The following is a 72,089-nucleotide window of genomic DNA, read 5'->3' on the forward strand; positions in this document are numbered from 1 at the left end:
CTTTGTTATACGGTTTCTACAGTATTTTTAACTGTAAACTGTTAACTGTACTTTTTTTTACCAAAACATAATATTTACGAAATATCTTATATGAAATATCTTAAGAAATAAAAATATTTTTAGAAGCAAAAATAATTTATTTTGCATTCAAGGATAAAGCTAGGTCTTGAGCTTTTCATTGTGACATTATAAACTGTAAGTTAATTAAATAGTTTACTGTAAAATGTAGAAAGTTAGTTTACTGTTTCTTCTGTATTCAATGTTGGTTGCATTTGCATATTTCTCTCATGTTGAACATGTGGCACTGGTATATTCAAAAGTACATTGCATGAGTCCAAATTAATGATTTTTTATTTTACTTTATGCCAAACTCATTATTAATATTAAATAAATGTTCCAAAGGCATTTTGTAAATTTGCTTATATAACCCATAGATTACAGTTAGTTTAATGGAAAGTTTAGAAATTTCACTTACATTTTTACCGTATTTTTAACTGTAAAATTGTTAAACACTGCTGCTCTTAACCATAAATTTCACTCTTTTTCCTTTTTTTAAATACTGTTTAGCCCGCAAAAAAAACTTACTGATTTAGTGTGTATTATTATTTTTTATTTTTTGCAAGTCTTCGACCGGCTCTAAATGAACTGTATTCAATTTGTTCATGCAGTTATAAGATGCTGGCATTGGTTGCATAAAAACATTTTATATTGGTGATATATGTATTGCTAAGAACTTAATTGTAACAACTTATTTTCTCAATATTTACATTCTTTACCCTCAGATTACAGTTAGTTTATTGTTAAATTTCGACATTTTACAGTACCCTATTTTTAACTGCAAAATTGCCCCTTTTTTTTTTTACCATAAATCTTTATAGATTTTATTTTTTTTAATTATTAGCTTAAAGAAAAACAACTGATTTCGTGTTCTTGCATGTTTTCGACTGACACTAAATTGTATTCATGCAGTTGTAAGATGCTGGATTTGGTTGCATTTGCATGTTTTACTCATGTTAAGCATGTTGCATAGGTATATTAAAAAAAAAAACATTGCATGAGTCAAAATGAATGATTTTTTATGCCAAAATTCATTATTAATATTAATTAAATGTTCCAAAGACATTTTGTTAATGTACTTGTAAAAATGTATTTTATATTGTTCATATATTTGCTGCTAAAAACTTAATTATAACAACTTTAAAGGTACTTTTAACAATATTTCAATATTTTAACCCTCAGATTAGTTACCGTAAAATTTTTAAATTACATTTACAGTTTTACTGTACTTTTTAACTGCAAAATTGTCAACCACAGCTGCACTTTTTACCATTTTACAGATTTTGTTTTTAATTATTTGGTTAAAGAAAACAATTGCTTTAGTGTGTTTTATTACTTTTTTCGACTGACACTAAATAAATTGGTTTCAATATTAATTGTTCCAAAGACGTTTTGTAAATTTATTTGTATTGATGAAATAATTTTATATTTGTAATAAATGTATTGCTAAGAAGTTCATTTTAACATTTTAACCCTCAGATTACAGTTAAATAAAATATAGAAATTTCCTTCACAGTTTTACCATATTTTACCTGCAAAATTTTAGCAGTTTTTCTTTTTTACCATAAATTTTACAGATTTTTTTTTTTTTACCTAATAGCTTTTAAGAAAATTAACTGATTTAGTGTTCATGATGTATGTTGCTTCCATGTCTTCAGTGAAAACAAAAATACAACATGCATTAATACTTAAAATATAATCTACTTTTATTTTAACATTTGTCTGCATTGCAGAGGGCCAGTGCTGTTGCTGAAGATTAGGCCATGCGAGGAAAGCTTTCAATGGGCCAAACTCCAGTGCACAATGTTTCCGTTGTGCTGCGGCTCAAAACACATGCAGCCGTGGCTGTATCCGTTGACCCGACGCTCTCTGCATTTCTAAATAAGCCAGGTAACACGAGAAGCCTGTTTTCCCTTCAGCTTTCCTCTACAAGGCAGGCCCGATGTCTCTCTCTCTCTCTCTCTCTCTCTCTCTCTCTCTCTCTCTCTCTCTTTCTGTTTTTCTCCTAATACTTTCACTTCTATGTCCATCACCATCTCTCTTCCCTCCCTCCCTTCAGCACTGACCTACTTTTCAGCTGACCTGTTTATGCAAAAGCCTCCATGCGCTTCAGTCACATAAAGGGGGACAAAGGGGAAGCAAAGCCCAATTGGTGGGACTGTGCTACTGTCACCAGCACTGTTGTTTGGAGAACATTACCTGCTTCAATAGCATGTGTGTAAGAGCTTATGAAATGGGTTACGACACCAACTGACACTAGATGAATTGTACTCCATGTATTCATGCAGTTATGAGATGCTGGTTGCGTTGGCATTTTTCGTTCAGCACCGATTTCTATACAAAGAGACATTACGTGTGACCCTGAAGCACAAAAACAGGTTTATGTTGCAAGCGTACGGTATGTTCAAAAAGTACATGCCATTTTTTCAAATCAAATTTGTAGATTTTATTTTTATCATCAATAGATCATTTTAATACTGATTAAATGATCCAAAGACATTTAGTAAAATCACTTCTGTCTATATATTAACTTAATTGCTAAGAACCTAATTTGAACATAATATTAGAAATGAAAAGTTTAGAATTGGTTTTAAAATTTTATTTTATTTTTTACATGATGATGATGATAAAGAAGATGATTATTATTATTATATTTAATTTGTTATTTTTAACTAATTTATTGTTATTGTTATTATTATTGTTATTATTATTATTAATTTCTTCTTCTTCTTAATAATAATAATAATAATAATATCATTTATTTTTACATTTTCTTTATTATTATTATTATTATTATTATATTTACTTCATTATTGTTGTTGTTGTTGTTTATGTTATTATTATTATTATTATATTTCATTATTATTATTGTCATTATATTTAATATTATATTTATTTAATTTATTATTAATATTATTATTATTACGTTTAATAAATGTAGTTGTTGTTGTTATTATTATATATTTATTTGTTGTTGTTGTTGTTGTTGTTAATATTATTATTATCAATATATTTAATTAATTTATTATTATTATTATTATATTTTTCATTATTATATTTAATTTATTACTACTATTATTTTTTGTTGTTGTTGTTGTATTTAATTGTTATTAATTATTATTATCATATTTAATTTATGTATTATAATTGATGTTATATTTAATAATTAATTAATTTATTATTATTATTTATTATTATTATAAATATATTTACTTGATTTATTATTCTTATTATATTTATTTCTTTTTATATTTGTTTTATTAATTTATTTTTATTATTATTAGTATTATTAATATTATTATTTTATTAAATTTATTATTATATATTTAATCTATTTATTATTTTTTTTATTATATTCAATTTATTATTATTATTATTATTATTATTATTATTATTATTTATATTATTATTTAAAAGGACTCTTTTGCTGATCATGGCTGATATAATAAATCTAATTAAATATTTTTATATTAAATTATATAAAAATTATATAAAATATATTAATATTAAATAGTTTTTAAAACATTCTGTGTGAATGTATTTAAAATGCAAGGTATTTTTGTGAATTTTTTATATGTTTTTTCCAGTTTATTCGGTCTCACATGATTTATAAGAAATTCAACTAGGCTGTAATATACAGTATTTTCTATTGTCAATTATGATTTATTTTATTCATATTAAACATTCATCTTCAGTGTTTCTGCTGCTTAATGTTTGTTGAATAACCAATTTTTAACTGATTTTTATTTTTTGTAGCACTTTTACAATGTAGATTGCGTCATAGTAAAGATCTCAAATTGAATATGCTTCATTTGTCACAGTTTAGTGTTATGGTAACATGATGCATTTTGTTTCAGGATCGTATGCTAATGTGTAAGGAACAGCATTAAAATAAGTTACCTTTATATAATTTGTTCTAATAGAAATGTAGACGTTGCCGTTTCAGAGAAAGAGAAGGTCTCGACTAAAACAAGCCTTCATTATAAATGTGTTCTAGTTTATCAGTGGAGCAGGTCAGAGTGTTTCAGACCAGACGCTGAGTCCCAAGAGAGATCAGACCAATCCCTGCGTCTATCCCAGTCTGTCTGACACACTCATTGTGGACAGACTCTTATGTCAGCTCAGAGTTTGGAACCTGTCTGTCTGCCTGCTAAGTCTTTCCTCACATTCAGATTGTATAACACCTCGCTGAAATGTAATCAACAAGGGCTTTGGATTTATTTGAGGACAATGGATTATAAGAAACAAGCCTGAGAAACCTGTTTGATATGTTACATCAGGCGCTGCGTGTTCATTTCATTCAGAGAGCGTTGGTTCAACAAATATAGTAAATAGACAGACTAGTAAATATAGATAGACATTTAAAGGGATAGTTCACCCTTAAATTAAAATGTATACTCTATTTACTCACCCTGAAGAATTTATGAGTTTCCTTCTGTTTAACACGAAAAAAGATATTTTGAAGAATGCTGAAAAACTGTAACCATTGGCTTAAATAGTAGGAAAGTCAAATACTAAGACTGTCAATGGTTACAGGATTCCAACATTTTTCAAAATATCTTTGAAACGAGACCAGTGTGTGAGAATGATGATAGTACATAATAATGATGTACATTGGTAATATACTGTATATTTTATGTATCGCTATTTTCAGAAATTGTAATATAAAAGATAGCTTTCATTAACAAGAACAGCAAGCATGGTTATGATGACTTCTTTTGTTTTGCTATCTTTAAATTACTTAAGTAATTTAACTAATCATGTTTGCATTGCAATTGTTTAACCTTAAGATACATTTTTTATCCAAACTTTTTTATATTATTCAACTAAAACGTGTGAGGGGTTTGAGACTGCATTATTTGCTGCAATGATATTTAACACTAGCAATAAACTGAAAGTCATTATACTTAGACGTACTGTGTAATGGCAGTGTGGGGCACCAGCTTGAAAGAGCAAGTGACAATTACACCAGCTGACCCAAAATAATCTCATGCTCACCTCAGGCCATCCTTATTGTAGGGTGGTAGTCCTGTAAATATATACCCATTTCCTCTTTCTTTCTTTCTTTCTTTCTTTCTTTCTTTCTTTCTTTCTTTCTTTCTTTCTTTCTTTCTTTCTTTCTTTCTTTCTTTCTTTCTTTCTTTCTTTCTTTCTTTCTTTCTTTTGAAGGGTAATTTTGTCATTCTCAGTTCATAATAGTCCAAAAGGCGAAGATAAACATGGCAGTTTGTTCATGATTCAGGCTGCTAAAACAAATTTGCTCCTGTGTTTTGACGGCTTCTCCTTTTTTTTTGTGCTTCACTCTTGCGCTTGTCCTATTTTTTCTGAATGGATCAGATGACGGAGACACTTCAATAATCACACACGCACATTATTATCATCAGCATAAGAAGTTCGTTATATCAAATATAGACGCGATCGCGAGCTCCCAGAAGAAAGCGAATACTGCTCTCACTTTTAGACGGGCTCGTAAAGCAACAACAGCACACGGCAGATTTTTCTTCTTGGCTTTGTGTCTGTTCATCAAGATGACGACAAGGTTTGTTTGAGCTCGGGTCATCCATGGCCCTTTATAACATAGTATTACGATGTATTGTCTCGGCTGTGTATTAGAACATGGCGGATCCTTTGTTTTCATTGTCTAGCTCCACGAGCTCGTGACGTATCTCTGTAACCAATCAGCGTTCAGCTGCGCATGTAGCTCCACCTTTTGGTACCCTTTCTTGTTTTTGGTACCCTTCCGAAAAAGTGTTATAGTTTGGTTCGGTCCGCTTTTTGCCAGTGGAAACGGCCATAAAAGCGTACCGAACCGTACCGTACCACTCAGTGGAAACTGGCCATATCTATCAGGTTTGGTCGTTCTGTCTATAAAAGTGAGGAAATCTTGATCTATAGAAATGTACATTTAAAAAAAAAAAAGAAAATCAGCTCACCTTGGATTTAGTTTTGGCCCACTTAGATGACGTTAAAGTGATAGTTCATGCAAACATGAAAATTCTGCCATTATTTTTGTTTGTTTTGGAGAACATAAGAGAAGATATTTTAAAGAATGTTGGAAATCTGTAACCATTAACACTGAGCAGGTTTGAAATAAATCTGTAAATCCTTGAAAATGCTTGAAAATTATTTGAATCTAGTATTTTTCAGTTTTGAAATGTTCTCATATTTTGGATATTGCTTAAATTATGACTTTTGGAAGTTGTCATTCATTCATTCATTAATATTTTTTTTGGCTTAGTCTCAGGTCACCACAGTGGAACGAACTGCTAACTGTTCCGGCATATGTTTTATGCAGCTGATGCCCTTCCGGCCACGGCCTAGTACTGGGAAACACCCATACACACTCATTCACACACACTACGGACAATGTAGCTCACCCAATTCACCTACAGTGCATATTTTTGGACTGTGGGGGAAACCGATGCATCCAGAGGAAACCCACACCAACAGAGTGAGAGCATACAAACTCCACACAGATATGCCAACTGGCCCAGCCGGGATTCGACCAGCGATCTTCTTGCTGTGAGGCAACAGTGCTAACCACTGAGCCACCGTGCTGCCCTAGAAGTCATAATTTCTTACTAAATAGGTAATAGTACATGTTCTGTATGTGTGTGTGCATAATATGACCACTTTTTGAGTAAACAGTGGATGAAATCAAAATTAATATAAATTTTGTATTAAATATTTAAGATGTGACTAGAAAACATTTAATAGAGTAAATGACAGTCATTCAATGTTGGCATTGGAGCTAACATTTTCCTTATAATGTTCTATAGCAGGGGTGGCCAACCCTGTTCCTGGAGAGCCATCTTCCTGCAGATTTCAGTTGCAACCCATATCAAACACACCTGCCTGTAATTATCACGTGGTGTTCAGGTCCTTATTAATTGGCTCAGGTGTGTTTGATATTGGTAGCAACTGAAATCTGCAGGAAGGTGGCTCAGCAGGAACAGGATTAGCCACCCCTGTTCTATAGCAGGGGTTCCCAAACTTTTCAACCCGCGACCCCCAAAATAACAACGCCAGTGACTCGCGACCCCCAATATCCTCTGAGGTGGTAATAAATACAGAAACCTTGCATGCAATTTCGCAGACACACCAATTAAATTTGTGTCAGTGCTTTAAATGTGCCAAAAAGTATAACCTGGTGTTATAAAATCCAAATGCATCTGACGCTATTGCTACCTTTAAAATAATGTAATTACCCCAGGGGTCACAATCCAATAGAACTAGTAACTATAAGCTACTATAGTAACTTTATAGTATATAGTAACTATAAACGACTATTTTTATTTTCAGTATAGTTATGGATAAAATATGTTAATTCTTATGGTTTAATAAAAATAAATAGATTTTTGGAAATCATCAGGCGACCCCCCCCTTCATTGCCCCGCGACCCCTCGGGGGGTCCTGACCCCCACTTTGAGAACCACTGTTCTATAGCGTAGACTGCTCTACAGGTTTGAACTGCAATGGGGGGATACCTTTTGTCATCCTGGAATACTCTACAGTCTGAACGAAGAATGTGAGAGCTTATCTCGATCATTTCACTCCATCATTTATAACAAACAGCGACAGTCCATTTCTCAATGTGAATAACTAAACTGTTTTTTATGTTATCTTTACTTTTTATTATTATTAGTAGTAGTAGTAGCAGCTTTTTCATAAGTCGTGTGTCATGTGTTGTCCTCTTGGCCAGGTCATCCCTGTAAATGAGATCTTGATCTCAATTGTTTTTTATCTTTTTAAATAAAGAAACAGGTATAGCATTCTAACAAAAAGTATCTGATATAATGATGTATGAATATGTATGTAAATATGTAATTTTCCATGCTCATGAAGTGCTGTAAAACTTTGAAAATGCACCTGGAAAGTGCTTTGGAAAATATGTAAGTACCCTGAGTCAGTGGTGAGTAAATAATGGCCAAATTATCTCTCTTTTTTTTTTTTTTTTGGATGAACCCTCCCTTTTAAAAGTAAAAACACCTGAAAGATCTGCTGACCTTTACGTGTCCTCATAAGTAGGACAGTCTGTTCCATACATGCAAATCTGCACAATGGGAATACAGAGGAACTGCTGAAATAAGGGTTTAATTAGTGCTGTCTGCTGGTAGAGTGAGCCCGAAAGAGAAAATAAAGTTTGCATCCTGTTCGACTACATTACTTGTATGTTTATGAAGAAAATAAGCACACTGTGTACTGTACTGCATATCGGGTTACATTATGAATAATTGTCAGTGTGAATATCAGTTTGCGGAACACCGCCACGTTGTTTGTTACTAGTTTGAGCAGAACACTGAGTAACTAGGTCAGTGTTACATAAGTTAAATAAGCCTCCGGTGAAGCTAGAGCGATGTGTGTCAGTGTGTCAGTATCTCATGATAGACTAGACAAGATATTCAATGCTTCTGCCCTTCTGAAATTTTAAGGCAGATAAAGCAGGATGTAGGGCGTTCGTTCTTGCCTTTGTTTACTATTATGTTTCCAAATTCTTTTACATGTACTGAAATTTTATACTGAAATATGCTGAGCACTGGATATACATTCAAGTACACTCTTTACAAACCTCTATTTTAACTGAATACTTTCTATAGGATGATTGTTAATATTATATTTGGTGAAATAGAGAAGATTTCAGACTCCCTTCAAAGACATAACAGAAAGTTTGTTAAAATTTGAAAGCCCTTTTTTCCCCTTATGTTAAAACTGTTCAGCTGGATCTAGATCGATCACCCTTGCTTGTTCTTGACAATAATAATACATCAGTTTGTAATCTTTCATTGTAACATTGAGATTGTTGCATGTAGACATCTGACCTTCATTTAGTTGTGTATTTGGGTTTTATCTAATTTAATTGTATTATTTTACTCATTCATTTTCTTTTCGGCTTAGTCTCTTTATTAATCTGTGGTCGCCACAGCGGAATGAACTGCCAGCTTATTCAGCATTTAGGCAGCGGATGCCCTTTATTGCTATTATAATTTTTTTATATAAGGGTGGTTTGTGATTATATTTAAAATGTAAAAAGGTTAAATAAATAATAAAAAACCCAATATATTTGTGCATATACATTAGTCAGCACCAAAGCTAAATCTGGAGCCCAAATTTATATGTTGGGGGAAAATTATTTAATTAAAAAAAATGTAAAAAGAGCAAAAATCAAGAGAAACAAAAATATAACATTTTTGTAGTTTGTACATTTTTTTTCTCCATTATTTGACATTAATTTTTGTACATTTTGAAACATGTCATCTTTCTATTTCTAAAGATTATAAAAATAATGACTAACTACTGACTAAAAGTGACTAATATCATTTTAATAAGTATGTTTAATAAAACCATATAGTTACAGCGGATCAGCACACTCACTACCGTTTGACAAATATTGCAGCTCTTGGACAACATGATGTACTTTTGAGGCTTTTTTTAAAGGTGAGAATGTTGTTTAGATTGCAACTATGCTGTTTATTTATAAGGACAGTGCCTAGATGTGAATCAGCTCCAGATGTGAATGGCGGTAGAAAGTAGTTCCTCATATAAAATGATTTTTGTGACTTCCCGTATTTGATTATCAGTTTTATATACACGATTGTGCCTTTGAACTATTGTATAAACACAATATCAGTCGTAGCAGTGCGATATGGCTGTATATTGTTACTGGTGGTACACCAAGACACTCTTCCTGCAGTCTCAAGCCAACGCACGCTTTCCATCAGTGCCGAAATACAGCTATATCGCACTGCTGAGTGTGATATTGCTCATACATTAACAATTTCCTGTAGAATCTACAGTAAATTACTGGCAGCAGTTTGCAGTACCTTACTATAACTGCATTTCAGCAAAAAATACTGTATTTACATTAACAGAAACATTTTATCTGGCTGATTATGTATTTAAAAAATTGTACATCTTTACTGTAAAATATTCAGCCATATTCTCAGTGCAACTTTAAGATACAGTAACATACTGCATAACTACATAAATACAATTCATATTACAGTTAAATATGGTGCAATTTACAAATCATTAACAGTCTATATTATTATTATTATTTATATATTTATTATTTTATATATTTTTTATTTATTGCTTGCCTAATCAGCAAATTGTTTTGTTCTCAACTTGCATCAGTCAAACAAAAAATTACAACTAAAGTATAACAAAAGTAAACAATAGTAATAAATAGTTATAAAAGAAACCTTTTTAACTGATTAAAATTAAATGAGCAAAGTCATGATGACAAATATTATTATATTTTTCTTTACAGTGAACCACATAACCAGATGAAGTATTAAAGACAAACACGTAAATAATGCAACAACTTTTTTTATTTTTTTTGTAGAATTTTCGAAATGCACCCAACCCTTGCACTGAACATTAGTGTTTTTACAATATGCATCTATTTCAAAACAGAGCAACAGAACAGCAGTGCCACATTCTACTAAACACCAAACAATCCTTGCTCTCTCTCTCTTTTTTTTTTCCTCTTGATAAAACCGTACGAAAATAAAAACATCAAACAGCACTCAGTTTTGAAACGCACTGAACGGACGAAAGTGTTGACGTTGTGGTGAGCAGTTACGAAATCACAGTAAACAGGAAGTGATAAAATGAACAACACTTGGCCCCCAAAAACAGTTCATTAAAAAAGTACAATACAGTGTTGTGAGTAAAAATATTTTACATTTATACACAAGTGCCATAAGTTAAATTGACATGTAGACTTGAATTGAAGAGGGGGGGTTGAGCTACACCTGAAGATTTATTTTTATGAGCAATCTTCTAAATAAGGAACAAAAAACAAACTATAATTTTGGCAGGGAAACATAGGGCAATGAATGATTAGCACAGAATCCAACCAGTTAAAGAGCGACAAAACTACATCATCAGCAAGCTGAATCGCTTAACTGGGGCCTCAAGGCCAAATGGTCAAAGTCACTAGTAGTTATCATCCATTTATACTGATGTAAGCAGGGTGGAGATTTCCTGTTAACCCCATAATAATAATGAGCAAAACATTCCTTTCATGTTCATAACCAGAAAGGAAGTGAAAATGGTTTTGAATTGAGCTCTCTTTATTAAAGGATATCAGTCCATTTTTACACCAGTCAAAGAATAAATAGGAAAGTCACATAGTAGGGAAGCTAAATGTTTACTTTTAGGATACGTTGACAAAGTTTTACTCTTAACGCCAAGTAGTGTTTCAAGACTAGACATTTTCAATGACTTATAAATGCAGTGAAAACACACCTTAGTATCTATAACACAAAGCTTACAACAACCTGCTAATGTATCTGTGAAGGCTTTGGGGCATTTTGTCGTTTTTCCTAAAAACGAGAGTTTCTAAAAAAAAATATTGAATTGCAAACTGTTAAAGTAAAAAAAGGAGTTTATATTAAGTGGCATCTCAAACAGCAAACACACTCATATTGTACAGTATTTTTAAAAATTCATTAGTCGCTGAACTCCTAATTTTTTTTTCCATGTCATGTTTTTGTTTTCTTCTTAAAATATATTTATATATAATATTTATATCACATTTTATATACAAAGCAAGTGCCTGATCAAGGAGGAGTAGTAGCTAGGCTGCTGAATGTGGGATAGGAGATGGGGAGCACTAGTTAGAAAGTAGCAGATGGAGGTAGGGAGAAGACAGAGGTATGACCTTAAAGCCATGTTTCTTTGGTCAAGGGAACATTCCCTGAATCATCTGGTGTTTGGTATGTTTAAAAATGGTGCACGGCCACCTGTGAATTTAAGTAGTGGCCATAAAAAAAAAAGAAAGCGGCACTTGAAGTCGTCCATTTACAATAAGAATCCATTGCAATGCCTCACAGATGGTGGATATTGCTATTGAATTGAATGTACACTTATGCTGGGTTCACACCAAACCCTGGAGCACTGCGTCACTAGCACTGGTTTACTCACAGGATGTTTTCCCCTCATGCAAATTATTCACAACTTAGCACATTGCATTAATTCGCCTCTGTTAATGCATTTGCGTTGACTTCTTGTGTAATTTACTGACGCACTTTCATGTTTGGTGTGAACAAAGCATTATGTTGACATCTGGCTGCAGTATACAAAATATGGGTAAGTGCGATTGATAACATCATTAATGTCTTTGTTATAAAAGTGCTGCTAGAACCTCACTCGAAGGTTACACAGAAAGCAAACCAACAAAATGGTGAGTCTATACATTATCGTACAATGCAATATTGTCCACTTCTCTTTTCCCTGAACAGGGAATGGGTGAGAGGTAGAGGACTACGGTGTGACTACGTTTAAAAAGTCTCCAAGGGCTTAATTCCAATGCTTAAGTTCAGTCATGTCTCTTGTTGCGACTGTTGTGCATACTGGATTCCTTCCTCCCGCATTCAATGCTTTCAACAGAGCTGTCTTTTTTGGAGAACCCTGCACTCGATTGGCCTCCTGGTTGAGACAAGGCCAGGTAAGGGTGCTGAGGTAATGGTTGGAAATGAGCAGGCGGCGTCGTGGGTGAGTCTTGAGATGATGCTCTTCCATCACTTTGAGCCCTATGCTTGAGTCTCAGTTTGTGTGGTAGGGCAGTGCCTTTGACTTCTGCTTGACCGTCTTTGCTCTGGCTGGGAGAAAAGGAGTTCTGGGTCATGAATATGTGAGGGTGATAGCTGCCTGTGTCGGAGCAAGAAGATGAGGGTGACTCGTCATCGGTGGAGCCCTCCTTATCAGAGCTCCTGGGATCCCCATCTGTTGAGGAGCTGTCCTTTCCTGAGTGAGCCTCAAAATACTCTTCTTGACTCAGACCTCCTTCATAGGTCAGCACTGGAGGCTCATCGTTCTCCCTGGTGCTGGTTGGACAGTGATACTCTTGTGTTTCATCTGCCTCCCCTGGTCTTATTTGAAGATCTGGAGCAGCATTGATCCTGGAAGTTTGTCTCTGAACAATGTAAGCCTGCCTTTCGGCTGCCTCGTCATCTGGGCATTCGTAAGATGGAGAGTCAAATGGTCTTCTCTCTAGCTGTTTGGAAACCAGGCTTCTGCTCTGTTCCTCTGTAGCCTGAGTGAAGTTCTGCTGTTCTTGTGGAATAATGTCCTGACTTTCCACCGGATATGAGGCAATGCTAGAACGGTATGAGATGACACTTCTTTGAGCAGATTGAGGGTTGGCTGGACTTGCAGCAGTCTCCTGGTGGAGTTGCTTCTGTTGGTTGGTTGAATAACCTGGTTCGATGGTTCGAAGTACAGCAGGCAGTCTTGAATGAAGGTTGAACATCATTTGTGATGTGGTGTTACTGACTATGTCCATCTCTAGACCCATCCCTTCCTGCTTGATGTCATACGGCAGTGGCTCTGGGCTATCCCGAGAGGAGCCGTCAGACATATCAGAGAGGGAACCTCGTGGTGAGTACTTCGCCATTTTCACATTGCCGTCCCCTCGACAAGAATGCTCGGCTTCAGAAGAATCAGAGTTCAACATCATTTGAGAAACACTGGAGTACCCACTGGAGTAGAAGTGACCGGTGGTAGAGGAAGATGAGGAGCTGCTGCCAGAAGATCTATTGACAGCACTACCAATCTGCTGACTCTTTTCCATATAGGAGGCTGTACTTATCAGCCCAAACCTGAGTTTAAGCTGTAAAAGTTCAGTTTTCAGGCGTACATTCTCATCGTTCAGTGCAAGAACTCTGTTCTCTAGGATCATGTCATTAAAGCGGCGTTTCTCCCGAGAGCGCTTGGCTGCCTCATTGTTCTTGCGGCGCTTTTCCCAGTAGGATGCATCCTTTTTCTCATCTGAGATGAACTCACGCTTGCGTCGACAACTCATGTTGTTTGGCTTTGGTTTGAGAAGGCGGCTCTGCCGAGGGATGTCTTGAGGCGAATGAAGATCACTGTAGTCTGAAAAGCTTTCGGTGTTCTCTAAGTTTTCACTGGAATTTGTTGAAATTTGTAAGTTCAAACTTTCCATCTTGTTTCAATAAGAGCCCGTTTGAGATCCTTGCTTCGTCATTGGAAATGCAATTGAATGTAGAAACAGGGATGAGGTGAAGGGAAGAAAGGTCTGCAGGATATCCTGATGTACTGTAGACTGGAATATCTTCAACTAAGTAGCTGGATCAGCAAAGACTTGATGAGGTGTTTTAGCTTCTGGAAAGCTGAACCTCATTGGTTTTGTTGATGTGAATCTCAAACAAGTATCTTTAGATGATCAAGTGTCCAAGTTGGCTAAGAAAAGCAAGAATAGGTGTACCTCTATATGAATCCCCTGCATTTAACAGATCCAAGGGATCCCTCAAGTAAAATCTTCTCTCTATTTTGCGCACAATGTAGGTCAGTCTATCAAGACAAAAGGGGTGCGATCAAGGTCCTCAAGTACAGAGATGATCACCAGATTTGCTTAAAGGATTTTGACCTCTTTTCTTTGTCTTCACTTTTATTCCTTTATGTAACCTCTCTATCACGCCGACAGAGATGTGTCCCAGTGCCTTGGGCGTGTTGGTGGATATAGGTCACTCGGTCTGCCCCAGCTTGTCAGCCTCTTGGGGAGGGGTGCTTCTGCTCTCAAAGCCTCCAGCTGGCTGTTCGATGAAAGGCTGCACACATGAAAGAGAAAAGACAGATTTGTTATTCCTCAAAAGCTAAATCAATTCATATTTTGCCTTTAGGCACCTTAAAATCTTCTAATTTGCCATTCCAGTTTTACAGAAACTTTCCACACCTCTCTGTATGGCTGGGTAATTAGAATATTTGGAAGTGGAATGTTTAGCCGGTCCTTTGTCATGTTCTATTGCTGCATCTACTCGACCTTGAGAACCACGAAATTCTTTTTGTTGCCTGGCAACCACTGTCTGACCTGCTAACCCCTGCTATTGATTTCTGTCTGCGACCCTTAACCTTTACTCTCTGGCTAGACATTGGACTCCTATTATGCAAAAGGAACACGGTTAAGAATGCAGTCAGAGATTACCCAAACTACATTTCTGTTCAATGAGATCCAAGAACATTACTTAAGATTAGTATCCTCTTTCTGACACAAGTTCAGCGTCACCCTTTGCACAGATTTCCATCAAGACTGCAAACATGAATTCACATCTGTTAAGCATTACCAATGAACACATGATTTGCTTTAACATTTTGAAACCATATCCAGTATTGCATCATCTGCTCTGAAGGAAACAGTGCAAGATGTTTCAGCTTTTCCAACATTAACATCAAATGTTACAACACATCTCCTGGCTTCACAATCCAAATGGTCTGGTGCTCCAATGTGCAGTACTGTCACTTTCTTAAGTGACACTTAATTAAAAGACTTCCTAGGAAATATATATATATATATATATATATATATATATATATATATATATATATATATATATATATATATATATATATATATATATATATATATGAAAAAATACGTTAGCTGATAAATAACAAGCCCGAAAACCTCTGTACAAGAATTACCATAATGGCAGATAAACCGAGGTCAGGCAGAAGGCAAGTCATGTTTTATGATCTGGCGATTGGGAGCTTTGCAATATGGGTCAGGCTTTTCTGGAAAAAAAGGGGAGCAGAGGAACATTCCATCAACGTGAGTTCAGATCTAGAGGTGGTAGCTGTTTCAGCCATCTAAGAGTGAACACTAATGGAAAAGTAGAGTCTCTGGTGATTAACTCAGCAGCCAGTGGACAATTCCACATTACTGTGATCCCATCATGGCCTAGAGTGAGCCATAACTACATGTTGAAAATTCAGATTGTTCGGATACAAAGACCCAATTTTGCTTTATGCAAATTGGCATCTACAGTATTAGTTTGGCTACAAATCTGGTCTTAAAGGCCAGCAGCTGATACTCTGATATACTTTGACTCTCTCGGTTTATAGAAGTATAAAGAAACACACAGTTTTCAACATATGAAGTGGATCAAAAATGCTTCGCAAATTGGACCCAAGACAAGAATAGGTGGTGTTGAATAGTTTTAGGAGACCTTAAAAGGATTGGTTCCAATTCAAACATTGACTACTGTAGTTCAGAACTAAGTTTTCTTCAAGTGACTTCTATGTTCTTCCTTTTTAAGAGGATAGTCCACCCAAAATTAAAATTGTATCCACTTGTTTCAAACCTGTTTGAGTTTATTTCTTGGGTTGAACACCAAGTAAGAAACCTGTTACTATTGACTTGCATGGCATTTGTTTTTCTTTCCATGCATGTCAATGATTACAGGTATTCAGCTTTCTTTCAAAATATCATCTTTTGTGTTCAACAGAATAAAGAAACTCATAAAGGTGAGTTTTCATTTTTGAGTGAACTATCCCTTTAATGAGCAGCATTAAAGAGACTCTTAATTCAGGTCATATTTGCATATCTATAACAGTAGCATGCCTCTGCAGCATTATGACATCTGGATCAGAAATTACCCGGATTGAATGCAGTGTAATCCCATTATCTGGCTGCCCCTTTTTATGTTCTCCCCATTCCAGACATCTGAGGGAACATTACGTAATTACAGACAGCTTAAATATCCTCTATTGGCTGCAATCTAAACTCTCTCTGGTTTTAGCTGGTAATAAAATAGGAAAGAGTCTGGCCAAAGCTGTTAAAACTTCCTCCTCTAACTAGTGAGCACTGAAAAAAATCAATATTAAATATGTTAACAAACCACAACGTTAATAAAATGGAAGTGATGTTAATCAGGTGCTCATTTGTATATGGAAAGTGACTCCTTCCCTGAATGACCCACTGACCTAGAAACCGAGCGGCTAGCGAGGAAAAACTGGATCTTTTCCCTTGTGCTCAAATATAGGTCAGGAGAGCAACAGGCATCACGAGAGCGAGAGTTGGAGACAGAAAGGGCAAGGGAATTAAAGAGTTTGCTAAAAATAAAGAGGTGAGGGATGGATCGGGGATAAATGAAAGGAGGAGGGCATGAGGAGAGCCTTGTTTGGATGCTGGTAAGGAATTTAGTGCGTGGAAGCTACACAAACATGGGAGATTTTAAAGATGCCTAACAAAATGAAATGAAAAACATTTTCCATTATAAGTGAAAACTGATTTCTTTTTTTATTAATATAGTTTTTCTATGAGTGTTTTATGCCAGATGTAAAATCTTTATTAGCAAATTTTGGTTTAGATCATTGCATAGGCTGAATGATAACTAGTGTTGAAGTACACTTACTATTTTAATGCACTTTTGGAATTGGAAGTATAAAACTTTAAGGAAATTCATTAAAATACACTTAATTTAAAGGCTACCATGCCTTTTTCGTTTAAAATATTGCATTTGAGAGAAGTTTGTAGTCTATTAATACTGGTGGATGAGTTTAATCTATCACACACACCCTTAAATCACTAACCTTTATCTTTTAACATTAGCAACTCATGATGGAAATCTGAACTACTAAAACTCCAACTAGACTCATGACTCACTTGTTACTCATTAAAAAACTGAAATAATAATTAAAAAATAAAGTAATAAAATCTAAATGCTGCAATTGTTTTTGTGCTCTTTTGAAATGCAAGTTTAAAAACTTAATTTTATTTTTAAAAATCCCTGAAATAAACCTGAAAATAAAACTGAAATAATTGAATAATTAAAAAATGTCTTAATTAAATGCCACTATTGTGTTTGAACACTTTTGTAATGCAAGTTTCACTTAAAACATAACAATTGAGAGGAGTTAGCTGTCTATTAATAATGGTAGATGAGTTTAATCTGTCGCCCACACCCTTAAATCACTAACCATTATTTTCTAACATTAGCAACTCATGATAAAAATCTAAACTACTGCAATGCCAACTAGTTAAAGACCCCATGAGTAAGTTGTTACTCGTGTAAAACTGAAATAATATATTAATTAAAATCTAAATTACTTTTAAATGCTACTATTCTGTTTTGTGCACTTTTGAAATGCATGTTTAAAACTGTAATAATTTAATAAAAATGCACTTAATTTAAATGCTACCATGCCTTTCACTTAAAGCACTGCAACTGAGAGAGGTTAGTAGTCTATTAATAATGGTGGGTGAGTTTAATCTGTCACACATGATAAAAATCTGAACTTCTGAAAGGCCAACTATTAAAGACTCATGACTCACTTGTTACTCGTTTAAAAGCTGAAATTATTTTAATAATTTATAAAGAAATAAATTTAATTTAAATGCTACAACTCTGTTTTTGCTCACATTTAGAAATGCAAGTTTAAAAACTGAAATATTTTCATTAAAATACACTTAATTTAAATGCTACTATGCCTCTTTCACTTAAAACATTGCAACTGGGAAGTTTGTAGTCTATTCATAATGGTGGATGGGTTTAATCTGTCGCCCACACCCTTAAATTTGTAACCTTTATCGTCTAACATTAGCAATTAATGATAAAAATCTGAAAACGCCAACTATTAAAGACTCATGACTCACTTGTTACTCAAAAACAATATTGATCACCATGACAAGTAGATTAATGAAATGATTAACTTCGCTGAATGACCCGCAATTAGCTAAGCTCAAAATTGTAATAGTCCAATAAAACTCTTTCATTTGCCCTATATATGTGACATTAGTTACATCTTGCGCACGTGAGCTCTCATTAGAGAAGAAATAGCACGTCTGGCTCACTGTATAGTCTTAAATCGGGCGAGGCCTGGAAACTATAATTCAGCTCAAATGTTTCATGTGTTGCTTTACAGCCGTTTCGGTAATGGAAATAATTGGAGGAGGCGGCATGGGGGTGCTGGATTTCATTGTGGCCATGTAATTGACCCTGGGGCAGAATGTAATATTCGGCACGTGGGTTAAGAGCTCAGTCTTTTTTTGTCTCTGAATTCCACGCCCGGGTTTATCTGCTCCAGTAGGACGAGGGCAGGCCTTGGACAAGCGGGAGGAGTTCCAGGCCAACTCTTTCTATAAACACACTCATATCATACTCTGTTGAAAAAAATAAATGCTTTGACCAAGTCCATGTGTTTGGGCAGTCACATGTGCTCTCCTGCCCCACAAAACTAAACGGTAATTCGCCTCTCCCTGTTAGCCACATAGGCACAATAATAGCCCGCCTCCACCCTATCTTTCTTTTTCTATTCATTATAAGAAATCTAGGCCAAAACCTATACAATCACCAACAATCCATCTCAATAAAACTTTAAACTTTTTGTTTAAAAGGTATTTTTTATATTTCATAATGGTTTATTGTCCTTACAATAATATTTGCTTTAAAGTTATCCATGTATTTACTGCTGAGGAAACCAAACTGGACAGATTGTTGGGCATAGATTTAGTTCATAATAGTTTTTAAAACTTTTAAACTTTTTTCATTTATTTATTTATTTTTCATTTTAAAGAAAGTTCATGTTGAAAAAAGTATGGATATAAGTAAAGCTTGCTTGTTTTAACATAATATTTAAAATATTTTAGAAATATTTAAAATAATTGTATTATTAATTTATTATTGTATTATCAAATACATTAAATTCTAATATTTTTTGATACGGGAAATAAAAATCTTCTATCTCGGCCATTTAAAAAAATCCTTAGCGTTTAGCTCTTCATGAGTCTAAAATTTCATTCATAACGCTCTTAATGTCTTAGTCCTAAATTTAACTTGGTAAAACCTGGCGAAACCCTAGTGTGTGTTATTATTTGTGATTTTATTTTTTGGGGGGTGTATTGTTGCTCCATATGCCGGATCTTCCTACACTGGTCTGTAAACTGGCAGCATCTTTGTTCTTTGTTATGGCAGACGAGGGTGTGTTTTCTCCAGGTTTATGACCTACATTCTGCGCTGGCACACAAAGCCGTTTGTCTGATGCCCCCGTTCCCTTAAAACCCTGTTTTATTTATTTCGCAACTTCTCATTTTCTAAATTGTCATTCTTAACAAAGTCTGCATTATATCCTGAAACAAAACTACACATAATCGAGTAATCTCACATTTTAGGCATGCTTGACTCTTTTTTTTTTTTTTTTCAATGAACCCTACTGTCAATGTTTGCTTACTACGCTTGTGTGATCCAAAAGTTTGGAAACAAAACTGTGTAAACAATGATTACACCTGTAATAAAATATTAAATTAGTTTAAAATCAGTTTAGAGGAACTGCAAAATAGGAATAATGCCAAATTGAATATAACATATATTTAAATATCATGCAAATTTAGAAAGATCTGATCACCTTAATTAAGGCACAGCTCCATAAATACAACACAATGGTACTTTACTATCGGACAGAACATCTAACATTACAGGAATTGTTTAATCATCCTATTTACGAGATATTTGCATTCCTCTTTACAAACTTATGCAATATTTACCGGCATTTGATAACTGGCACACTGTGAACCAAGATAAAAATCTAGATGCATATCAGTACAACAAACAAACTTTTATGTACAAGCACAGCATGTTTCAGACTTAGTTGATTATATTTTACATGCAAGAAAGTACATGCAAGTTATTTTTTAGACTTTGCTTTAGATAACGCACTATGAAAGTTGCATGGTCGCCAGTTGGTACCAGGAAAGAGTTAACTGCTCGAGCTCCTCTAACGTAAACACCTTTACCTTTACTGTAACCTTTACTGAGCATGGCTACACGTGACAGCGAGAAGTGTGTCCGGGATTTTTTCCTCCCAAACAGCCGCATTAACTTACTAACCCAATTGGATTTATTACCCTCGTGAGAGAACGTCATCGACAAACATTAAACAAGAACTTTATATAGCGACATTTACTATGATATAATTGAACATGGTTTGCAGGTGTTTGTCAAACTGCATTCTGTAACTTCATATTGTAATTGAGTTTTTAGCACGCACTGATTAAGAATGAAATGGGACATTGTTTTATTTCTAAACATTGCTTCAAATATGTGCATGATTTAAAAAAAAAAAAAAAGTGTATTGCAACATATTTCATAGGCACCAAGTGCTAAATGTCCTGTCAACAGTCATGAAAGATCCCGGCCTCGCCTTAACATAGCGAGCATGCATATAGAGCAACATCCGAATCAGTAATGAGCATGCGTAAACACAAAAAAATTAACCATATAAACAGATTTAACTGTAAACATACTTAAATAAATGCATTACACATAATTTCCCTCATCTTATTTTACATGCGCGTAAATAAAAAAAACACCTTACATCACGCCAGAAGCATGAGCATCATCAGTAAACGCACAATATTTCAGAAAGTAGTGAGAAAATTAAACATACGTACCCTTTGTGTATTTTGTGCTCGTATCCAAATATTTCCGCCCTGAGTCTCTTTTAGTGTCTTTTTGTATTTGTGACTTAAATGCGAAGTGATCCGCGCAACACTAAACGGCTTGTTCAGTACGCGTGGGTTCCGCAGCGCGCGCGTGTTTTTGCCCCGGTTCCTTGTGTTGTTCTGGCGAGGCGCTCCAGTATCCTGCCGCTAGCTGCTTCTGTTTAGAAATGTATGTTAGTAGGTCAGCGGTTGCATAACAGGACGCTTCGGGTGCCTCGTCACGTTTTGTTTCTCTCGTTTGCCCCCACCTACCGCTCCTCATGCCCTCCCTCATCCGAAAAGCCTGTGGCGGCGAGAGCGCGGAACTGGGAGGGATCAGGCACCGGCCAGACCCGCTCTGTTATGGAGATACGCATAATAGGGTTGACCTGATTCGGGGTTGTATCATTAAGGTTACATGACTGTTTATCACGTGTGGCTCGGTTAATTATGTTACGTGTCTAATAGGTTAGTCGTGCGTAATACTCAAGTTTTCCATTTATGAGGCATTTAAAGAAGCATGATTTGTGTTTGTTTTAAACATGGTCAAACTAATCTAACTATGCATTCAAAGCATATACAGAAGCTCTCCTCCTATTAAACTGGTGTTTTGCCAGCTGATTTTATTTAGCTTCTTATCCCAGATATATTAGAATAAAGTTTTGTAGTCATATTTCACCACAGAAATCAAATTTTATGTACACTCAGTAAAAATGAGTAGAAAATAAAGATTCCTCAGCAAATATTGACCCAATCTTTTGCATTTCTATATAAAATGTTATATTAAAGGGTTGTATTCTTTAACAAGTGTAGTCATCTAATATTTTGGACATATTTGCATTAAGAAATGTGTGAAATTGTTATTCTGTAAAACGAATATATATATATATATATATATATATATATATATATATATATATATATATATATATATATATATATATATATTGCAAAATGCAAAAGATTGGGTCAATATTTGAACTTGAAAAACTGGATAAAATCTTAATTTTCTACTCATTTATAAATATGTAAAAAATTATATATATATATATATATATATATATATATATATATATATATAAAAAATTTTTTTTATTATAATTTTTTACATATTTATAAATGAGTATTTACATATTTATAAATGTTACCCATATTTGAATGATTGATATAGATATATATATATATATATATATATATATATATATATATATATATATATATATATATATATATATATATATATATATATATATATATAATTCAAATATGGGTAACATATTTGAATTAACCAGTGTTCCATTTAAATGTGATTTTTAATTTGTCTTTAAGCCTGAAAATAGACCTTAATTATTCTAAAAACAACTTTTATTTTTAATGAACTGTGGCATGGACATAAACTTCATAGCTTACGTGATCCTTCAGGTCCTATTACTTCATTAACGGGGTCCCTTTCTTTTTTTACATCAGCAGATAGGATAAAAGAAAGGGACCCTTTGCGCAATTTCCAGCAATCAAAAAAGTCTCTTTTGTCCTCAGTGATGTAAGTCGAGGACATAATAGTGTTATGCCAATGACCTTGAACTTAGTGTCTCGCTGCCTCCTCCCCCATTCTTCCCTCCCTGTCTTCAACAGTCTAATCCACCCAGCATCGTCTGGAGGAGGTTTCCATGACAACCGTTGCAATACCCGCCTAACGTCAAGGTCCGCCTCCCATTGAAGATCAGCCAGTCAAGGGTCAGTGGTCAGTGGACCAGTGGAACAGAGGTGGCATGAGGGAAATTAACTGGAAAACAGACATGTGACTGGGCCTGGAACATTAGAGCTGAAGGGAAGCTGTTGTCTTGTTTTAGAGATCAGCTCCTTAAATAGACTATTACAGCTATTTATAAGCTCCTACGTCACATGAAGGGCCTCAAGAGAGTTTAGTTCTCAGAGGATTTTAGTATATTTGGAATCAGATCAGTTATTCTTGGTTTAATGCTAATAGGTGCATGATGTTAAGATCAAAGTGATTTGATCTTGAATCAGGTGATGGGTAAACAAGTCTTTGAGCAGTACTATTGGTTTATGTTATTGATGCAGTGCATGCAAGTGTGTACGCTGGATAGAAACAGTTAAACGATTTGCTGACCTCTTGTGGTTTGCAGAAGCAAAAACAAATGGGGTTTTGTATGTGTGTTTAGGCCTGTGAAATGTAGTTTATTAATCATTACTCTTAACGCGAGTTAATGTTTAATAAAAATAAATAATAAACATTATATAATACATTTTAAATAATAATAATTCAAGTTATCGTTTTACACTTGCTAACTTTCACATTTATTGTGCATGCTTAATATTATTCCAAATATCTTTTGTTTAATCCAGCAATCTTAAACCTATTCTCATTAAACATTAAATAAACAACATGTTTAAACGTTATTAAATTAACTTGGCCTTTGTTTTTGTTTTTTATGAACCTGCTGTATAATCTGAGTTTATATATTGAGACGTCTGATGTGTCTCTGCCTTTAGGGATTTGCTTGATTGTGTTAAACATGATGTAAAGTCAGCAGCGTTGACAGTCTTCGAGTATTGTTCATGTCCAGACCTGTTTGTCTCTGGGATTCTGGGAATTTGACTAATTGCAGAGAGAGCTCTTACATCTTACTTCTTGAGAATTCGTTGCAAAAAAGATTGTGAAAGCACTGTCGGTAGTCTGTCATGATAATTGCACATATTTACAGACAGACAGACAGACAGACAGACAGACAGACAGACATACAGATAGATAGATAGATAGATAGATAGATAGATAGATAGATAGATAGATAGATAGATAGATAGATAGATAGATAGATAGATAGATAGATAGATAGATAGATAGATAGATGCATGCATAAAACATATCCTGGAATAGTTGGCAATTCATTCCACTGCGGCGACCTCTGAGACTAAGCCAAAGAAAAATGAATGAATAAATGACGACTTCCAAAAGTCATAATTTAAGCAATATCTAAAATGTAAGGACATTTCAAAACTGAAAAAGACAAGATTAAAATCATTTTCAAGGATTTACAGCACCCTGATGACTTATTTCAAACCAGCTCAATGTTAATTGTTACAGATTCCCAACATTCTTTAAAACATCTGATGGATATATATATATATATATATATATATATATATATATATATATATATATATATATATATATATATATATATATATATATATATATATATATATATTATACATGCATACATGCTTGCATACATACATACATATATACATACACACATACATATATACATACATACACATACATACATACATACACTGTTTATGATATAGATACAGTGCATCCGGAAAGTGTTTAGTGCTCAACATTTTTCCACATTTCTTTTTTGTTACAGCCTTATTCCAAAATAGATTAAATTATTTATTTCCTCAAAATTCTATACACACAATACCCCATAATGAAAATATGAAAAAAGATTTCTTGAAATTGTTGCAAATGTATTGAAAATAAAAAAGTGGAAAAATCCCATGTACAGAAGTGTTCACAGCCTTTGCCATGAAGCTCTAAATTGAGCTCAGTTACATTCTGTTTCCACTGATCATTCTTGAGATGTTTCAGCAGTTTAATTGTGGTTAAATTCAGCTGATTGGACTTGTTTTAAAAAGGCATACACCTGTCTATATAAGGTCCCAAGGTTGATAGTGCATGTCAAAGCACAAACCAAACATGTAGACAAAGGTATTGTCTGTAGACCTCAGAGACTTTATTGTCTCAAGGCTGGGGAAGGTTACAGAAAACTTTTCTGCTGCTCTGAAAGTTCCTATGAGCACAGTGGCCTCCATCATCCGTAAGTGGAAGATGTTTGGAACCACCAGAACTCCACCTAGAGCTGGCCGGCCATCTAAGCTGAGTGATCGGGGGAGAAGGGCCTTAGTCAGGGAGGTGATTAATAACCCGATGGTCACTCTGTCTGAGCTCCAGCGTTCCTCTGTGTAGAGCGGAGAACCTTACAGAAGGACAACCATCTTTACAGCAATCCACCAATCAGGCCTGTATGGTGGAGTAGCCAGACGGAAGCCACAAAAGGCATCTGAAGGACTCTCAGACCATAAGAAACTAAATTCTCTGGTCTAATGAGAATAAAACTGAACTTTTTGGAGTGAATGCTAGGCGTTATGTTTGGAGAAAACCAGGCAGCGCTCATCACCAGGCTAATGCCGTCCCTACAGTGAAGCATGGTGGTGGCAGCATCATGCTGCGTGGATGTTTTTCAGCAGCAGGAACTGCAAGACTAGTCAGGATAGAGGGAAAGATGAATGCAGCAGTGTACAGAGACATCCTGAATGAAAACCTGCTTCAGAGTGCTTTTGACCTCAGACTGGGGTGACAGTTCATTTTCCACAATACAATGACCTAAAGCATGCTGCCAAAATATCAATGGAGTGGCTTCAGAACAACTCAGTGAATGTTATTCAATGGCCCAGCCAGAGCCCAGACCTAAATCCTATTGAACATCTCTGGAGAGATCAGAAAATTGCTGTACATCCTCGCTTTCCATCCAACCTGATAGACCTTGAGAGGTACTGCAAAGAGGAATGGGCAAAAATTCCTAAAGACGGGTGTGCCAAGCTTGTGGCATCATATTCAAAAAGACTTGAGGCTGTAATTGCTGCCAACAAAGTATTGGGCAAAGGCTGTGAATACTGATGTACATGTGGTTTTTCAGCTTTTTTTATTTTTAATAAATTTGCAACAATTTTAATATATATGATAAATACATAAATAAATAAATGCCTATATTGATTGATTGATAGATAGATAGATAGATAGATAGATAGATAGATAGATAGATAGATAGATAGATAGATAGATAGATAGATAGATAGATAGATAGATGGATGGATGGATGGATGGATGGATGGATGGATGGATGGATAGATATGTATGCATATAAATAATAGATCAAGAGAGGCAAATGATCAGTTCAAATATTTATTCACACAAACATATGTATTTTCACTGTACAAATACACAAGAAGTCACAAGACAACAAAAAAATTCACCATTAAAATGCGAGTAACAGTTTAGTTCAATTAGATATTCTTCTTGTCTGGACAATGGCAGTGATCTGGATGGAAAATAAAATGTGAAGCAGTCATTCAGTGCTGAGTTGCTACCGGTTCATGATAAAAATAATCATTTTATTCGCCCTTTACTGGCATTTCCTGTTCTGCTTTACTCAGGATTGCTGATGTTGTGAAATCTATTTCTTACACATCATTCATGAGTCACGGTTTAACCACAGGAGCAACGTTACAGTGTGAAGACTTTCAGGCTCATTGTGAATCTCCTCATTCACTGAGAAAGAGTGTGGTGATATTGTGTTGGCACGTATCAGAGGAATGATGGAGCATGTTCTGCTTTGTTTTACACTTACAGTGATAGACAGCTCTGAGCCTGAGGCGTTTGTTTTTGTTAACAAGATCACAGTGTTTGAGGAAAAACGAGCAACTGAACGAATTGAGGTGAGGTGTTGTCACTGAATGCTCCTGCAAGGATGTGGTTAAAAAAAAAGACAAATAAAATAGAAATCCACCCAAGTTATGAGATTAAGAGCAAGTACAGCCATTTGTAAATTGAATGTATGAGGCTTCTGGTATCATTCGCTTCCAGTTATTTTAGCTCTACACACTGGTTTTACAGTTTCATCACTTCATATTCTGCTAGTCATTTTACTTGTAGTGACTAATGAGTCGAAAGTCACAAATATTCACAGGGAATTGCAAAATAAGGTGGAAATGCAAAGTCTGTTTGGTTATGACCGAGTGTGAAGATGCGGAGGATGTGATTTCAGCCCAGTAGGATGCAATCCTGCACTGTAGATGAGCAGTTTTCCTTATTTTGTGATGCATGCTTTTATTTTCTCCGGTATATTTATAGTTTTGAATTGTGTAATGGGACTTTGATCTTTCCAATATTTACTTTTAACCTTGCGAAGTTCCAATAAGTGACTTTTATTAACATGTTTAAAGTGATATATTGTCTGGTTTTGTATATTATGGTGCAAAAACCTTGGTATAAACCTGCCAGTACAGACTTATTTCTCTATATATTATTTCCTATACGTTTATATTATTTCAAACCACTAAAATGTCAATTAAAGTCACTGTTAAACTGTAGAGTAGAATTTGCAACATCAAGAGTTGACAAAGTGGAGATCAAGGTCCCATAATGCAATTCAAAACTGTAAATAAACACTGAATCACAAAATAAGGAAACACATTTTTTTACAGTGTGAGTTAACATCAATGTTGATCCTGGAACATCATTCCTGTTTAATAAATGTAATCCATAACCTAACCCTAACTAAATGATTCCCAAAATCAGATAAAATTAATCATTGAATAAAAATGTTCTCCCTTAAATCTGATTGGCTGGTTGAAATGTTGTTTACAGATGTAGATCGAGTCCTGCTTGATGAAATCACACCGACCGTGGTAGAGGTAGTGACGCACATGCTGCTTTCTTTCCATTCATGGATGTTCATGAGTTCGACTGTGAATGAGTGCAGTGCTCCAGTGCACGCTCACTGTAAAAACATCAGTAAATGAGCAGTTTCCCATATTTTGTGATTTATTTCCTTGTTTATTTATGCTTTTGAATTGCATTATGGCACCTTGATCTTTCTTGCATTGATTTTTAACCTTGAAAAGTTAGAAAAAGTGACTTTTATTGACATTTTTTAATAGTTAAAAGTGATATTTTGTCTGGTTTGGTGTATATTATGGTACGAAAACCTGGTAATAAACTACCAGTTCATTTTCTGTTATTTTACAGACATATGTCTTTATATATTATTTCTTATAGGGCTGCATGATATTGGTCAAACTGACATTGCAATGTTTTGTTTTTCTGCAATATATATATATATTGCGATATGACTATTTTTTCACCAGAGGATCTATAAAGCTCAATTTGGAAAGAATTGATAGTTTTATATTTATTGGGATGATTTCATAGGACAAATATTTAGCATTAATTAAACGTATTGCATTTTACAGTTTTCTGGAACTGTATTCCGGTACAGAAATTAAATAATCAAACGTGAAAACATGTCATAGTCTTTGTTGTATATTAAAAATGAAAACATCTTTAATTACAATTTTATGATTTCTTCTACACAAATGGTTTAAATACACTTGAAATCTTACAGTCAAAGGCCTTAAAAACAAAGCAAATGAAAAACATTCACACTTTTAGGATTATACTTCACAAAGTCCATGCGCTATAGATTGGTGCATGGAGATTTATAACTAATTTTCAACCCCTTACTCATCATTGTGTGTTGTATACTAGGGTAGCTTGGTCTGCTTTGTCCATTCGTAGGCTCAAGCATTGGCATAGCTTTGTTTACAAAGCTATATTGGGTTTACTTCCATCAGATCTCCAGAATTACATTTGTAAAAAAACCTGTCCTCAGCTATGGCCTTCGGTTAAAGGATATTTACTGTCTGTTCCTAAAGTGCGGACTGAGATGGGAAGAAAGGTTTTTTAATACACAACACCTTCTGCATGGAATAATCTACAAACAAAGTTGCAGTTTAAAGAATTGATTTCACTAAATGCCTTTAAAAAGAGTATAAATGATTTAGAAAGTGATGCACAGGCTTGTAGTTAAATAGTCTGTTTGTTGGTGTGATTCATGTTTACTGTCAATTGTTTTTTTGTTTGTTAGACCCATGTGATGTGTATACTGCCTAATCTTGGCAAGGATGCTCTTGTAAAAGAGATTTTTTAATCTCAATGTGTCTTTCCGGATAAAATAAAGGTTATAATTAATTGTGGTCAACTATAATCTCACTCATATTTCCTCATGGATGAATAAAAGGTATAATTTAACTTAAACTGACATTGCAGATTCTGCGGTGTGATTATTGCGGATTTCACATTGCGATAACGATGCTGAAACCATATATTGTGCAGCCTTAATTTCTTATCCGTTATATTATTACAAACTACTAAAATGTCACTAAAAGTCACTTTGTTAAACTGTAGAGTTAAATTTTCGACAAAGCAGAGATCAACATCCTACAATGCAATTCACAACCGTAAATAAACGTAAAACAAAAACTGTGCTAATTTAGAGATATTTTTAACAGTGCTTTACAATGTCTTAATTCGTTTTGGTGAGCAGCTGCTCGGAGAAGAGCTTTTTGAGCTGGGCCACTTCCTCGCTGAGAGAGCTGAGCTGAGATTTCAGCATGCTGTTTTCTGCCTGATATTGCGATTCGTTTGCGTTCACGTTGTGGCTGTAATTCACATGTTGCTGCTGGATCACTTTCCGAGCGTCTTCCCCATCATGCGGTGTCCAGTAACCCGCTCCCTCATGCGTATAGCTGTGAACTCTAGCATTGGCCATTGGGATTGCAGCACTTTGCCGTTCTCCAAGATTTTCACAATCGCCACCACCCGGAGATTTGAACCGTAGCTTGTGCGGTAAACTCTTCATGCCATCCATCGACTCCAGCCTGGTGGATGGCATGTTGTGATTTCCCACTGCTAAAAGATCAGATGGGGAGTGGTGCGACTCATAGCAGAGCTCATCTGCTCGATGTGGGGACAGTTTTCCATGATCGCTTAATCTGTCCTCGAAGAATACAGGACTGCCCACACTGGAGCCACCGGGCGTGGAGAAACCCGAATCTTCAGACATGCTGCTGGTATCTCTGATGCTTCGGCTGGATGGTGGTGCACTTTGTGTGGGGGATTGATTTGATGGCATTGGGCCAGTATGGTGAGCGCTGTCACCACGTGGAAGGTAGTAATGCTGCGCTGAAGGTTGTGGGACGCAGCTTCCTGTCGTAAGCGGAAGTATCGAAGCATTTGAGGGGTCTTTAATGAGACCGAAGCGGAATTTCAGTGCTAGAAGTTCTGCTCGCAGTCTAGCGTTCTCCTCGAGTAACGTTAGGACACGGTTTTCTAACACCATGTCATTTACACGGCGTTTTTCACGAGAGCGCTTTGCGGCTTCATTGTTTTTCTTGCGCTTGTCCCAGTAGCCGTCGTCTTTCTTTTCATGGGGAATGAACTCTCGCTTGCGTCTTGCTGAGGAAATGCTTGATGGACTGACATCTTTGCGTTTAAGTGCTGATGTTCGGCCTAGAAGTGAGCGTGCAAGCAAACTGCTTGATGTCAATATAGACACTGCTTCATCTGTAAAAGACATCGTGCTGCTGGGAGTGCCTGCATTTAACGCCCTCATCTCCTGAGATGACTCTTCAAACATCTTGAGACTTTCTTGTTCAATGTTCAGTGTGCTGTGTGAGTGCTTTTCAGGTCAGCTTCAGATGTTATTGACGCAGCAGTGGCTCCACCTGGTGGCAGAAAGAACACAATGATATCCCGTTAGTTACGTAAGATCAGTTACAACACAATGTTATGCAACCTCATTACCTCCCAGTGGCAAAGCACAGACCGTCCGTACTACACACCACATGATATCAGGTTAACAAATGCACGGTTATATAGCCATCTTACGCAAAGTGACATCACCAAATAAACATTCCCTCTAGTCGAGTTAAACATTTATCCCCTTTGCCTGCATCTCACAGAGCACTATTTTTAACAACAGTAAGCAGCTACTTCATGTAAAACAGAAAGCCTCTCCTGAATTCATCTGTTGACCTATTTGCGGAACAGCTTGTGTGAGTGTGTGTGCGGCGTTTTATCGTCTTCCTGTCCCAGTGAGTCACTTTCATTATGGAATCCAAGCTTACTCAACACAGTTACATCAGATTTTTGGTAACTTTTTGCGCGTACAGACACTCAAAAACATCTGAATCAATTCATTAAACAGTTATTTTTTTATATTTGCATTTATACATTCATTTAAACATTTTGCATAACATTCATATAAAAGATACTTTATTAATTAAGTGGGAAAAGCAAACATTTCCCAAAGGATTAATGCAACTTTAATGTTTTAATGCATAATTAAAAGTGATAAATTGATTGTAAAGATCAATATAAAGGTAAGCTATCTGATACAAACCTTCCTGAGTATGCTGTATTGCAAAAACATCTACTAGTATTGCATAATGTTACGTTGTCAAGTTGGTCCAGGAAATATTTTGTACCATTGAGGTAAAGTTAGTTTTATACACACACACATTCAGACTTTCTCTTTTATAATATAATTTCAGAAAAATGTTATTTGCAAACACTAAATAGTAAAATTATATTAGCAGACAATGACTATTAGAGTACAACATTGTTTACAGTCAAATAACTAGTGTGGTTTTGGAGTCAATCTTACATGTGATTTCAGACCCAGTATTCAAAGTGCTATGGTAAACAATAATGGGAGCATGTTACAAGTTATCACTGAACGAATGAGCAAATATTAAACCAACTTTACCTCAATTCAATGCATCTTTTGATAGCTTTCACTGGATAAAAAGCTAGCCTTCAACATTCCTACACTTTTATTTTTTTTATATATATATATATATATATATATATATATATATATATATATATATATATATATATATATATATATATATATATATATTGCACAAATCAAACATGAAGCCTTTCTATATTAAAACAAACAACTAAACTTTAAGACAAGTAGTTGAACTTTTAGTGGCTGTCAGATACAAACCTTTAAACTTCTATACACAGATATATGAGCATCATAAAACATATTGAATGTAAACTTTAGTATAAAAATGACCAAAACAAACGCACGTTACCATTATAAACCGCCGCGTAATTCTGTCCAGAACGTCTTCAGTTCTCCGGTTGAACACTCGAAGGTTTTCCTCAGAAAAAAGCAATGATATATAAACAACCACAAACAGTGTTGTGTTTTCGTTTAGTTCAAGTCCCACAGCCTCCTATCGCCGTTCAATCCTATCGTGTCTGTTCCTCCTGCAACCGCGCGGCCCCTATTTGTGTCTTTGCTCCATCAGGTTCAGTCGAGGACGCTCCATCACCCCGGCTGAACCACGTGTGTATATGAGTGTGTGTGTATGAACGCACCGCCTCCACTGCGCCGCTGCACCGCCTCTTCTCTATAATCTCTCGCTCGCTGCAGTTCTCGTCAGAATAATCTTTTCGAAAGCATTAAGTAATATTGCTCAATTTCCCCGCCCTCTTCACTGTCCTCGCGTGTCCTGAAAACCCACTGTTGTCCCCAAATGTACAGGGACTATATTTAGACTAGTGACGGGGAACCGACTGCATGTCCTTTTTTTCTTCAAGATATAGTGAGGTAAATGTCACAAGAAAGCTATACAGCACTGTTTGACTGGCATACATGTATGCTTTAAAACAATGTAGGCACGCAGAAATGCCATTCAAATGTGTTGCTAGACAAAAAAGCCATAAATGGAAACTTTTTTTGGAAATTGAGATTTATGTATCAAATGAAAGCAAAACGATTCCATTTATGCATTTTTTTTGTTAGTGCATGACGGATTTGAGAGGGATACTTTTTAAAATCTAAGGGTAAAAAAATGTAAAATACTTAAATTACATTTAGATAAGTCTAAATTAAGTTCTTATCAATGCACATACTCATCAAAATTAAGTTTTGATATATTTTCTCTAGGACATTTACAAAATATATTCATTAAAGTTTTATTTTTACAAAATAAATTCATTAAAGTTTTTTACTTAATATTGCAAGGATTTTTTGACAATATAAAAATAAATAATTTTGACCCCTTGAATGTGTTTTTGGCTATTGCGATAAATATACCCATGCAACTTATGAGTGGTTTTGAGGTCCAGGGTCACAAATATGGTAATTATTATTCAGTAGCATGGTCAAAGTATCACCTATTGCAATATTGCCACAGGATCAGTTGATTCACTCTTTAAAATAAAAAAAGTTTCCAAAAACACAAAGAAATATTTAGCCATAGCAGAAATTGTAGTAGTAGTAGTAGTAGTAGTAGTAGTAATAATAATAATAATAATAAAAATACTAATAATAATAACAGTAATAATAATAATAGTAATAATAATATGAATAATACTGCGTTTGCATAAAAATGCATAATGGTAATAATAATTTAAAAAATCACAATGAACTAACATAAAATGTACAACATTAATTTTAATAATACTAATACTACTACTACTACTACTACTACTACTACTACTACTACTAATAATAATAATAATGATAATGATACATTTGCATAAAATGTATGATTATGATAATTACAATAATACAAAACAATATTATTAATAATAATGAATTTACATAAAAAATACAATGACTATGAAAATATGAATATGAATATTAATAATAATAATAATAATATGAATGCATAATAATAATATAAATAATAATAATAATAATAATAATAATAATAATGTATTTGCATAATGCATACTACTACTACTACTAATATTAATAATATTATTGCATAATAATAATGATTTTAATTTGTATAGCACTTTTTCGACATTCAACATGTAGAAAACAACATGCAAATTAAAGTGCTTTACAACCATAAATATAAAATGTAAAATATAAAAACAGATAGGCACATACAGAAAACAAATGGCAGGACAAGTTCTAGAAAATTTCATTTAAATTAAATTGTTAATTTTAAAGATGATTAATATTGATTTTATTGTTATAGTCTTTATTTTACCAGGAACATATCATGACTAAAATTCTCTAGAGAACATCACTTAAATTCTTAATTTCAAATAATTTGTTTTAAAATTAAAATAGAAATGTATTAGTAAATTGAACTACACGTTGCAAAAATTTAAAATAACAATTATAAATGCAACCCAAAAAACAGTAGGTAAATGTGCAAATGTATATTAATGCATTTGTTATTAAATGTTTTGTTACATAATTTTACCCATTTATGCCGTCCATATAAGAAGACCAATTTTGGCCATCGTGACATTGCTATTGGACCCATATTTGCTGGGAATGTGCACCTTTAAAGCAGCTTTGAAATGATAATTATTGTAAAAAGTGCTGAATTTAAATACAATACTTATATTTTCAATCATAATCTGCTTGTTTGGCTTACATGTAGATTGTTTATCTGTGAAAAACAAGTCGAACTGGGTTCTTCAAGGGTTAGTTCACCCAAATATAATAGTTCTGTCATCATTAACTCAACCTTAACCTTTTCCAAACCAGTTTGAGTTCAGCACAAAAATGGATATATTGAAGAAACCTATCAATATACAATCATTCTAGTAATCATAACCAAGTGTACACTGTTAAAAAAGCTGGGTTCCACAAAATCGATTGGACAAGGAAATAAGTTGTCACAAAAAAAAATAAATAAATAAAAAAAATTAAATGCTTACCGAAATTACATTTTTGGGAGCATCATCCTCAAATTTGAATCACATCATGGGCATACATGCATCTTTATATTTCTGGTCTTTTAAAACCATTACCAGTCCATTGACCTAAATATTTTTAAGTGAAATTTATTAAACAAATTCGCCAGTTATGTTTTTGTATATTTAAACATATTTTACTACAGTATATCACTAAAGAACTTTTGGGTCTTTTAATTCTTAAGTAACAAGCATTCAAGTGTCTTGATTCAAACAAGACAACATTTGTGAAAACAGACCTTAGGGTTCAAAAGCTACATACAGTCAGGTCTTTAAACATTGGGATATTGACACAATTCGAACACATTTGGTCTATACACCAACACAATGGATTGGAAATGAAACGAACAACAACAAGATGTGCTTTAGCTGCAGATTGTCAGCTTTAATTTGAGGGCATTTACATCCAAATCAGGTGAACGGTGTAGGGATTACAATAGTTTGCATATCCACCTCCCACTTGTTAAGGGGCCAAAGTAAATGGACAGAATAATAATCATTAATTAAACTTTCACTTTTTAATACTTGGTTGCAAATCCTTTTCAGTCAATTACAGCCTGTAGTCTGGAATGCATAGATGTCACCAGGCGCTGCCAGACCTCTACTGCAACTGTCTTCAGTTCCTACTTGTCTTTGGTGCATTTTCCCTTCAGTTTTGTCTTCAGCAAGATAAATGCATGCTCAATCAGATTCAGATCAGGTGATTGACTTGGCCATTGCATAACATTCCACTTATTTTTTCTTCAAAAACTATTTGGTTGCTTTTGCAGTATGCTTTGGGTCATTCTCCATCTGCTCTGTTAAATGCCGTCAAGTGAGTTCTTAAGCATTTGGCTGAATATGAGCAGATATTAAGACCTAAAAAACTTCAGAAATCATACTGTTGCTTTTGTCAGCAGTCATATCATCAATAAATACAAGATAACCAGTTTCTTTGACAGCTGTAAATGCCCACACCACGTCACTACTACTAACATGCTTCACTGCTTGGGATCATAAGCAGTTCTTTTCCTTCCCCTTTATGTTGTCTTCCCAACAATGTAGTACAAATTGATCTTGATCTCATCTGTCCATAGAATGTTGTTCCAGCACTGTGAAGGCTTTTTTAGAACTCTAATCTGGCCTTCCTGCTTTTGAGGCTCACCAATGGTTTACATCTTGTGGTCAACCCTCTGTATTCACTCTGGTGTAGTCTTCTCTTGAATGTTGACTCTGACACACATACATCTCCTGGAGAGTGTTCTTGATCTGGCCAATTGTTATGTAGGGTGTTTTCTTCAGCAGGGAAAGAATTATTTGGTCATCCACCACAGTTGTTTCCATGGATTTCAGGGTCTTTTGGTGTTGCTGAGCGCACTGGTGCGTTCCTTCTTTTTAAGAATGTTCCAAACAGTCGTTTTGGCCACTCCTAATGTTTACTCCTAATGGCCACTCCTAATGTTTTGCTATCTCTCTGGTGTATTTGTTTTGTTTTTTCAGCCTAATGATGGCTTGTTTGACTGATAGTCGCAACTCTTTGGATCTCATCTTGAGAGTTGACAGTAACAGATTCTAAATGCAAATAGCACACTTGAAATAAACTGAACCTTTTATCTGTTCATTGTAATTGGGACAATGAGGGAATAGGACACTTCCTGGCCATGGAACAGCTGAAAAGAAAGTTATCCCTGGATTTTGGACCCTTAACAAGCGAGAAGCACATATGCAAACTGTTGTAATTCCTTCACCGGTCACATGATTTGTATGTAAACACCCTCATTTAATTGGGACAATGAGGGAATAGGACACTTCCTGGCCATGGAACAGCTGAAAAGAAAGTTATCCCTGGATTTTGGACCCTTAACAAGTGAGAGGCACATATGCAAACTGTTGTAATTCCTACGCCGTTCACATGATTTGGATGCATAAACCCTCAAATTAAAGCTGACAGTCTGTTTGTAATCCATTGTGTTGGTGTATAGAGCCAAAATTGTTAAAATTGTGTCTGTCCCAATATTTATAAACCTGACTGCACATTTTTGCGTAGGCTCATCGTTTTCCAGAAAATATTCAAAAATAGGGACGCTGATTAAGAGTTGAAGTAGTGTGAACAAATGGAAAATGTCTTTTGTTTGTGTGTGTGTGTGTGTGTGTGTGTGTGTGTGTGTGTGTGCAATAACCACAGACATTGTTTTTGTTTGTCCTTTTTCTATTTAATCTTAATACGTAAATCTCATTAACTCTGGCCTCCACACGCACTACTGATCAGACAGTTTGTGGACAGCTTACACAACAGCTCTTTCTAGCCCTGAAATACTGTAAAGCAAAACTGACAGCATGCATGTTTGTGTTTCATGCCATGAGGAGCAGCAGCATGCTTGTCTGGATGAGACAAACAAACAAACCCTGCTGATTATAGCATGTTTCTTGTCTTCTGAGCAGTGTGTAACCTCTTGCTCTTGATCTGCGGGAAGCCGGAGTGTTTTCACACTGCATTAGTGAGTGATCAGATCAGGGCCATCTGCGGCAGAAACTGACACTAAATGGGTTTTTTACATGGTATTATATAGGAGCTTGAGCTTGGCCAGGGATAATCTGGGCAGTGCAATCATGGAAGTGCATTCTTGTTTAACCAAAGTGCTATTAATAGTTTAATGCAAATCAATATAATAGCTTCTACCAACCATTATAAATAGCACTGTTAAACAATGTCACTTAAGTGTTACGAGTAGTGTAGTGTAGGCTTGTGTGTGGTTTCTCTCTTGCGCTCTCGCGCTCTTTCTTTCTCTTTCTCTCGCTCTCTCTCTCTCTCTTTCTCACTCTAAGTATTCGCAGGTGCAGCGGATTACTTTGGGACGGACCATGATTGGCGGTGGCTATAAAAACCTGCAGAGAGCATGGATTCGATGGCTCCCCGCTCTCTCTCGATTTTCCCCGCTTGTGCTCAGTGGAGAACGTGATTCCATGAGTGTTTGAATGTATATTGAGATGCCGTTGTGTTAAATTTTTAACCGGCGATTGAAACCCGGTTTGTCTCCCTGTCGGGCTTGGAGCATGTAGGGAGGTTTGGTGCCTTATTTGTTATTTTCGTTTTCTCCTGTGTTTGTTAGTAGGGAGGTAAGTTTTCTGTATTTTATTTTATTTGTTTTCTAGGGAAGTTTAATCTAATTTAGTTAGCTTGGTTTATTGTCATTTATTTTGGCTGAACCCCTCCTGATGTTATTTTTGCTCCTTATTTTCTGTAAATAAATCATATTTTCTTGTTAATTCTTAGTGGTTGTGTTTTTGGTATATTTTGGGGAGAGAGAGCGCGGGGGCACCAGGGATTATATTTTTAATCCCTGTTATTTTGTTACGTTTTTGGTTACATCTCTTTTTGATTAAGGATTTTTAATTTAATTCGTAACAATTGGGGGCTCGTCTATTTGGTTTTTGTTTGTATAAATGACAATTGAGGCCCTGTTTGCTTTTTGAGCATATCCAATTGTTGTTTATCTAGTCTTTTTGGATGTTTGTTATTGGCACTCTCAAATATGCCGTGTTTGAAGATTCAGTTAACCCTGTTTATTTCATGTTTGAAAATGAATTTCAGATGTATCTCTTGATTCATTATGGAGTTAGATATTGATGAATTCATTTCAAATCCGAGTGTGCAGCAGTTTAATAAGTTCCGTAAACGAGATCTATTGCAGATTGCAGATGTTTTGAATATTTCTGTAGTAAGTACTGCTTCTAAACAAGTAATTAAATCTGCTGTATTTATTGAATTGGTTAAACAAGGGTTTTTGTGTGAAGAGAGTGAACAAAAAACTGAGATGGAGAAGAGCGCTGTTGAGGCGGCTGTGTCAGCTGATTCCGTTACAGTTGAATCTGATCTTGTATTGCAAATACAACTTAAAGAATTAGAGTTACAAATTAAACGACAAGAACACGAAAATCATGTTTTGCAAATTCGTAAACTTGAGATGACTCAAAAGGAAGCTAGTTCACTTATTGATCCACCTGCTGTATCTTCTGCATTGACTCAGCCTAGAGATGAACGTACGTCAGCTGTTCTGTTTGATCCAAGTAAGCATATCAAGCTTGTCCCTCCTTTTCGAGAGTCAGAGGTTGACGCATATTTTATTGCGTTTGAGCGAATCGCTGCAAAGCTGAAGTGGCCTAAGGATATGTGGGCGTTAATGCTGCAATGCAGTTTAGTAGGTAAGGCGCAGGAGGTTTGTTCTTCTTTGCCTATTGAAGAATCTCTAAATTATGACTCTGTGAAAGCTGCAGTGCTGCGGGTTTATGAACTTGTCCCCGAAGCGTATAGACAAAAGTTTCGCAATTACACTAAATCTGTCAAGCAGACGTTTGTTAGTTTTGCTCGCGACAAGAAAGTTTTGCTGGAGAAGTGGTGCGCAGCATCTAAAACGACTACTTTTGAGCAGTTACAAGAATTAATTCTGCTAGAAGATTTTAAGAGCTGTTTGCCTGACAATTTAGTTGTTTATCTTAATGAACAAAAAGTGAATTCTATTTCAGCTGCAGCAGTGTTGGCAGACGAATACACGCTCACTCATAAGACTGCTTTTTCCTCTGCTTCTAGCCAAAGTTACGGTGTGCCAGTGCTTGTGAACACTGAAAAGACTTTCACGCACTCAAAATTTGGTGCGCGCTCTAACGAGCCGCGTAAAGAGCAGGGTAAGAATATCGAAAATAGAAGGGTTTGTTTTTATTGTTTAGACCCGAATCATTTGATTGCTGACTGTAAATTATGGAAGAAGAAAAACACAAAATCTAAAAGTGTAGCTAATGTGGTTCTTGAGACGGTGTCTAACAGTCATGATCAAAGTTGTTCAGATGCTTCTGTTTTCTCTCCATTTGTGTTCAAAGGCACTGTATCAGTTAACCCTGATTCTGCAACGAAAACCATAAACATCTTGCGAGACACAGGTGCTGCTCAATCTTTTATTCTTGAAAATGTGCTACCTTTTTCAAGTGAAACCTACTCGGGGACTGATGTGCTGGTTCGTGGCATAGAGCTGGGCTGTGTAAAAGTTCCTCTTCATACTGTGTGTTTGACATCTGATTTGGTTTCAGGTCCAGTTCAGTTGGGAGTGCGTGCAAAACTGCCAGTAGAAGGGGTCAGTTTAATTTTGGGGAATGACCTGGCCGGTGGTAAGGTTTTTACTCATCCAGTGGTGGCCGCACGTCCTGTTTGTGAGGTAGAACTTGGTACTAAATTTCCTTCAATATTCTCTGCGTGCGCAGTTACTCGTGCACAGGCGCGAAACAGTGGTAGTGATATTGATTTATCTGACACATTTATGTCTTTTCCAGACAATCCAACGGAGTTTAAATTATCTGTTCAACCCAGTGTGTTTAAAACGGATGATGTTACTGGTCACGAGGCTTTGTCTATGGGAAGAGAACAACTTGGTAAAGCTCAAAGGTCGGATCCTTCTCTTGTGCGATGTGTTGAAGCTGCCGAGGGCAAAGTAGAGAGCGACACAGATGACGGTGTGCAATACTTCTGGGACAGAGGCGTACTAATGCGTAAGTGGCTGTCACAAAAAGCTAAAGAAGTGGGTTTTAGTCCAGATTATCAAATAGTGTTACCGTCTGAGTATCGAACAGCAGTTCTTAAACTTGCTCATGATCACTTCTATCTGGTCATTTGGGCATTAATAAAACGTTTACACGAGTGGCTAAGTATTTTTATTGGCCTGGTTTACGCTCTGCTGTGTCAGATTTTTGTCGTGCGTGTCACGTTTGTCAAATTGCTGGGAAACCCAATCAGAACATTCCTCCAGCTCCTTTGCAGCCTATTCCAGTGATGGGAGAGCCTTTTGAGCGCCTCATTTTAGACTGCGTCGGCCCTTTACCAAAATCAAAAAGTGGTTATCAGTATATTTTGACGTTAATGTGCGCTGCAACGCGCTACCCCGAGGCAATACCGTTACGAAATCTTAAAGCGAAAACTATCGTTAAAGAGCTGATAAAGTTTTGCTCCACTTTTGGTTTACCTCGCGTTATTCAGACAGACCAGGGAACAAATTTTAAATCTAAATTGTTCGAACAAGTATTACAAGGAATTTCAGTAAGTCATGTAGTGTCAAGTGCATACCACCCACAGTCGCAGGGCGCTCTCGAGCGTTTTCATCAAACGCTCAAATCAATGATGCGTGCTCATTGTGTTGAGTCCAACTCAGACTGGGCTGAAGATCTTCCTTTACTGATGTTTGCTATCAGAGAGACCGTTCAAGAATCATTGGGTTATAGCCCTGCTGAGCTTGTTTTTGCTCATGGTTTACGCGGACCCTTAAAATTATTAAGCGAACAATTAGTTGCTGACAATAAACAAATGGTACCTGTATCTGAATATGTAAATTCAATTAGGGAACGTCTTCGTAATGCTTGTGAAAAAGCAAGGACTAATTTATCTGAGGCTCAGGCTGAAATGAAAGTGCGTTATGATCGCAAAAGTGTGTCTCGTTCATTCCAGCCGGGTGATTCAGTTTTGGTGTTGCTGGCTACGCCAGGCTCGGCTTTACAGTCAAAGTTTTCAGGTCCATACATGGTGACCAAGAAGTTATCTGACACTAACTATTTAGTTTGCACTCCTGACCGGCGAAAAAAATCTCGTATGGTCCATGTCAATATGCTTAAGGCTTATGTGAAAAGTGATGCTCATCTACCTGCTGTCAAATCAAGTTTAGTTGCGTCCTGTGTAGCTGATGAGATTGAACAGGATTTCTCTGTACCCTGCGGTCGTTTGACAAATTCTGTTATATTAAATGACTTGGATTCGCATTTAAGTTATTTATCTTCAGATCAAAAAAGCGATATTGTTGAGTTACTTGAAAATCATCGCTCTCTCTTTAGTGACATTCCTTCCCAAACCACTGTGCTTACACATGATATAGATGTTGGTGATGCACGACCGGTAAAACAACATCCTTATCGTCTTAATCCGAAAAAACGTGACTTGATGAAAGCTGAGGTTGAGTATTTGCGGCAAAATCATTTTGCGAGTCCCAGTTTGAGTGCATGGAGTTCACCTTGTCTATTAGTCCCCAAGTCTGACTTGTCGGTTCGTTTCTGCACTGACTATCGGAAAGTCAATGCGGTTACGAAGCCCGATTCATTCCCATTGCCACGTATGGAAGATTGCATAGATCGAGTCGGTCCTGCCAGGTTTGTGACAAAATTAGATCTTCTTAAAGGGTATTGGCAAATTCCACTTACGTCACGAGCCTCGGAAATTTCAGCTTTTGTGACTCCTGACGATTTTATGCAATACTCCGTAATGGCTTTCGGGATGCGCAACGCACCGTCAACCTTTCAGCGATTAATGCGCATCGTATTAAGTGGTGTTGAAAAATGCGAAGCTTATCTCGACGATATTGTGATCTATTCTTCTAGCTGGGAGGAGCATATGGTTTCTTTACGTGAAGTGTTTGCACGTCTGGTTAATGCCTCTCTAACTTTAAATCTAGCTAAATGTGAATTCGCCAAGGCCACCGTAGTGTACCTAGGAAAAAAGGTAGGTCAGGGACATGTGTGTCCAGTTGATGCAAAAATTGCGTCTATTGTGGAATTCCCAGTGCCAGGGAATAAAAGAGAGTTGCGTAGATTTTTGGGTATGTCAGGATACTACAGAGGATTCTGCCGTAACTTTGCTAGTGTTGTGTCTCCACTAACTGATCTTCTGAGCACCGAAAGAGTTTTTGTGTGGTCTGATGCATGTGATCAGGCTTTTCGAGCAGCAAAAGATTTGCTGTGTAACGCTCCTATTCTTTCAGCACCGGACTTTGAGCGTCCTTTTAAATTGGAAGTGGATGCTTCTGCTACTGGGGCTGGAGCTGTTCTAATTCAGGAAAGTGAGATGGGTATTGATCATCCAGTGTGCTATTTCTCAAAAAAATTTACAGCATGTCAACGCAGATATAGTACGATCGAGAAGGAGGCTTTAGCACTACTTTTAGCGTTGCAACATTTTGAGATTTATTTGGGTGGAAGTTCGTTCCCAATTCGTGTGTACACTGATCATAATCCTCTTGTTTTTTTGGATAGGATGCGCAATTCAAATCAGCGATTAATGCGATGGTCTTTGGAAGTCCAGGAATTTAATTTGGATATACGGCATAAGAAAGGTTCGCAAAATGTGGTTGCGGATGCGCTGTCCAGAGTTCATGGTGCTGAAGTTGAGGTTTAAGTTAGTTGGGTAGATACAAACTGCTTGTTTGCATCTTTTTGGTGGGGAGGTGTTACGAGTAGTGTAGTGTAGGCTTGTGTGTGGTTTCTCTCTTGCGCTCTCGCGCTCTTTCTTTCTCTTTCTCTCGCTCTCTCTCTCTCTCTTTCTCACTCTAAGTATTCGCAGGTGCAGCGGATTACTTTGGGACGGACCATGATTGGCGGTGGCTATAAAAACCTGCAGAGAGCATGGATTCGATGGCTCCCCGCTCTCTCTCGATTTTCCCCGCTTGTGCTCAGTGGAGAACGTGATTCCATGAGTGTTTGAATGTATATTGAGATGCCGTTGTGTTAAATTTTTAACCGGCGATTGAAACCCGGTTTGTCTCCCTGTCGGGCTTGGAGCATGTAGGGAGGTTTGGTGCCTTATTTGTTATTTTCGTTTTCTCCTGTGTTTGTTAGTAGGGAGGTAAGTTTTCTGTATTTTATTTTATTTGTTTTCTAGGGAAGTTTAATCTAATTTAGTTAGCTTGGTTTATTGTCATTTATTTTGGCTGAACCCCTCCTGATGTTATTTTTGCTCCTTATTTTCTGTAAATAAATCATATTTTCTTGTTAATTCTTAGTGGTTGTGTTTTTGGTATATTTTGGGGAGAGAGAGCGCGGGGGCACCAGGGATTATATTTTTAATCCCTGTTATTTTGTTACGTTTTTGGTTACATCTCTTTTTGATTAAGGATTTTTAATTTAATTCGTAACATAAGCTTATACATACAAACAAACAGTGTTAAAAACATTCTGGCTTCCATACAATTCATTCAAGTTGTTTCAACACACATCAATTAAGTTAACAAATTTAAGCGGATTGAACATTAACAATTAAGTTATTCCACAAAAAAAATCTCAAGTATTGTGTTGTCCCGGCTTATTTTACACAAGTATTCTGAACAAGCAGCAAAATTTGAGTGTATTATGAAAACTCTGGTCAAAAAATATAATAAATCCCATAAAACTTAAGGTAAAAAGGCAACCGTATTTGCCAAATTGTAATAATTAAAAATACAGTAGAAACCAATAAGACATTTTAACAATTTTACTGTAAACTACCGTATTTGAGTTCATGGATTTGTGTTATACACCAGTGTTTTGATGTACTGTAGATGAGAAAGTCAATGCTAATCACAAACAGCTTTTGCACAAGTAGAGAAACATAATGTTACTGTATATAAAGGGCACTCTGTGTCATTCACACGACTACTAAACACCATCACGGTAACACACAAGAAATGAAAATAGTATGCAGTAAATATTATTTATCAAAATTAGATGTAATAAACTGTAATGCAGTGGTTCTAAAACTGGTACGTGTATCACTAGTGGTACGCGGGCGTACTTCTAGTGTTACGCGGAGGAATCACTGACTAATGAAAGTTTTTTTATTCGATGCATACGATAACACTGATGTGATCAGCACTTGTTGTTCGCTAAAGCCTACGATTAAACCGCTGTGCTTAAAATGTTTACTTTATTGCATTGCGTCATCAGCTGCTAGAAATCTATTTAATTGGTGCAAAACTAGAGAAAGATGTGCGTGGTGCTTGAAGAGCAGATATGCGCTAGAGCAGTTGTCCCCAACCCTCAGGCTACAGACCGGCACCGGTCTACAGATCAATTGTTCACCGGGACGCACAAAAAATCATTAATTTAATACCTGAAGTCTAAACGCTCATTTAATTTGAAAAATCTTTGATTTTGAAAAATGACCATATTCTCATTACATCTCGGTCACTTGAGAACCAAAATTTAACCCACAGGCAACCCATTTGTCAACAAATCAGGAAAATCCAGCTTGTATGTGCAAGAAGAAGATCAACTGCCGTAGATTGCAATTGATGGTGGCTGTCCACATATCGTGTCATTTCTATGTGCAAGTTTGTTATGAAGGCACAAGCAGCATGACGTGCTTGCATATTCCAGGCGAACCCAGATAAAAAACATCTTAAGTTTTTAGAATGCCGCACCATGAGTTACGTGACAAGAACAGACTGATCGGCTTCATATTTTGTATGGAATATAATTTTGTTAGACTAATTATCTCAGACAAACACAGAACACCCAAACACTGCAGTGCTTTTGAATTTTCTCCATAAATAAAACGTGTTTAAGAGTACAGCAATGTTTTGTCAGCTTGACAGCCTCTGAGAAAAACAGGTTAGCAATCTACAGTACATACAAGTTAATGTTCAGATTTCAAAAAGTTTTACAAATTCGTCATATGTACATGCAACATATATTTCAAAATGTAATAAAATTATTTGAATAAGACTTGTTTTCAAACTGTGCAGTGCTGTAGCTGCTTAATTTGGCCAACTACGCTACCTTATTTTAATACTGATCATTATGATGGTACTTGAAGAGACAGTTGTTTTCTAAGGTGGTACTTGGTGAAAAAAAAATTGAGAATCACTGCTCTAATGTAAATAATCGATAAGAAAATCAGTATCTTTTCTTTGCTATTTATATCAAGTTGCCAGTATGAGGAAGCCGCCATTTAATGAAAGGTTAAGCTTTTAATGAGGGCCATATTGACTCGGTTACCTCAAGTTCCTATATGTAAGCAATTAACATGACAGAGTACACCATTTGGGCCACAATTGAACCAACATTGGTGTTACAAACAGTGTATGTACACTTGGATTTTAACACTGTGACACCACAAGGGCGTACACCAAAATTCGTCACCACCACATGTTTCTTTTTGTTTTGAGGTCATTTTTATTGAGAGGGGGAAGCACAATACAAATTATTTTGACTCTTGTCACTTTATTTGGATTCTTTGGGCCCTATCATACACCCGGTGTTCCGGAGAATTCAGTTCCCCTGTTCCCCCATTCACAGCGCATGCGCAACTTACGGCTGATTCCATGTACACAAATCATGACGTCATGAATTCACTTCGCGAACTGAAACAGTTCATGGTTGTTTTGCTGTATTTTCGTAAGCCCAGTGTTTATTTCACCACAGAGTTTATAAAATTTTGTAATTATTTGCATAGACACACGTGTCTATGGTATTGTTCCTGTTTTTAGCACGCGTTCGCTTGTTTCTTTCAAACAGTTTGCCTTGTCGAAAAAAATAAACCATACTACACTGCACAAATTATAGTGTGTTTTATTTCAGATAAATCACAGTGATACTTGTGTTGTTTTGAAAGACATATTTACGTAGCTTGTCATGTATCTTCAGAAAGTGACTTTACATTAAAACACAGGAGTACGGATTTTCCCGAAGCAGAGGAAATTGTGTTACCTTCTGAGGATTGGAAAACACAATATACAATGCCTTTTTAACATCAGATTTAAATCTAACAATTTTGTTATACTAAAAAAAAAAAACATAAGTAGGCGTAAATTAAAAGGATGATACATTAAATGAGTTTACTATTTGAACAACCCATATGCTTATCACTTTATATATATATATATATATATATATATATATATATATATATATATATATATATATATATATATATATATATATATATATATATATATATAAACTAGCAAAAAAAGCTAAAATCTTTTAAAACGAACCAACCAAAAATTTGTGCACATTTTCAAGTGTTTAAAGCAAGCTAAGCAATGATATTCTTCATTATAGGCTGTACAATATATCTTATCAGCATTAATATTGCAATGTGCCCATCTGCAGTAGTCACATCTGCAATGTTGAACAGCACAGGAGTTCAGAGTACATGTGATTTGTGGAGTAGCTGCAGATTTTAACCAAAATAAAAATAAAAAAAGTATTATTTGCATGTGATTTCAAAGAGTTTAATACATTCAGGCACAAGAAATTATAACTTTTATATCTTAAACAAATATTAATTGTACTTATTTTTTTATATAAAGAAGACTAGTGTTATTTTACATTTGATTATTCAATTTCTGTACTGAATGCTCCAAAAAAAAAAAAAAAAAAAAAAACACTGTTTACCTCAGCAGTTTTGTCTTTGCCCTGTTTTTATATGCTTGTAATTTGTTTTATGCATGATTCAACCAGTCCCCTACAAAATCATGCCAATCAATGTAAAATAATGAATTATTTTCTAACAGAGCTATTTAACCAATCTGGTGAAATTGTATTTATATCACAATATATAAGGCAGACCAACGAAATATTGCAATATTAGTTTTATTTTGTTTTTTCAATATCGCACAGCCCTATTCTGCCAACACATGACTGGTGATCAATCACAGGCAATCTGAAAGATCATGCAGGGTAATTACCCACAATTGCCTCAACATTAAAATAATGTTTACCAGCTTTTGTCAATTTAACAAGAACCAAAGGTACAAAAATTGTTAAAAATAAAAAAGTACCCATTTACCCAAGCAGGTGAATGCATATGGTCATTGTGTAGTCCACAAAAATAACATAAATCACTGTAAATACACTTATCTGAACATATAAGAGTTTAGACATAATTATACCATTAAAAAAATGTCACCAGCATCATTGTAGTGCCTTTCAAAACCACAAAAGGTAATATATAGGAGTTAACACTTCTTTGGGCAATGTAAAAAAATTCCCATGCCTTTTCAATGGTAACACCCCTTTATAGATAGTAAAAAAGTTAAAAAAAATTTTTTTGAGCCTATCTTTTATCTGTTTTCTGTGCTGTATCCATAATTGTTGTTTAAAAAGCCTTTCTGCAGATGAAAACTGTTGGAGACAATTATTAGATTAAAAAGACGTCATTGTATTGTTGTTTTGTTTTTTAATTCAGGAAACTTCCCTTGCTTACAGAAAATCTGTTCTCATGTGTTTTCATATGCAGATAAGTGGCAAATGTTTGCATTAACAGTCTATGCAATTTTTAAACATTACAAGCATCATTGTGACTTACCTAAAACAAGATACACTAATTTTGCAGTGCTATTTTTCTCGACAAGGCTTATTTGAAAGACAATGCTTGTTTGAAAGAAAAACACGCACATCACGCACACATTAACAACACACAATTAATGAGTGCATGCAAAAATTACAATTACTAAATATAATAAAAAATGTTTAATGCAACCAACATTAGGCTTGTTAATACAGCAAAACCAACACGATTTTTATTTATTTTTATTTTCAAAACCAACACGAATTGATTCACTAGCGAAGCGAAAGCATGACGTCATTACTGAGAATTAGCGCATGCGCTGTGGAGGGGGGAACAGGGGGAACTGAATTCTCCGGAACACCGGCGCAGTGTGGCGCAAGGCGTGACGCAGTAGTCTTTTGGTAGTTTAAGCTTGGCGCAAGAGTCCTTTTGAGGCGTTGCGCTACGCTGTTTAAATAGCAAATGCATTAGCGCTCATTTGTGCGCCCATAGGCGTTCTGGTCTAAAAAGGAAGGCGTTCTGAGGCGGACCGCTGGCGCGTTGCTATTTTGAGAAACTATAATAGATTTTTCATTAGACCAAAACTAACCCGGTCTAGACTCCGGCGCAGAGTTGCGCCTCGCTTACACACTGCTTAATACGCACAAGAGAGCAATAGGCAAATATCTTTACATATGAAAAAATGTAAATATTAAGGATATATATAGGATATAATAAGAATAGATATAGGATATAAATATAAATTTAAAACATTTTACAAAACATAATATTTTCTAGCCTACATTAATATGAAAAACCACTGCTTTTATGTCTTCTTCATCTCGGGAGGCTTTTTCAGTTCATTCATAACAATTTGCTTTTGTATAATGTTATTATTATTAGCAGTATTATTTATTATATCCATTTTGCTATTGTTATTCATTTATTCGTTTGCTGGAAATTAGAACTGAATTTAGAAATAGTTTTGAAGTGAATATTTGCGCTAAACAAACAAAAGTATTTATTTATAGACTAATTGATGTCTGTGCGTAAAGGTTTCCCTATCCAAGAGCGAAAGTGAAATTAATCTATTATCTCTCATTTTCACGCAGTAGATGCTCTGTTTAACAGTTTTCTGTTAAAAAACTGTCAATTCTTAACTGTTTGCTTGTGAAATGCTCATTTTTTCCACTTAGACTTACTTTGCGTCCTGTAAAAAGTGAATGCGCTCTTGGCGCGACGCAGCTGACTCTTAAAGGGAATGGGAGATGAGACTCTAATTGGTTTATTCTTAAAACACACCTATAACTCATTAAGAAAATAAACTCGACCCTTTTAGACCATGCGCCGAAGCGCAAGGCAGATTCCCCGTCCTTAAATTAGCAAAAACGCGTCCTGACACGCCCTGAAAGCATTTGCGCCCTGCGTTTTGCACTTTGCGCATGGACCGTCAAAATAGAGCCCTTTGTGTCAAATAAGTGAATTCTATGCATTACAAGATTCATAAAAAAATGAAGGTTCTAGATTGGTGTTAATTGCCATTAATTGAAATGTAGGTTCATGAAAACCTAAACAAAATGTTTCTTTAACGCGGACAAAATATTGTTTGAGTTATTAAAATTCTGTTCACCTTCAGAAAAAAAGTTAATTTTAAGAATGAATGAGAATCCAAAGATGGTTAATTTATCACATACAACGAAGACCTATGCTAGATTTTTATATAGATTTTCCTTCACAGTATCACTTATTTTACAGTTTTGCCATCCCCTGATCATTGTGTTAAAAACATAAACATTCAGTATTGATACTCATCACTAAAAGATGAACATTTTGTATTCTCAATGGTTAAAGTTAAGCTAAACTGAAATGTTTCCCCGTGGCCATGCTTGACTGTCATTGGTTAAACTAACAACAGCCCTGTTCAGGCGGACAAAACTGGGGGAAAGGTCACTTATCTTGCTTAGTGTTACAGTGAGAGCAGTAAATGAGTTACAGTGTCCTTACGTAACCTTTAACCTTATTAAATACACATTTCTGTTTGGTAATTCATATGAAATCATGTGCTTGCTCTGACAAGTGCGTCATTAGATTTAGTGAGTTATGCAAATGCTCTACATTTGTAAGCATTTATGTAAAATATGCTGGGTTCCACACGATTCCTTCATCTCGTCCCAACACAAATTAAGTCAACTTTATTGTTTTTAGAAATTTAAGCGGACTGAACATAAAACAATTAAATTGTCCCCTAAAAACCTTAAGAATTGTTTCAGCTCATTTTAAATAAGTAGTTTGAACATGTAGCAGAAGTCATTTTTAAGTGAAAGAGATGCACTGTAAAAAATTATGTGATCAATCAGTTCTGACTGCATATATTTTAGGTAATTTTCACTTATTAAACTAAGTTAATCATGTTCAAACTTAAGTTTATAAGTCACACAAGCTATTTTAAGTAAGTTTAACATAATAAAAGTTCAATGGAATCTCAAGGTTAATTTGATTCAGCTTAAAAAGGCAACCTGGATTTTTTAGTGAAGCTCATTAATATTACAGTTTTGCATGTAGTGGTTCATGCAAGATTAGAAAAACAAGTATTTGAAGTAAGTAGGATGTTCTATAAATCCTGTCTGAGTGTTTGTGTTTGTGTGTGCGTGCCTGTGTGTGTTTGAGCCGTAGCAGGTGCACAGAGTTAATCCAGACCGGCTCAGGCTTTAACACATTGACACACTTAGCTGCTTAACCTCAGTCTACCTTTTAAACAAACGTGGTAAACATACAAACAGCATTATCGCTGTGATGAAAGAGGCGCGCTGAACACTCGAGGCATGACAAACACGCGAATGTGACTATCCTCACTGATCCAATTCAGAAAACAGTCCACACACAGCCACTGCATTTCATATGACATTCCTGTATGAACTCATCTTGCATAAAGAAGAGGCTTTGCATATCGTGACAGCAAGTTTTATTAGGACTTTTGGAATGCAAATAGTTTTAAAGAAGTCAGTTTTAAACAAGTAAAAGGCCTCTACACTCAGAGTCAGAGATGACATGAGTCTGAGAGTAGATAGAGATTTTTTGACAAAATGAAGCAGTCATTTTGTACGGTTCTTTATAGAAGATGAGGGGCTATTTAAGTCAGTGTTTCTCAACCATGTTTGTGGAGGACCTCATGTTTTGGATGTCTCCTTTGTCTATTACACTCATTACAGAGACTTTCAGTCTCTACTAATGATCTGAATCAAGGTTTATTTATATAGCACATTTCATACAGAATGGGCAACGCAGTGGGTAGCACGTTTGCCTCACAGCAAGAATGTCGCTGGGTCGCTGGTTCGATCCTTGGCTCAGTTGGTGTTTCTGTGTGGAGTTTGAATGTTCGTCCTGCGTTCGCGTGGGTTTCCTCCGGGTGCTGCGGTTTCCCCCACAGTCCAAAGACAGAATTGGGTAGGCTTGGGTAGAATTGGGTAGGCTAAATTGTCCGTAGTGTATGAGTGTGTGTGTAAGGGTGTGTATGTTTCCCAGAGATGGGTTGCAGCTGGAAGGGCATCCTCTGCGTAAAAACTTGCTGGATAAGTTACCGGTTCATTTCGCTGTGGCGACCCCAGATTAATAAAGGGACCAAGCCGACAAGAAAATGAATGAATGAATGAATTTCATACAGAATGGTAATTCAAAGTGCTTTACATAAAAAATAAAAGAAACCATAAAATAGAAATGATTAAAAGAAGTAAAAATTATTCACACTTGAGGTGCATCGACGCCAGTGGTGTAGTGGTTAGTGCATCAACACATGCACTGCGGTTCTCATGGCGACCTGAGTTCGAATCTGCCTTGCAATCCTCTCTGCTCATGCTTTCCTGTCAATTCTCCCTACTTTCTTATCCAAATAAAGGTAAACACCCCCCACCCCCGGCCCCCCAAAAAACAATTACTATATATATATATATATATATATATATATATATATATATATATATATATATATATATATATATATATATATATATATATATATATATATAAACTTGAGCTGTGAACCTACACTGGTCTCACGGTTCAGTTACGATTATTATGCCATCGATTCGGGTCAATTCCATATTTCGGTGCATCGATGATGCTTACCATACACAGTTTTATATTTTCTTCACCGCACAGCAATTCTTATATTAAAATGTATGAATATATTTATATACTATTTGTAATACAATTTTTTCCCTTCAATACAAACAGTCAGAAATATAAACTGTACCTTTAAACAACAGGAGCATTTATAGCAAATAAACAAAATGTAAATATCCCGCTCACTTTCTGAGCTTTGACTAGCAAGGTCTTTCATACACCCCTATGAGGGCTGGGATTGGCTCTTATGCGCTGGTGCTCTTCACAGATGAGTGACACTGATAAACGGCAGCGCCGATCACCGCTGATCCATGATAGACACGGTGGAGAAATACACTCGTGTCTGTATCCAGAAGTATTGCTGTAACAGCCGAGAGGAGACGAAAAGTCCCACCAGCAGCAGGTAAAATGGGCCACAGTGAGAGAAAGAGAGAAATGAAGTTTACTTTCATTCTCTCAATCGCAGTGAAATAGGAGCTTCTGTAAGTGTCAGTGAAAGACTGTCCATCAAACACACACTCAGTGAAATTGTGCACAGTTTCTGCGTTTTTAAGTAGTTGGAGTGTTGTATATACTCGCGCTCGCCTCCCTCGCCATAGTAAGCTACGGCGACATGGCGTATATGAGATGAATGACGTTATGATTATTACTGTACCGAAACCGAATTGTCTGCGTCTGCATCGTGGTGCACCGCAAAAACAATTAATTTTGATACCTATAGTTAAAACAGATTAAAATGTTAAAAACCAGTTTTTAAATTAATGAAAAAGACAAGAAAGACATAGTGGTGTGATCTTTCAGACGTAGCACAGTGCTCATTGAGTAAAGGCACAACTAAACAGATGTATTTTCAGTCTTTATTTGGACGTGCCTAATGTTGGATCACATCTGATTATTTTTGAAAGCTGATTCCAGCAGCGAGGGGCATAGTAGCTGAAGGCGGACTCACCCTGCTTTAAATAAAATCTTGGCATTTCTAGTTTATATGATCCTAAAGATCTGGTAGGCTTGTATTCAGTGAGCATATCTGTAATGTATTGGGGCTCTAGGCCATTTAGTGATTAGACAAGTAGTAATACTTTATAATCTTCTGAATGTAACTGGGAGCCAGTGTAAAGACCTGAGGACAGGTGTGATGTGCTCTGACTTTCCGGTTCTGGTCAGACTCCTGGCAGTAGCGTTCTGGATGAGCTGTATCTGTCTGACTCTCTTTTTGGGAAAGCCAGTGAGGAATACATTACAGTAATCCACTCTGCTGGTGATAAAAGCATGAACAAGTTACTCTATCAGGTGTATTTGGTCATGGAGACATGCAATGTGTCGAGCTGGTGGTCTTCCAGCAAATGTTGTTGATAAACACTGATTTAAGAGATTGTTTGGCTTGTAATTATAGAGGAACCAATTTTAGTTGTCTATAGCAGTGTTTCCCAACCTTGCTCCTGAAGGCACACCAACAGTACACACACCTCTTCTTAATCAAACACACCTGAATCGACTCATTGGAGTATTAGAGGAGACTCCAAAACCTGATGTTAATGTGTCAGATAAGAGAAACATCTGAAATATGTACTGTTGGTGTGCCTCCAGGAACAGGGTTGGAAAACACTGGTCTAAAGCACCAGTGATTGTTCTTTAGGGGTTCTTTAGGGTGGCTAACATTTAGTCATTTAGCAGGCAACTCTGTCCAGAATGACTTACAAATTAGGCATTTAGCAACTCAACATGAAGAGGCAATGCACACATCATGTGCTACTTATGCAAGGGAACTGTTTGTGCTCAGAGAAGTAGGAGCTATAGCAAGGAGGTGGATTTATTTCTTTATTTTTTGTCAAGTGCTCAAGTGTTCGTAGAAAAGGCTTTGAGTTGTCGTTGAAATGACCTCAGTGAATCAACAGTCCACGAGGGATGTGTGCATACTGTACAGCAGAACTGTCTTTTAAGATATTTCATGAGTTCACACTCACAGATGTTTGACTGAATAGAATATGCATATTTGCTCTCCAGGGAGAGGGTTCTGAGCGGGGAATGACACCTTAACTTGTGTTATTCCTCTTTTCAGGATAGAGAGAGAGATAGATAGGGGTCTGAGCACAATTTCTAGCTTGGCTCCATAATGTTCCTCCCTCAGATTTATGTAGGTAACAGGTTTAATAGTGTAGAGTTTGGGTGGTGCAGGGTTGCTAAAGTCGAGAGAAAATGACGTAGGTATGACGGTTTGGCCTTGGGTTGATCGGATTATAGAATGATTGTCAATAATGAATTAGCCTCGTCAAAACTGATCTTGCTTGTCTCGAAATTAGTTTAATAAACATCACTCAAAGAGACGTATTTTTAGGTGATGCAGCACTTAAAGTAGTTTCCCTATTATTATGAGCCAAAGAACCACTTTTAGCACAATTGTTTTGTGTGTTTGGATGCAAATGGTAAAGCTGCCTTGATTTTACTTGATCTGACTACTGTAATTGTGTTTTGTGTATGAGACATGGTATTATCATAATATTTTTAGCAGGGAAACTTGATTATACAGTATTAAAAATGAATGATATGAGAATATGGGAATAACACCTGTGACAAATGCATCCAATGTAAGAAAAAAAGCCAATAATTGACTTTACTTTTAAAAAGTGAGTTACTATGTTGCCTTAAAATTAGGGATGCACCGATATGGATTTTTGGCCGATATTGACAACGATAACTCTTCGGACTTGGACCCGATAATTATAAATATTTCATAATGTTATATTTTTATACAGCCAACTTCATAAAATATTGAACTGCTCTATGAACTGAACAGTCTATATTCAAAGCAAAAAAGCTCTAATTTGACAATTGCAAGGTGATTATATAGACCTATATTCGCAATTTCGCATACATCAGAATGCAAAAAATTTGTTATTTCATTTTCTTCATAGCAAATTAACATGCAACTTGACTGTTGCATAAAAATAATAGGTTAAATAACAAAATGGGATTTAATCAACAAGCCAGTTAAATACATTTTAAATAAACTGAAAATGAAAGAGCTAAGAACTGAAACCAGCTCAAATGTTCTTGAATAAAACATGTTACAGTAATGTACATGTGTACAAATATGTCATGTCCAAAAAAGCCTTTTTTAGGTGTTTTTACAGTTCAGAGCCACCGTACAAGCGAAAAGCTAGATGCAGATTGTATTACTTTAGAAAAATGCAGCATAGATTCATCCTATTTGACATTGTAGATTCTTTTGAACACACGTGGGTGCTGCTTGTCAATCAGACAACGCTTCTATGTTAGTTCTTGCTGTCAATTGTGGGAAAAATGATTGACGAAAGGTTTATCATAAACCACTGAGTTTCACTCAACTGCGGGTGTAGATTTGCCCTCGGAGTCAGATTTTGATTCAACACCTGATCATTGAGCACAGATGACTTTGACAAACACAAAGACAGACTGTAAGAGCATTCACACATCCATTCCAAAATACCGGTAAATTCTGACATCATTCACCACGAATGCGCTTGTATTTGTAAACATTTGACTAAATTACAAACTCTGTGGATGATCAATATTGTGAACAACTTTATGCTGGATTCAGTGACCGGCGCACCTCTTCCCCATGCTGCTGTGAAGGCTGTCAGATCAGTGTGTGTGTGGTGACAGCCCTCATGCACGCTCATTATAATCAACATGAATATTCCGATCAAACTGAATACAATCGTACATCAACAACACATGGCAAGCAACGTGTTGATAATACCAAATAATCATATTAGATTACAACAACCCATCTAGTTGTTTAGCACGTGTGCATCGCTGCTGTTTACATATGTTATATTTTTTTCTGAGGTGATTTAAACCAAAATACACAAAGGCACTCAATTAAACACATCTACAATCATAAGGAATATGGTCACTTACTGAGTTATTAACGCACAGCAATACCACATGAAAAAAGGACAGACTTTGAAGGAATAAACAATGTGATGCGAACTCCATTATACTGGACAAGTCTGAACAAGTTCCGCCCACGTATGCGCGAGACAGGCAGTTCTGTACAATTCCGTAATTTATCAGCTTAAAGATCAATCATCAGATCAATAACCATAAATCTTAAAAATAGCATTTATCGGCTAATATCGATATGACCGCCGATATATTGTGCATCCCTACTTAAAATGATTATGTATATGAACTGTGCATTATTTGGGTTACTACTATGGATGTCAATGGCTGCTTGATTCTAACACTCTACAGAAAATTTTGTTTTTGTTGTTACAAGTTTAAACTAACTCAATAAATGATGAGATGAACTGTCTCTTTAAAAAGTCTAATATATATACACACAGTATTGGATGAATTGCAGAAACATAAGATCAGTGGTTTCAGTGGTGCACAAAGCAGCCCTTTCAGTAGCCTTGGTTTTATGTTTCACTGATTAATGTTTTCAAAAGTTTTTTTTTCTCCCTAAAGAGTTCTTGCCCTTGAACCTGTCAGCTCTGAGATGAATCATGGCTTAAAAGCCTTTTATTTGAAGCAAAAAAGAAGCGTAAATCAAACTATGAAGCAACATCGTGAAGCAATATCTGTGAAGCAATAAAATACTGCAAATGATGTAATAAAATAAAAGAAGGACTCTGCAGTACATGTTGATGTGCAAATAAAACCATTTCTGTACATATTTCTTTACACCCTAGTCAGGAGAGGGTTAGTGATAATGCTCATCCATTGTTTTATTTTAAATATATAAAGCCACCTTTCCATAATGTACTGTAATATATTTTCTATAAAGCACTATATAAATAATTGACTTGTCTCGGCCTTATAAGAGAGTGTTTTAATCTTCAAATTGACTTAACTTACAATATCAATTTAGATGTTTACAACATAGTCTTAATTTAATTTGATACTATTTATACTATATACTAGATATCATTAATTTATTAATGATATATTATTACAATTTCACTCTGCATCACAAACTCAGTCACATGGATATATTTTTTTAGCAATATCAAAAAATACTGTATGCGTCAAAATAACAGATTTTGTTTTTGTCAGAAAACATTAAAATATTGAGTAAAGATTATGTTCCATCAATACGTCTTTTTAACTTCCTACAGTAGTTATATCCACTTAAATTTTCATTAGCGATGCATAATAAACACTTTCTTTAGACAAATCCGAGTAATCAAATCACTTTTATTGTCACATCATCAACAGCAGGTGTGCTACAAACGCATAAAAGACAATAATGTGAAAGTTAATAATAAATATGCAACAGAAAAACACACATTACACAGATATGTAGACACAAATAGACAAGTACACAGTCGTAATGTAATGTGCATTTATATAGCGCATTTATTGTGTATGCCTATACACTTGAAGTGATTCACAATCATGAAGGAGGGTCTTTCTACACCACCACTAATGTGCAGCATCCACTTGGATGATGCAATGGCAGCCACAGGAGAAATGCCAGTGCACTCACCAAACACTAGCTATTGGTGGAGTAGAGAGACAGTGATCGAGCCAATTCGGTTGATGGGGATGATTGGGAGGTCATGATGGGGGTAATTTGACCAGGACACCGGGGTTACACCTTTACTCTTTGCAAGAAGTGCCATGGGATTTTTAATGACCACAGAGAGTCAAGACTTCGGTTTAACATCTCATCCAAAAGACGGCGCCCACTGACAGTAGTGTCCCTTTTACTTTACTGGGGCAATAAGACTCACACAGACCTTCCAACAGCAAGCTTGTTTTCCCATGTGGTCCCCCATCCAGGTATTGACCAGGCTCAGCCCTGCTTGGCTTCAGTAGCTGCATTTCCACTGTCAGGCCAGTGTGAGCCAGGGCTTTTATCAGGCCGGGCCAATTGCCCGGGAGGTTGAGCAAAGAGGCCGAAATCATGTCGAGTTTCCACTGTCGGGTTAGTTGCTCGCAGCACGTCATGCAAACCCTGCCCCCAGAACGTCCCCCGAATCAAACATCACAAAACTCGCCCACTTCAGTGGGAATCAGGCAGATAAAGCACACCATCGCATCATCAGGAAACCATTAAAATGAAGACAACCGTCACCAACAAATGACACATTATTGTACAGCAGTGCATTATATGTCTATACACACAGGCCTATATATTTCCATTCATCATATTTGTTCACTCACCGACCGACTGTTGGCATTGTGCATCGAGTGGTGTCGCCACTAATTCAGCACAGTGAGCGCACCCATCCTTAATATAAAACAACAGAAATTCTCTGTTAATAACTCGGTATGGATAACATCCTCATTTAGACGCTGTCAAACATTCAGGCCAAATACTCCAGGTGAAGACAAGGAAGACAAGGAAAATTTTTCCTTTGACTATATGACACTTAATAGATGATTCCCTTTCATTTAAGGATGTTGCATTTTATATGTTAAGTAAAAGAAAGTGTTAAGTATTTCAGCACTTAGAGCAAGTAATACAATTTGATTAAATAATTGATTTGATTAATTAATATATAGTATTTCAAACCTTCTCCGGAGTTTGTTGTTTTTAGAAAATATCTAAAATCTTTTTTTTCAGATAGGCCTTTGTAAAATGAAAGTTTAATATGGCTTTAAAACGGTTTGATTTATGTGTTTTATACACCTACATTATTATAGCTAGCTTTGTTATTTTGTATTTTTATTGGTTTATTTATTTAATGTGATTTTATTATATCCGATATTTGTAATTCTTTAAATTATTTCAATATAGCTCAGGCGATTTTATCGAGATATGAAACTATTGTTTTGAGTCTACAAAAGTGGGCACGTCGTTTGTAAAGTTTTATGTCTTTCTGTTGTGTTTATATTGTGTATTATCTCCAAAATAAATTAAAAAAAGAAAAAAAACGCTCGTGGCATCAACAGAGCTGTGAATGGAGCGCTCTTTTTCTCGATCTCTCTCACACATACAGGCATCTGACGCAAATGAATCGCACACAAACACATCTTTTAAACTTGACAAAAACTCTCGAAAATCTTTACTGTCTGCTGAGTCTTTAATATGGTATAAAGACTATTATGTGTTATTGAAACATCAATGTGAACGCAGCAAAGAAATGTCACTTATAAATTAAAACTTAATTATTTTATGCAACAGCTTTACATTTTAAAGGAAAACAAAGGCGATTAGAAAAAAAAACAGCCTATAAGGCTAGATGTTTTCTTTCTCTTATTTATTTGTTCATTTGTTTGGCACATGTACTTGTGTGTGATCGGGAAAACTGTGTACGCACTCCGCCTCTCCTTTCACTCTGCTTCATAGCCCCAGCTGGCCCTCTTTGGCCCAAGGTATTTGGCGGGCCGATAAAGGCCGGCCGCTGGCCCCAAGAAATCCCCGCTTTGGCCCAATCAAGCCCCGAAAGTGACAGTGGAAACGCAACTGGCCTTGGCTCGCCCTGGCTTGCTCACTTTAGGTGCGATAGTGGAAACGCAGCTAGTGAGTGGTCTTGGGCCACGGGGTTTGTGGATAATTATTGTAGGTAGTATTGTTTTAGATTTTTTTTAATATATTTTATCATGTTTTAAATATGCAAATAGTTTCACCTCAACAAAATAACATGCATAAATGCAAAACCATAAATAAATGCAAAGCCTATTCATGTTTTAGTTCATGTTTCAATTTCAGTTTGTCAATTAAGTCCAAATAAGTCCAAGACTCAATTAGGATCTTAAATTAATTTGTCCAATAGAACTCTAAGAATAAAACAAGAAAACCAAAACTTCAATGGAAAGTTCCATTAAAAAAGCTCTCCAACAATCAAATAAGGTCCTACAGGACGTTTATCGCAAGGGACAAAAATGTCCTAACCTTACATTTGTAGAACTGTTGTACTCTGTATTAATAACAAAATAAATAGGCAACACATTTTACAATCAGCATATACACACACTTATAGTTAAAGCCCCTAGTTGAAGTGAATTATTAGCCCTCTGTTTATTTTTACCCAATTTCTGTTTAACGAAGAGCCGATTTTAACTACACATTTCAAAACATAACAGTTTTAATAACTCATTTCTAATAACTGATTTATTTTCACTTTCCAATGATAATGGTAAATAATAGTTGACTAAATATTTTTCAAGAAAATTCTATACAGCTTAAAGTGACATTTAAAGTCTTAACTTGGTTAATTAGGTGAACTAGGCAGGTTAGGGTAATTAGGCAAGTTATTGTAAAATTATAGTTTGTCCTGTAGACTATCGAAACAAGATATAGCTTAAAGGGGCTAATAATATTGACCTTAAAATGTTTAAGATATAAAACTGCTTTTATCCTAGCCAGAAAAAGCAAATAAGACTTTCTCCAGAAGAAAAAATATTACAGGAAATACTGTGAAAATTTCCTTGCTCTGTTAAACATCATTTGGGAAATATTTAACAACTGTAGATCTAATTCTAATTGGGATAAATGGCATAAACGCTTTGTTTCTCAGGCTTAACCAGTGCATCCACACAAAGCTGCCTATAGTAATCTCTACATTATCTCAGTTTATGTAACAGGCCGAACACAATTGCTTTAATTCAGCTCGCACACTGAAAGGCAGTGTGAACTTCTATTGTTCTTGGAAAAAGAGTGTGAATCACTAATGTTTTTCCTCTCTTTGTGTTTCACCTTGCGTAAGGATCCGACCTCCTTGCATAAGGATCCAACCTTTGCAATGCGTTCGAAATGCCATGAAATAAACTTGAAGTACGAATGCGGTAATTCATTTGGTCACGCAGACGATCATGCAATAGACAGTGTTCTTGCTCTTAAAAGACCATTGTTCCAGAGCATGAGAGTGGTTTCGATTTGCTAACACTTGCCCTTCAAACTATTTGGACAAATGCCATTGCATTAGATAATGTTTTGCTGGATTAAAAAACTGCATACATGTTTAGAACATCAATAAAAGAGCTTTAAGAGTCTTACAGCAGCAGTATCTGTACAATATGTGCAGACGGCTTGCTTAAAGAGTGGGCAGAGTGGTTTATTTATAGAAGCGTGTACCCTATATTTTTTAATTTATGAGCATTCTCTTACCGGCTTGAGCTGCATTTCCCGGTCTATGAATAGATTCTGACTCACTCCTGCTGTTGTGTTTAACGTGTGCGAGAGATTTAGACCACATTTTTTCTTGTGTGTCACTCATTCATATATATTGCTTAAAAATAACTAAATATACGCCAGAAGCATTTATTTCTAAAGCATTTATCTCCATATATACTGCATACAAATGACTAAAGATACGCCAGAAGAATTTATTAGGTTAAAAGCTAATTCTACACCCTTTCCCCCCAAAAAAGTTTGTTACTCTGACGAACAGACACACGGCCTGGGACAACTTCCTTCTTGTTTTCTTTCTATTTCTGGATCCTAAAATACGTCAATATGTTGCCATGGCAACCTTCACCGGTTACAAGGAACTAAGAGCGTGGAGAGTTATGAAATAAACAACTCATAAGGGGACATCAGTTTCGCTGGATAGGTTTAATGGAGCTGATAAAATGCTCCTGATGTTGTTGCCACATGGCAAAAAAATAAATAAAACTCAAAATAATTTACGTCTACGTAGTGGAATAAGGCATACAGTATTTTAATAAAAGGAGACATTGATCATGGAAAGTTCCTTATGATTAATTTTTTTTAATATAATCTTGGTAAGATGTGGAATTACCGCCACTATATATACAGTTGAAGTCAGAATTATAACCCTTCTTTGATTTTTATTTGAATTTTTAAATATTTCCCAAATGATGTTTAAATGAGCAAGGAAATTTTCACAGTATGTCAGATAATATTTTTTCTTCTGGCGAAATTCTTATTTGTTTATATGTTTTTCAAAAACCTACAGAACAAACTATCGTTATACAATATATTCCCTAATTACCCTAATCTGCCTATAGTTAGCCTAATTAGCCTAGGTAAGCCTTTTAATATCACTTCAAGCTGTATAGAAGCGTCTTGAAAAATATCTAGTCAAATATTATTTACTGTCATCATGGTAAAGATAAAATAATTTAAATATTAGAGATGAGTTATTAAAACTATTATGTTTAGAAATGTTTAAAATCATCACTCCGTAAAACAGAAATACTTCTTCTGTATATAACTGTATATAAATATATATAATTTCTTTCTCTCTCTCTCTCTTGGCAAATGGTAATCAGCAGCTCCATCAGCAACATATGGCTCTTCCTAATCAGCTAGCAGTTTTCATAATGAACAATAGCAAAACAGGTGAAGCAGCTTATTGAAGCTGAAAACACTGAAATTAATAAAAATGGCAGCCCAGAGTCCTGATATTAACCTGATTGAGAATCTCTAGAAAGTTTGTGGCAATGAAGCTATGACTGAGAAACAAAGTGCAATAAGAACTGCACTGCAAAGCTAAGGTAACTCAAACCATTTGAGGAAACCAATTGCAACAAACCATTTACTGTAAGTTCAAAAACTAATCATAATTAGTACTGTGAACTTACTTCATTTGAGTAAACAGCAATCTGAGCAAAGTAAAAGCCAAAAAAATAACTCAAACCTACTGAGTACTGTAAAACCCAATAAGTTAATTCAATGTACTGTGAACTTATTCCATTTAAGTTGAATTAAAGAGGTATTTATTTATCTCATTACCTGCAACACTGAGTTCAAAACTCTTCAAATGAGTAGAATTAACTTTTAGTAAATTTTAAGTTAACAAAACACATTACATTTGATAAAGTTGACTGTTGGGTTTTACAATGCAGCAAAACAGTTAAAGCAGCTCATTAAAGCTAAAAACACTGAAATTAATGAAATGGCAGCCCAGAGTCCTGATGTAAACCTGATTGAGAATCTCTAAAAAGTTTGTGGCAATGACTGAGAAACAAACTACAGTGAGAGAACTGCACTGTAAAAGCCAAAAATTGAAGGTAACTCAGACCATTTGAGGAAACCGATTGCAACAAACCATTTAAGTTCAAAATCTAACCCATATAAGTATTGTGAACTTAATCCATTTGAGGAGACTAAGCAATCTAAGCACAGTAAAACCCAATAAATGAAGAGAACTCAAACCAACTGAGTACTGTAAAACCCAATAAGTTAAAGCAACTCAAACTGCTTGAGAAAACCAATTGCAACAAACCGTTTGAGTAAAAAAATAATCTATATGAGTACTGTGAACTTACTCCCTTTAAGTTGAAGTAAATAGGTATTCAACACTGAGTTCAAAACTCTTCAAATGAGTAGAATTAACTTTCAGTAAATTTTGAGTTAACTACACTCATTTCATTTGATAAAGTTCACTGCTGGGTTTTACAGTGTGGGAAAAAGACAAAAGAGTAGCACTGTGTTGTAAGAAGCTACCACAGATGTCCTGTTTCTGAGAGTGCTTTTACGGAAGCATGAAGCAAGAGCATCTTGTTGCATGATGATTATACAGTACACTGAAAATATAAATTTGCTAAGTTTACAAAATTTAATTGTGCAAACTCATTGCCTTCAATTAAGTAATTTCAACGTAATTGTATTAAGTATTTCTTACTGATATATAAAAAATATTTCTTCACATATAGTCACATTTACGCAGACATTAAGTTTTGTTGACTTGATCTGGTAAAGTTTTACAATTTTATTTTGACAGAAATCTCTTAAATCTCACACTTAATCATGTATCCCTATTCTAATATAAAAATACACAACACTTAATTCTTTGACATTTATTTTTCAGTCTGACACAAAGCAAATTGGGATCTGGAAATCTGCATGGTTGGGTAAGCTCATTCAGTTTAATTTCAGCCTAATACAATCAAATTTTGAGTTCACATAACTATCATAACTTTCTATTAAATACGATGAGCTTTCATTAAAAATTCAAATGAACACATTTCATTTAATTGCACTGCTCAATTTTACAGTGTGAAGTATTAATGTACATGCATTCACACATGAGCTGATGCTGTTTACAAAGGAGAATGTGTTCACTGTAAAACCCAACAATCAACTTTATCAAATGAAATGAGTGTTGTTAACTCAAAAATGAACTGCAAGTTAATTATTATTTAAATTATTTTAATTTTGCATTACTATTTCATTACTTCAACTTTTTTGGTTTTGGGCTTTACTGCGTACGTATTTTTTGTTAATGTTATTTAAGCATATTCCTGAATGCTTCAAACAGCATCAGCTCAGTTGAACATGTGTACAAATCTTTTTTTAATGTTCTGCCGAAGAAGAAACAATCTACCTACATCTTGTCAAGTAAATTAAGAGCACATTTTCTTGTGTCTGAATAATAACTTTAAGATATGCATTGTCTTTGTATGAATTAATACTGTAGCAAACGTGTTCCCACAATCCTTTGACCTCTCCTTAACTGTAACTGAGCTTTGCATCACTCGTGAAGTAAATCATACGCGGAATGTCTGCTTATGTTTAAGACTCTTGTTTGTCCTCGTATGCCATTGTTCTTCCGTGAAATACTAATCTTTTTGTTGCAGTTGAATGGCATATGGGGTTATGGAAGGTATTATTGTCACTCGTGTTTTGTGAGTAAAAAGCTGCTGAAATCTCATAACCCCTTGTAGTCGAGGATAAGAGGGGGAACAAAAAAGAGAGAGGAGCTATGAGTGCATGGCTGGCGTTACGTAACAGGCACTGTGTAACTTGCATAATACATTCATAATCAGTGGGGTAGGACAGATATAGATGGCCTAATTTTCCCCGCATGTGCATATTTCAATATTCACTGTCCGGAAGGCTCGGAACATTCTGTTCATTTCTGATGCAATTAAATGGTTTCATTGAATTACAACAGACCTTTTCATTTCAGATAGGCTCTACCCACTGAATCCACAATGATGAGACTCTCAAGACCTGGTTTTAAACGGAAGTCTGTATTTAAACACATTTTCTCCATATATAAATATACATATTTGGTATTACGTTGTGAAAAAAAGACTAAGAGCTCTCAGATTGTTCAGCAGTGAGTAATCAGTGTAATTTATAGCCAGTTGTACTGAATTCCTGGTTGTAAACTAGATTACCAACAATTTGTAAGCAGAGAATCACACAAGAATCATAGCTCAGTGTCTTGCTATTTTTTTGGTAATCATGTCGTCATGATATACTTAAGTAATTAAAACTATTTCAATATAAATGTCTGTTAAGGGGTTGTTTTGTGCAATGGATTGATATGTGTAATAATTTGGGACTATGAGTAAGAAACTGACATTTTAAGGATTTAATTTCTGAATTAAATTGAGATATAATTATACACTACCTGTCAAAAGTCTTGTTGTCCGTTCCAGTTGTAAGAGCTACAAATAATAACTTGACTTCTAGTTGATCAATTGGAAAAGTGGCAGAAGGTCGATTTTTCAGATGTATCATCTGTGGAACTGCATCCCAATCAGCACAAATACTGCAGAAGACCTACTGGAACCTGCCTGGACCCAAGATCACAGGAATCAGTCAAGTTTGGTGAAGGAAATTTATGGTTTGGAGTTACATTCTGTATGGGGGTGTGAGAGAGATCTGCAGAGTAGATGGCAACATCACCAGCCTGAGGTATCAAGACATTTGTGCTGCACATTACATTACAAACCACAGGAGAGGGCAAATTCTTCAGCAGGATAGAGCTCCTTCTCATACTTCAGCCTCCACATCAAAGTTACCGAAAGCAAAGAAGGTCAATGTGCTCCAGGATTGGCCAGATATGGTAACCAATATTGAGAGCAAAAAAATATAGGTAAAATGTACAAGCACACTCACTCACATTAAATCACATTACAATAACATATGCACAGATGATAAACTGACAGAAAGCAAGTTTACTTGCAGAGGGAAATCTGTGTAAACGAAGGGGTTAATATATGTTGTGTCCATACGTTAACACTTAAGTTATGCGCTTTCTTCTCTGACTAAAAAGCTATTTGTTTCCTATAGGTGGCACCACAAACCAAGCTCTTTTAGCACTGATAGAACACATGCAATTAGTTGTTGTATTTGCAAACGTAACATTCTGTAGTGCATTTAGTTATTGTTTAAGGCCGTTTGGCAATTTAGGCATTAGGCATCATTTATCTTCAGTGTAAACAGTCTCTTAGTTGTTGCATTTTCTGATTTTACACCTTTTTGGACACTTTTAATGCTTCAACACTGTAGGTTTGCTGCATTTATAAATCCATCTCTTGAGGTTGGGACAATATGAACAATAGGGTATTGACCTAAATGTGCAAAACTATCTTGTGATGTGATCTCACTGGCTAAAAAGTATATGAGTTATTGTGATTCGGTGAATGCTACTGCCGTGTGCTCTGATTGGTTGAAAAGTGTTTTTGGCTCATTAGTGATGGTCTCTTTAATGAGGGAAGCAATAAGGCATCTTAGTTATGTTTTTTTAAAAAGCTTTGTCAATTACAATTTGTTAGTCCATTGTAATCCTGACAGAATGTTACGACATACACTCACTGATCACTTTATTAGGTACACCTTACAAGTATCGGGTAGGACCCTTCTGCCATAAGAACTGCCTTAATCTTTTGTGGCATAGATTCAACAAGATACTGGAAATATTCCACAGAGATTTTGCTCCATATTGACATGATAGAATCACGCAGTTGCTGCAGATTTGTTGGCTGCACATCCATGATGTGAGTCTCCTGTTCCACCACATCCCAAAGGTGCTCTATTGGAATGCGAGATTTGGGGACTGTGGAGGCCATTTAAGTACATTTGCAGCCACAGAACTGCCACTCACTGGGTGTTTTCTCTTTTTCACACCGTTCTCTGTAAACCTTAGCAATGGCTGTGCGTTAAAATCTTGGTAGATCAGAAGTTTCTGAAATACTCAGACTAGCCCGTCTGGCACCAACAGCCATGCCACCTTCAAAATCACTTAAATCACCTTTCTTCCCCATTCTGATGTTCGGTTTGAGCTGCAGCAGATCGTCTTAACCATGTCTACATGTCTAAATGCATTGAGTTGCTGCCATGTGATTGGCTGATTAGAAATTTGCGTTAACGATCAGTTGGACAAGTGTACCTAATAAAGTGGCCGGGGAGTGAATATGGTTTGGGTCTGACTTTAAAAGTGCAACTGTGTAAACAGCCAATCCACAGCATATAAATGTGTTGCTCATGACTCTGTTTTCATTATTCTGTCTCTACATCATTTTAACAGCACCATTAGAGGACTTGCATAAGGTAGAAAAAGCAAGAATTGATTTAGACATCATGAAACTATATTCTAACTATTATAAGGGCGTTTTTTTTAAATAGAAATGTGCCTTATTTTTATGACCCTACTGTAGCGTTGAGCCTGTTTCCAGACTAGCCTTTTCTCCCTCGCGTATACTAAAAGACACAACCAACTCAAAACAACAGTTTCCTAGAAGAGTTAAGCTGAGAGTGGCGCCTGGCCCTGATCCCACCAGCCAATGGAGTAGCAGTGCTTTCAGCTAATTCACGATTCACGCTGTGATTGGTCAACAGCGGTGAATGTCCCAAAATGCTCCCTGCTCAGAGCGGCTGACCTTACTCCACATTACCCAATCTGCACTGCTATGCTCCCTCTTATGATAGTCTTTCAGCCTCTGTTCATCTGTGCCAGTGTAAACCAAAGATTCTTACAGCAATGGCATATAGAGAAGTGCGTATCCCGGAGTGTGTTTAATAAGTGAACTATCATAAATGAGATTATTAAATCAGTAAAACGTTTATGCAGAAAATTGCATATGCATGAGGTTTATATGTGGGATTGGAATTTATTTATTTAACAGGGACATGCACAAAATTACATTATTCTCAGAAAGGAAAGATGCATTGTGCCAGGTTTTAGCAAGGTTTGCCAGATTTCTCACTGGCAGCTGATATCACAGTCTAAATATCAGCATCAATAGTTCACAAATGTTGACAAAATCTGTCAGAATATGGGTTGTTATTTATCACTTTATAGTACTGTACCTGTGAATGGAGTACATTTTCTGGTTTGTTTTGATGGTTCTGCATCAACTAAGGCCCCGTTTACACTAATGCGCTTTAGTTTGAAAATGCATAAGTTTTGCTACGGTTATGCCATCCGTCCACACTACACCAGAGTTTTCGAGTGCTGAAAACGGAACGTTTTGGAAACGCTGGACAGGCCATTTTCATTCTGAAACGCTGCTGCTCTGTTTCAGTGTGGATGGGGGAAAACGGTGACATTTGAATCTGAATCTTTGGTGTTATTGCGTATCCTTCCCTTATTCGTCAAGCCCCTATCACATGACCATAACACATGGCTTTAACGCTACCGGAAGACAGCAGACCAGCCTTCACTATAAACAACAACACGGACACAGAAATGGGAGCGTTGTTTGTACTATCGTCTGTTTTAGGCGCCATTGTGCAGTTATTCATTTTTTAAGTTTAGTAACAACTCAACCTCGTCGTGTGTCCATAAAACTACCTCTCTTGCTTTCTTTGCCATCGCGTTCATTGTTCAACCGGCGTTTGTTGACTAGCAATAACCAAATGCCGAGCGAGACACATGCTTTCTGTTTATACTAGAACGAGCATGCCCAGAGTGCGCGAATGGTCACGTGGTATACGTTTTTGGTGGCGTAGTGTAGATGGAGATATGTTCAGAAACCCTAGGTGAAATGCTAGTGTAGAGGCGAATCGTTTTTGATCTAAAACTCCGTTTTAAAACTAAAATGCACTAGTGTAAACTGGGCCTAAAACTGAGTCTACGACAAGATTTCATGCTTTATTAAGACAAGAAAGTGTCAGAGTGTATGAAACTTTAGAACTAAATCCTTTTGACTAAGGTATGTCTTTAAAATCTGAAATAGTACTGCTGATGATACTAACTAACTTTTGCATCTATATAAACATAAGCAAAGCTCATTGATCGCTCACTTACCAAATCTGTAAAGACAGGACAATCAACACAAACTGGAACTGTTTTTTTTTTTTTTTAAAGGAGAGGAGTGGCAAAAAGTGGTTTAAAAATCTCTCGGGTAAAAAATGTTCCCTACAAACAAATATTGTTTTCGCTTGTTAGCAGACTGCTGTAATCCACGTGTAAGTCCAGCTGCGCTGTCGTAACAGGGAATTGAAAACAAAACCTTCGTTGCAGCACATTGATAAACGCAACACTGACAACCCATGTCTCCACACAATTAACTTGTTTTGATTATGGTTGGCAACACAACGTTGTGTCTCTCTGCCGTCTGAATGCTGTAAAATGTAAAAACTTCTGCGAAGCCATCATGCATATTAATGAAGTTGTGAATTAATGCTGAAAGCTCGAAGGCATCACGTTGTACTGGCCGTTACAGACATAGAGTCTCTACACGCTGGAATTTACACAAGGATCTAATCGCCGTTATGCAGCTTCAAAACATCTTTTCAAACCGGAAGTACGAATTTGCGCGAAATAACACAAACAACCAGTTTTCACTTTTTAGTGAAATATATGTGTTCTAATAGTGTTATTAGCAGCGGGTACACATACATTGTAAAAAATGCAGGGTTCCACACAATCCATTCATGTCCCAATACAAATCTATCAGGTTAACTTAACATTATTAAGCAAATGTATGTGGATTGAACATAAAACATTAAGTTGTCCCAATGAAATCTGAAGAGTTATGTTGTTCCAGCTCATTTTAATTAAGTAGTTTGTACAGGCAAAAACTATTTTTTAAGTGTATATGACAACATCATTTAAAAAAAATTTGTTTTGGTGTTTCGTGACCCTTTAAGCTTGCTAGGTTACAAATACTACAGCCAGCTGCTCCAACATCTAAATGGAAATGCAGCTGATTCTCTTATTTTTCAGACTTTGAAAAGATTTGGTTCACGTTAGAATGAAAACCCGGCTACAGAAGCCAAGCAAGCATTTCACTCATGTTACTAGATTATGGTCATCGTTTCAGTAAAACCAGATTGCGGATATGTAACATTTTTTAATCTGTGCATATGTATCAGGAGATTAAGTTAGCGTTGTCATTTCAACGGTGGATTAAGTGAAAAGAAAGCAGGGAGCTTAGATGAGAGAGAACATAGTTTTTTCTTTTACATAACATCTCAAACAGAATATGAGTGGTTCTGGGCCAGAGGGCAACAAAACCCCTCGGTTCTTGTCAGTACCTTTTTATTTCAGCAGTCTCTCCGCAAGTAGCCCAGTTTTGTGGATGCTTGTGCATGTCGCATATACAGTACAACCAAACAATTGAGTTTTGTTGCGCAAGACAGACTGAAAGTGGGAAAAACAAGGAGAATAAGGCAGAGAGAGGGAGGTGTAATGAGGACAGTGGTTGGGAGCAGAGGTCATGTAAGGACTGTTTATGTGGCTTTCTACAGTAAGTCTGTGTTTGTTTGTTTGTTCATTCATTCAACCTGGACCATTTTCATTCTCAAGTATTCCTTTTGGGAGATGACTCTGCGCAGTAACAAATAGATAATCAATCATTTTGACTCTTAGATGACAGTATTAAAGGCAGTGTTGGACATGTTTCTTTAAGAGTGATTACCCAGCTAGCAAAAATTCATGTGGCTCAAATCCGGCCCACACTAGACACTTACATCCGGCCCACATATCGCATGGAATGATGGCACTCTGGTTTGCCAGATCTAGGCCACAGTTAAGCCATATACCACATTTTAGCCAGAATTCAACCAAATGAACCAGAACTTGCCCTATTCTGGGCCACAGTTTGCTTTTGTTTTGGCCCAGACCAGACACCAGAGGCTGCGATATGAAATATTTATAGTTTAATTTCCCCCTCCCAGAGCAAATGCGTGAGTGCTGTCTATCTGTGACAGCCTTACTAGCCAATTGAGTGAGCACACTTTCATTCTGCCCAATCAGAATTGTGTAACTAAACTAATTTCAGTTGTTTGCCGCTGTTACACCATATGAAAAACATCACGAAAGCACCAAGAGATGACTAGCGACATGACTCACAACCTCGCTAATTTCATGGTCCCTTTTAATGCAGCGACCAAAGAGGGATTTAAAAACCCCATCCAAATGCTGGATAGTAGATATACACTTCCGGTCTCTCGCACATATTTTTGCCATTTTGCAGTACCACAGCTGTATGTTGAATGCTGTGATATTTTGTGTAGCATCAGTGTTTAAAAACTTAAATTATTATTTTGTTTTTAGACAATATAAGCTGCAGAAAGGCGCTTATCAGCCATGTTTGTTTGTTTGTTTGTCTTCAGTTTATTTTTTGTTACTATCTCCCTAATTTAAGGTCACTTTATTTGTGCTTACTGTTTGCTGTAGAGAAAAAAAAATAGTTTTTAATTTCTGAATATTTAAAAACAAATGTAAATATATGTTAGAATAAATTATCTCTTCAGTTCCTAACACTCACTTTATTTTGGCAGTAAGAAGCTACAATACAGATTATTAAGCTGAAGCTTAACTAAAAAATTAAATCACAAATCAAATCAAAATCGCGTTGTCTGTCAAAAAAAAAATTGCAAGTAGATATTTCCCCCAAATCGCACAGCCCTACTTACCACTCTCCCCCCATTCCCACCATCACAAGACAGAACACTTAAATGGACATAATTGTGAAACATCAAGCTGATGTGAATAAAATAAAAGGAAATAATAAGTAAACAAAAAATGATGGCAAATAAAATATTAAAGCAGGGAAGAGTCATAATTTTTCATTATTTTCAGTGAATGTAACATCCAAGTTATTCATGTATTCAATAAATGTGCCCCAAATCTTTTCAAACATTGATGTTTTTTTTAAGATTAAACATAATTTTTTCAAAAGGAATGTGGGACGAAGGTTTTCTAAGCCATACAATATGACTTGGTGGTTCTACTGATTTCCTTGCATTTCTTCTATTGCGTTACTTTAAAATAAATCTAGGCAAGACAAGTTTATTAATATAGCACATTTCACAAAGTGGCAATTCAAACTGCTTTACATAAACCAAAATAAAAGAGACATGTACAAATAAAATAAAAGCACAATATAAAAACAGATGAAAACAGCTAAAGAGTTTTATATTTTTAAAACACCGGTGTATCATATTTTCTCATTTTACTCTGGAACTTCCCCATTCTGGTAATCACCTCTCCCCCTCTGTGGACCTATTAATTTGTTGGACGTCTCCAATAAGTTAGATTTTTAGTCAAATGCAATAAAAGGTCTTGATCTCAGTCAGAAGCCAGGGACTTAAACCCCCCTGCAACAGTTTATCTGTGGCGAGTCAACGACCTCGGATCTCACTTATATTAATTACGCTGCCATCACACATAGACAGATCT

At 35.8% G+C, this 72,089-nt stretch overlaps 2 protein-coding genes across 3 annotated transcripts; both read right to left on the minus strand.

Annotated features, from left to right (window-relative positions):
- Window positions 1-10,370: 10,370 nt before the first annotated feature.
- On the minus strand, window positions 10,371-21,470 carry nfil3-2 (nuclear factor, interleukin 3 regulated, member 2). Of its 2 annotated transcripts, XM_087243386.1 has the most exons (2): window positions 21,251-21,470; window positions 10,371-14,633 (listed from the first exon to the last, which is right to left on the minus strand). In XM_087243386.1, exon 2 carries the CDS (start codon window positions 14,006-14,008, stop codon window positions 12,383-12,385), a length of 1,626 nt encoding a protein of 541 aa, XP_087099512.1. In that variant the 5' UTR covers window positions 14,009-14,633; window positions 21,251-21,470; the 3' UTR covers window positions 10,371-12,382.
- A 4,789-nt stretch (window positions 21,471-26,259) lies between these two features.
- nfil3-6 (nuclear factor, interleukin 3 regulated, member 6) lies at window positions 26,260-32,277 on the minus strand. The gene is made up of 2 exons (NM_001002218.2): window positions 32,039-32,277; window positions 26,260-30,655 (listed from the first exon to the last, which is right to left on the minus strand). Exon 2 carries the CDS (start codon window positions 30,565-30,567, stop codon window positions 29,455-29,457), a length of 1,113 nt encoding a protein of 370 aa, NP_001002218.2. The 5' UTR covers window positions 30,568-30,655; window positions 32,039-32,277; the 3' UTR covers window positions 26,260-29,454.
- Window positions 32,278-72,089: the final 39,812 nt, after the last annotated feature.

Source organism: Danio rerio, chromosome 3 (assembly GCF_052040795.2).
Source record: "Danio rerio strain M-AB ecotype USA chromosome 3, GRCz13ab, whole genome shotgun sequence".
NCBI lineage: Eukaryota > Metazoa > Chordata > Actinopteri > Cypriniformes > Danionidae > Danio > Danio rerio.

Bases quoted from the DNA above. Each gene is read 5' to 3' on its own strand.
- nfil3-2 (XM_087243386.1), bottom strand. From the start codon at position 14,008: ATGGAAAGTTTGAACTTACAAATTTCAACAAATTCCAGTGAAAACTTA.
- nfil3-6 (NM_001002218.2), bottom strand. From the start codon at position 30,567: ATGTTTGAAGAGTCATCTCAGGAGATGAGGGCGTTAAATGCAGGCACT.